The 72,089-nt window shown below is 40.4% G+C and overlaps 3 protein-coding genes across 5 annotated transcripts; all 3 read left to right on the plus strand.

Moving 5' to 3' along the window:
- Positions 1-23,774: 23,774 nt before the first annotated feature.
- LOC127182901 (peptidyl-prolyl cis-trans isomerase) lies at positions 23,775-54,892 on the plus strand. Of its 3 annotated transcripts, none has more exons than XM_051138596.1 (13): positions 23,775-24,397; positions 30,649-30,744; positions 30,844-31,077; positions 31,819-31,978; positions 32,524-32,615; positions 32,708-32,861; positions 42,950-43,135; positions 43,331-43,408; positions 44,213-44,302; positions 52,472-52,635; positions 52,717-52,990; positions 53,071-53,405; positions 53,909-54,892. In XM_051138596.1, exons 1-13 carry the CDS (start codon positions 23,828-23,830, stop codon positions 54,215-54,217), a joined length of 2,742 nt encoding a protein of 913 aa, XP_050994553.1. In that variant the 5' UTR covers positions 23,775-23,827; the 3' UTR covers positions 54,218-54,892. The 3 variants fall into 3 exon arrangements, with proteins under 3 accessions (XP_050994553.1, XP_050994554.1, XP_050994555.1); XM_051138597.1 differs by having other exon boundaries at positions 44,216-44,302; XM_051138598.1 differs by lacking the exons at positions 23,775-24,397; positions 30,649-30,744; positions 30,844-31,077; ... (5 more) ...; positions 44,213-44,302; positions 52,472-52,635 and having other exon boundaries at positions 52,815-52,990; positions 53,071-53,128; positions 53,254-53,405.
- LOC127182906 (E3 SUMO-protein ligase RanBP2-like) lies at positions 32,854-35,578 on the plus strand. Its single transcript, XM_051138606.1, has one exon. The coding sequence runs from the start codon at positions 33,302-33,304 to the stop codon at positions 35,222-35,224; it is 1,923 nt and encodes a 640-aa protein (XP_050994563.1). The 5' UTR covers positions 32,854-33,301; the 3' UTR covers positions 35,225-35,578.
- Positions 36,086-40,140, plus strand: LOC127182908 (E3 SUMO-protein ligase RanBP2-like). Its single transcript, XM_051138609.1, has one exon. The coding sequence runs from the start codon at positions 37,286-37,288 to the stop codon at positions 38,066-38,068; it is 783 nt and encodes a 260-aa protein (XP_050994566.1). The 5' UTR covers positions 36,086-37,285; the 3' UTR covers positions 38,069-40,140.
- Positions 54,893-72,089: the final 17,197 nt, after the last annotated feature.

Here is a 72,089-nt window from a genome sequence, read left to right on the forward strand (position 1 = left end):
AGTCTGTGGGAAGGAAAAAGTGTGGCAGAAAACGCTGCACAACGAGAAGAGGTGACCGGACCCTGAGGAAGACTGTGGAGAAGGACCGATTCCAGACCTTGGGGGACCTGCGGAAGCAGTGGACTGAGTCTGGAGTAGAAACATCCAGAGCCACCGTGTACAGGCGTGTGCAGGAAATGGGCTACAGGTGCCGCATTCCCCAGGTCAAGCCACTTTTGAACCAGAAACAGCGGCAGAAGCGCCTGACCTGGGCTACAGAGAAGCAGCACTGGACTGTTGCTCAGTGGTCCAAAGTACTTTTTTCGGATGAAAGCAAATTTTGCATGTCATTCAGAAAAATCAAGGTGCCAGAGTCTGGAGGAAGACTGGGGAGAGGGAAATGCCAAAATGCCTGAAGTCCAGTGTCAAGTACCCACAGTCAGTGATGGTCTGGGGTGCCATGTCAGCTGCTGGTGTTGGTCCACTGTGTTTTATCAAGGGCAGGGTCAATGCAGCTAGCTATCAGGAGATTTTGGAGCACTTCATGCTTCCATCTGCTGAAAAGCTTTATGGAGATGAAGATTTCATTTTTCAGCACGACCTGGCACCTGCTCACAGTGCCAAAACCACTGGTAAATGGTTTACTGACCATGGTATTACTGTGCTCAATTGGCCTGCCAACTCTCCTGACCTGAACCCCATAGAGAATCTGTGGGATATTGTGAAGAGAAAGTTGAGAGACGCAAGACCCAACACTCTGGATGAGCTTAAGGCCGCTATCGAAGCATCCTGGGCCTCCATAACACCTCAGCAGTGCCACAGGCTGATTGCCTCCATGCCACGCCGCATTGAAGCAGTCATTTCTGCAAAAGGATTCCCGACCAAGTATTGAGTGCATAACTGAACATAATTATTTGAAGGTTGACTTTTTTTGTATTAAAAACACTTTTCTTTTATTGGTCGGATGAAATATGCTAATTTTTTGAGATAGGAATTTTGGGTTTTCATGAGCTGTATGCCAAAATCATCAATATTAAAACAATAAAAGGCTTGAACTACTTCAGTTGTGTGTAATGAATCTAAAATATATGAAAGTCTAATGTTTATCAGTGCATTACAGAAAATAATGAACTTTATCACAATATGCTAATTTTTTGAGAAGGACCTGTATTTTGTATTAACTAGAGAGGATGGGCTTCACCTGATGAGTTAAGAGCTTTTTAAGGTGTTCTCCAGTATCCCATCACTGATTTTTCTTTGGCGCAGTCTCTTTGGGCCTCTTGACTGTAACATTTCAAGTAATCTGAATTGATTTGATTTAGCGAATTGAGGTCCAAACATTGGTAACCCTCTGGTGCTCCTCACATAGAGGTCAAAAATGACAATTTGTTTTAGTGAAATGAATGCACTATATTTTAGTTCAACAATGTTTTTTTTTTTTTTTTTTTTATCTTTATGTAATATTTGGTACTAAATTATATTTATGGAATAGTTATGACCAGAAAGTGCAATTTCAAAACTAAACTTTCATAAACGTTGAATGCTTTGGGGCACAGACATAAGTTCAGTGTCTTTTTAAAGAAGGCACTTGGCAGATTATTGCTGAATTTTAAGTTTAAGTTTATTGGGTATCATTTTTATATTATATTATTTATATTTTATATTTTGTATGGGCGCAGCACCAGACATTTTCACAAGATGAAATTACCTTCCCCTTTTTTGTGTTTACATTGCTAGTGACAATACATTCACTAAGTATTGTACCATTAAGGAAAAAAAAAAACAAAACAAAAAAAAAAAACTTAATGTCACATTTTTTGGTCAAAGAAAGCGCAGAGGTAGAAATCCATGTTAGCAGTGCTGCTAAAGCATTTAAAGCATAAATGAGAAAAATCTCTGAAAAACCTCTGATTTTTCCCTTAATTTTACTGTGAAAAAATTAAAACTTAACTTGTCCAGATGGTCTGCTCCCTTGCCACCACTCTCAAATCTCATTCAGGTTTGCATGTTTTTAAATGCGGTGCCTCAAAAGGTGTCGACACTGCCAGTATTTTGTTTTCTTTGTTAGGCTGTGAGTTTCTTTTTACTGGTGTTCTGTGTGCTACTGTACAGTCACATCATACGTATGTCTGGAAAGAGGCCAGATTTAAATTAAGGACAGTGATTTAGATTTCAAGTCCAAGCTAAATGTGTATCTGTATAGTAATCGAAATCCCTCAACACTATATACTGAACTGAGCAGCTTCTTCTGCTGAAGAACAAGAAATGATGGTGGCAAAAACTATTTTATACAGCTAAGACTGTCTTACAGTAACACGCTGAATGTGTCTGTCCGTAGGACGGACTCCTTTTGTTGGATATCAATACGGAGGATATACATATAGGCTACTGGACGTTCTTTTATGTTCTGTCTGCATCCTCCGTTTCCATGGAGACAAGACCAGATTCATACTCTACCACAACCCCCACCTCTAGCTAGGCTTGATGAACACTGGATTAATTGCCAATTACCCAACGTGTTTTTTTTTTTTTTTTATCCCCAACTGCATGAAATAATTATGCCTCATTTCCCTTCCATGAATTTTTATGGTTGTGACGCATGTTAGACGACCCCTTACAGGGCAAAGGGAACAAATGCAGTCATTCCAGAAGAACAACCCCAGATTTAACAGCAGATTCCAGTGCAGTCAATTAAACACAACTAAAAACAGAAAAGCCCGTTCCTCAGCGCTGATCTCCCTGTCACGCTGAGACTTCGCTCTGCTGGGCGCCATGGTGGAAATCTCTTATCGTCATCAAGAACCAAAACAGACTTAATGAGAGCTGAAAGACTGTATTTGAATGCTTTTCGTCCAAACGCAGCCTGTCGTGAGAGGGCAGCAGGAAGGGCAGGATTAGGACAGATGAAAAAGGAAAGAGAAAGGAAGGCTGACTTGTGCCAGAGTCTCTTGAAGTTCGGCCGCAGATATGGTGTGTATCAGGATAGACTCAGTAATCTTACTCACCTGGAAATGTCACACTGCATTCATCCACACTAGTAGAAGGCAGACACTTTATTTATTCTTGTGTTGTTTATTTGTTCTTGAGTTGAACGCCTGGCTCCTTCGGTGAAACTGTCTCTTATTCATTTTCTTGTATACCTGCATAGAGTAAGTGCTGAATGTCGATAAAGTATGTAATATCTGCTCCGTTTTTTTCACCAGGCAATTGGGATTAGTAATGTAAAGCTTTATCCAAGTGTTTTCTAGTTTGCGTTTGTCCAACAGGTAGAGCCAAATAACTTATAGTAGTTTCTGCAAATTAGGAGAATAAAAAAGCAATAAACCTCAAGAAGCTGTGGTTTACAATGAATGTAGAACAGCTAATGGGCATTGCTTTAAAGAATTAATTAATTAAAACATTAGCTGATCTAAATTCACTGTAAACCACAGCTTCCCGGGGTGTACTGCTTTTATAAAACGGTTACCATACCACCAAAGGCAAATATATATGTATTAATATGTAACTTTTTTAAAGTTAAATCATTAAATGCCATCCTTCTACAACAGAACAAAGATAGTCACTGACAGGGTCAACAGCAATGAAATGTTCCTTGTGGAGTAACATTCTTGTGGAGCTCAAATAAAAAAAACAAATACTGCGTTAAAAGTGTTTTTAACCATTAACTCGATAAACATACAGTACCTTACCTCAAACAATAAACTTACAAATAATATTGCCTCTGCACTTCAGAAACTGTGGGCTTCTCCACAAACAAGTGCACGCATTAAAGTTTCTGCAGCTTGAGAAGATGGGCGTGGTCTCAAAATTAAAGGTGAAAGACACAAAAATAACACCAGCAGGGGTCACTCATGCTTTGTTGAATAAATAACATACAGTTAATTTCACAACAACTACATATGCAGTGGTGCAGCAATACAGTTTATAGGTGTATGTTTGTAGAGTAATTTACAACAGTTTCCAGCAGGGCTCAACCAATCAGTATTCACTTTATGAATTTCTTTTAATGGGCGTTCATTAACCCAAAATATTCATGTGTTGTCATGTAATGAAATTCATAAACTGTGTGAGCATGTTTATATACAGTTAAATCTTTTGAAAAGCATATTAAAGAATTATCTTTAGCTATACTCTGGTGTAGACTACATTACACTGTTAAACACCTTTTGACATTAGCGATTTGAAACATACTGACAAAATGTGGGAGAAATAAATTTCCTCAATATCAGTATTGTACTTCACAACACTCTATCAGTATTCGCAAGGTCAGAAATAATATTTTTGGAGTTAAATAATTTACATGAATATTTTTTCATGGAGGGGACTGACCATGATTCAGTGCAAATGTATGAGAAGGTCAACTTATTTTTAGTATTGAGTTATTAGAACTCAGAAATAGCTTTAAAAAAATTGTTTGACACGTTTCCTGCTGATTCCCACCCCTAACAGTTTTATCTACAAATGGATATATTGTCATGATGTCACCTGCATTCATCAATAACACACAAAAGTTAGCCTGCAGCAGGATATCTTGCATGTTGCTGAGAATATTGTTTAACTCCAGAGTGCAGGTTAGCAGTAATTATACATGCATGTGACAGAGCTGTCTTGTACCTTGTAACTGACCTTTCCTGGCACTGCCATCTGCTTAAATTCCCATCATACCAACAATATATGAATGTTACAGGCATTGCAGACTGTGCTCTAAAGGATAAGAACAGGCATTTAAAATAACATAAAGGGAGAAAAGACCAATCTTGCTGATTAGCACTGTTCAGTTCCAGCTCCCAGATGTCATAGCTATTCCTTTAATTATTTCATTATATAATTACAGATGTTTATGCCAGTGCCATTGCATCCCCCTCTGACCTTTGAAACGTTTCTGAGTAAAAACTCACAGTTACTCCAGAATGAGATGTTGTGTAATTAACTGGAAGTAATTGTCTGATCAGCTAAATTCATTAAGACCGCTGTTGTTTTTCTCTCTTGGTCCTATGCTGACAAGAGCACTTGTGCCTAGACAAACGCTCTGGTCTCATGAGGTGCTTTAATAAAGCAGGGAGGACAGCAGAAAAACACAGACTCATTATATTGTTGCTGTGTTCCCACTAAACAGCTGCTTTAAAAACTATTGAGTGACGCAAATGCTTTTGTCATCTGTTCCTGCATGCTGTTTAATGTCAGGTGCTATCTATACTACGTAACACTGGTAAAAAAACAAAAAAAAACAAAACACTAATATCTTGTCTAAATGTATTGTCTCAATATAATATAATAACAGAACTATTGTTTAACAGGTTATTATATGTAGCATTTTTACATATCTGTTTTAGCTGGCTTTAAAGACCAGTAAAGACCAGCCGGTCTTCATGAATTTATTTGATAGGCCATTAAGGAGACAGCAAATAAAATATTTATTGACTGGAGAGAGGAAATACCATTTTAGTGCTGTCAAACATCTAAAGCGAAGGACATCAGACAGCATAGACGTGACATGTGAGAGAAACAGAAAATGACAGAGGGTGATAGAGACTTAAAGGGTTCAGCTGGTTTGCACTGCCCTATTAGCCCCTGTTGGTAGATGCTGGAACTACAGCATTCTGAGGACACATCAATTTGTTCTGCTGTCTAGAAAGCACAAGCAATTTATAATCACTCTATTCAATAATAATAATAATAATAATAATAATAATAATAATAACATTTAGCAAAGTCTGCAAGGTATTTGTAAACCTCAACTCTACTAGTCTACTACTAGTGTTTTTTAAACCTCAAAACTCTTTGACAGTATGTTTTTGAGTATTAAATTAAACCAAATTTCAAAAAACATTAGTGTAAAAAATCTGAATATGAGAACACAGATCCCACACCGCTGCTGCTTGTTTCCTGTGTCTCTTCTCCCAGCCTGCGCTTTTCCTGAAGGACTTTAAATGCAAAGCTGTGCATAGCTGCATCTCTTTCACTGTAATGGCCAATGAAAGCCCGACCCTATAGAGCGGTGAACACTGGGCCACAGGCTCACTGCACCCACACAACCAAACCTGTGATTCTCACACACTACACTACTTTCTCAGAAACATCTTAAAGCTGCACTATGAAAGATTTTTTGGTAAAAACAAAACAAATTCCATTGTAGTTCCTAAAAGAACCATTTTGAAGAATATTTCAAAAATCTAAAGAACCTTTTTCGACTATAAAGAACATTTTTTTTGCATTTAAAAGGTTCCATGGATGTTCAAGGTTCTTCATAGAACCATGGTACAAAAAAAAAACCCTGTGGAAGTATGTGTGAGTTCTGAGTAACATCTGACCATTCTAGGATAATGAGATATGCATTTGTCCCCCAAAACACTCTCACTGTAACCTCTAAACAAATATTTGCTGAAGAGCTGTCATCATGCTAAATAATGCTGTGATCCTATCCAACACTGTTTCCATGACAACTCTCTCCAACAGTGTCCCCACTATGGAGATATTTCAGTCTGGTTTAATACTTCATAAAAAGGTTATCACTGTTATGCATTTAATATTCAGTAACAAGTACGATATCTATCAATGCCACCTCCATAAGGTACATTTGCAAAATTGTGTTCATTTTGTTCTTTTAACAGTTCATTTTGTTGAATACTACTATGTAAATACTACTACGTCAACAAAAATGTTTAATGTTTGAAATCTGCACAGTAATGTGAAATAATTGCAGGCAGTGTCATTTAGTTGAATAACTGAATAAATTACTGTAAAAAAAAGAGAAAAGACTGCTGCATTGTTACTATTAGTGTATCTAAATTTACTTTAAATTAATTTTGTCCCAGATGATATAATGGCTTTTCTTATTGCCATATTTCACAATACACACAGTATGCACAGTTGTTTGAAATGTAAAATATACTCAACATAAAAAAATAAAATAATAAAAGCTAATTGAAACTTTCATAAAATTTAATCCACTCACGTTGCCTGTCACGGCCAAGAAAACCATTCCTAACCACCTAGCTGTTCCCAAGCCACCTATTCTCCCTGGGTGTGTTCACCTTTGGCTGCAGCTGGATTTAACCAAACTGTGAGATTTGGCCATTTGCAGTGAGAGGAGGAAAGTTGAAAATGAAGCAGTTGACAGAACCCTGAGGTTTTGTTGTTCCTTGTCGGTGCGTTTTGTGCATTAGTGTTCACCTGTGTATCTTTGGTTTCACAGAGTAAAGATTTTTTTCCTATTTGAATGAACACCATTCATGTCTGAATTGCACTGCAGTGTGACACTAGGAGAAAGATACGAAATGGGAACAAAGAAAACACAGGGAAACAATGAAACAGTCCATAAAAACCAATACAAAAACAAAAAATAAATAAATAAATAAATAAAAATGCCAAACCTGACAATAACATAGAAAATGTTTTTATAAGTGACATTACTTGTAAATGTAATTTTGTTTTTTGTGTACAAATGAAGAGAATATAAATGTCGACTGATTTTAAGGTTTGAGTGACAGTAATAAATGTGTATGTGCAATTGAACAGTATGATCTTGATTAAACTGCATGATCCAACAGAGGCGGGAGAGAGCCTGTCTCCATTTTTTTCTTTTCAGTTAATGATAATTCTTAAGGTATTCACTAAGATACCGGTGAATGAAAGATTGCAGACATCGTCCTGAAGAATGCATACGTTTATCAAATGTTAAACTGTAAAGCTGGAGAAAGACAGCAGGAAAGAGCGATGTGAGGGCATTAAGCTATAAATGTGGTCTCTCAGAAACAAATAATGAGCCCCTCAGGGATGAAGATACTTCAGAAACACATGTCAGAAAGCCACACACACACACACACACATAGAGGTCACACTTTCTCTATATCCCTAAAAGAGCCTCCCTCTCAATTAAGACTATTCTGTTCAGATGGGCATCAATGTTATTTACTGCTCACAATATTGCAATCAAGAATAATAAACTACAGTCTAATATTGTAACATGCATTTGCATGATATCATATGCATGTGACTAGAGTCACACTTTTTTATTATATATATATATATATATATATATATATATATATAAATTATAATATTATTTTATATATATATATATATATATATATATATATACATATATTATAACAATATTAGTAATAAATGTACACATGGGTCGTACACATGAAATACTTTTGGGAAGTGGATATGTGCTGTAGTGTGACTGTCACAGAATTGCAGATGAGACGGGTGATGAACTCAACTGCAGAATTTTATTTATTCAAAACAGTGACAGGTGGTAAGTGAAGATGAGACAGAGAAAACAAACAGTGATGAATGTTGACATGAATAACTGACAGTCTTGTCTGTGGGTAGTCGTGGAAAATGAGGAGAACACCAGGGAAACACTCAGGCGGATCACAGAGATGACGCTGGAGTACACTCTTAAAAATAAAGGTGCTTCACGATGCCATAGAAGAACCTTTTTTGTCTAAATGGTTCCATAAAGAACCTTCAACACTTGAAGAACCTTTCTGTCTCACAAAAGGTTCTTTGTGGTGAAAGAATGTGAAAGAGATGGTTCTTTAAAGAACCTTTGACTGAATGGTTCTTTGTGGAACCAAAAATGGCTCTTCTACGGCATCGCTGTGAAGAACATTTTAAAGCACCTTTATTTTAAAGAGTGTAACAGAGTACAATGAGGAAATCATAGGTAAATCCAACAGGTAAGTGACAAGAGTCTGATAGCGCTATATACACAAACAAGTTTGTGGAGGAGTCAGTGGAAGAAGAGCCAATAGAGGAGCATGCAGTGGAAGAAACCACAGATGAGCCAGTGACAGTGAAGCCCACAGCAGAGGCGATGAAAGGAGGAGCCAGGGTGGTGAGTTCGGGCAGATCCAGGGTAACGTCTTACCAATGCAAAGCTGGAAGGAGCCAAGATGAAGCTGATGAGTCCACATTCAGGAAGGAAAACACCACACAAAGACCATGGGAAAACACTGAGGTTCAAATACTCAAGAAAACCAGGTCTAACAAGTAATAGGTGGAGGTGATTAGTTGCTATGGAAACTAGGGTAGAAACTAAGGTAACTATGGCAACAAACAAGGGTAACTATGGTTACAAACACAGAAAGAAAAAGAGCAAGAACATTACAAAACAAGAGTCCTAGACACAAGACAGGGGAACACAGGCAAGATACAGATCAAAGCCCCCCTGGTGGTGCAGTGGAAGAGGACCTGGAGAGAGTAGCAGAACTGCTGACCATGCATACCACACTCAGTGGAGACAACAGGGCAGGAAGTTACCAAGAGACCCCCAGAGCAGAGCAGGTGCACCACCAAAGGCAGAGCAGATGGGACTGAAGACCCCCTCAGTAGAGCAAGCAGAGCTGAAGACCATCATGGCAGAGTAGACAGAGCTTTAGACCACCGAGGCAGAGCTCATGGAACTGGGGACTACCAAGGTTGAACAGAAAGAGCTGAGAACCTTCAAAGGGGTGCTGAAGACCAAAGCAGATCAGGTGGAACAGAAAACCACCACAGCAGATCACACAAAGTTAGAGATGACTGCAGCTGAGCAGAAGCTCACCGCGGCAGATCAGGCCGAGCAGGAGACCACTGAGGCAGAGCAGATGGAGCAGATGACCTCTATGGCAGATTAGGCCATGAAAGAGCTCCACAGGACACACAAATCAGACTTGAACAGTTGCAATACACAGGTACTGCTTTTCCACTGGGACTGGTGCCAGAGCCAGAGCCCAATTGGGAAGTGGGCTGTGATTTTCCACTCAAAAAATCTGGGCTGGTGCTCAGATCTTGGTCCCACCCCAGCCCGAAACCTTGCTGGTCTCAATCAAGAGAGTTCAGGTACATTAACAACATTAACACAACTATTAAATATGTCAGTTCAGCAGTGGTTGGCAGAACAGATCAAAGCTCTACTTCTGCAAGAGATAACAAGCAATTCCGGTCACATTTTGGTGACAGAGGGTTCTGCTCCCTGCCAGTGGAAATGCCAGTCGGTTATGAAAGACTGCCACCCTTGGCTGAGCACTGGCTCCAGCTCTGGCACCAGCCCCTGTGGAAATACAGTAACTGTGGACCAGCTACCATGCTTCAAAACATACCTAACGAACATATGCTGCTTTCAATAACTCTATCAGCTGCGCTGAAGGCACACTATAGCTATAGCTGGCGGGGACACTAAACACCGTGCAAGCCAGTTTTGACAGAGACAGTAGCATGGTCTCATGTTGTTTTCACCAGTGCAGTGCATCTTTTCCATCACCTTAATTGTTGGATGTCTAAAACATAAAAAGAAAAAGCCTAAAACATGCCCAATGCCTGGCCAGCATGAGCTATGATGTGAAAATTGGCCCGAAGACCAGCCCTTGTCAGGGTTCTCCCCTGACAGTCTCGTCTGTGTTGTCTTTGTTTCATGTTTCTGTGTTGTGTCTGAGCACATGGCTCTGTCTTTGTTGTTATCTGCCATGTGCTCCCCTTGTCCTGCCTCCTTGTTACCCGTTGCCACGCCCCCTTGTTTAGTTCTACTTTGTCTGAGTGTCATCACCTGGTCCTGGTTCCTCATGTTCTCTGCTCCTTTATATTGTTCTCCCTTTCCCTCTTGTTTTGCCAGTTCATTGTTCTACTTTGCTGTGCTATAGTCTATGTTTGCTAGCTTGTCTTCCTGTTTGTGATACTGTTTATTCCTCACCAAGTTGTTTACTAAATACTGTCTCTTGTCTGTCTTTAGTCCTGTTTAGCCCTGTCTTGTCCTGCAGGCTGAGCTCCTGGTTTGCTCCCTCATCTGCAACGCAGCCAGACCTGTGCAGTGCCTGTGAGAGCACGTGTGTGGAGCGGCTATATCCTGTGTTCCTGTCGGGGGACCATTGCTAACATCTAGCCTCCCGGGTTGGACCCAGCGGCCACTCTCGCTCTGCCTGTTGCCCCTGTCTCTCGTCATCGCCTATTGTTTGGACCGTGCACTGCTCCCCTCCTCACCTTCTCTTTTGTCCTGTCAGTCATTCTGTTAATAAACTGTTACAACTCATTCTGCATTTGAGTCCTCCTTCAGATATCGTGACAGCCCTAGGACCTAAGTGGTGGTCCAACATCAGTGGTGTGTCCACCACATTGAACACCAGTCTTGTCTGCCCTGCAACAGATCAGTGATCAAAAAGCAGGCTGATGTGGGGACCCAAGCTCCCCAAGCTAAAAAGATAGCAAGACACACCTGGGAACAATAAGACTAATCAACAAAAGCTACAAATGCAAAAATGGCACAAGGAACACTTTAATATAAAAAGGCATGACATGAGGTTAAGGAACATGTAACAGATTTGCCCATGTTTTGTGTTTTTGATGTTAAATGCAGTTTATAGTTTATAAACAGCTGACACTCAGCTGATCCACGTCTATCTATAGGAATATGACGCCAATCATAATTCCCTTTATACGGTCCTTTCAGTCATTATTTAGCAGCTATCGCTTTGCTCAGGAGCTAATCAAATGGCAAATTCCATCTATGTGTGCAGGAATTTTGCGACATGGGTTCATTTCCCACAGAGTTTCTCATCAGATTCAGTTTGTGAACTTAAACGCAAATTCGCCATATTGATTGATATAAGCTGATAGACTCGGGAGTTTGCTTGTTGCCTAAATTTCAGGTATTGACCATAGGCTGTACTGCATTAAAAGGGCACGCTGCTCTTCTCAGCTGCTTATTAAAGAAGAGCACCCCTTCGCTGCTTTCCTTTCTCTGTAAAGGGCATGCTGCCTTTTGCTATTTCAGAAGGTCTTGCTTTAAAGCATTGGTCTCAGACTCAATTCCTGGGGGGCCACAGCTCTGCACAGTTTAGCTCCAGTCCTAATCAAACACAGCTAATCCAGCTAATCAAGATCTTTAGGATTAGTAGAAACTTCCAAGCAGGTGTGAGTTGGAGCTGGTTGGAGCTAAACTCTGCAGAGCTGCGTCCCTCCAGGAATTGAGTTTGAGACCTCTGCTTTAAAGCTATTAGGGTATTAGGATTTTGCTTGCTTGTTAAGGCTTATATAGTGTTCAGTATCATGTTTGTTGCTAGATATGCTTTTGCTTTTAGCTGTTAATTGTTGTTACCGCAAGTGCTGGTACCCGGTTTAATTTCAACAGCAAGAAGCTAATGTTTAAGCTGTTGTTTAAGGCCATCTAATTGTTCTTGAAATATGCTTGCTGCTTATAGCTCATCTGGTATTGGGAATGCTATTTCCCCTTCAGGAACTCGAGCTGCGTTGAAAACGCTAGGGGAATGCCTACAGCGAGACCACGCTCTGAATCACATGTGTAATAAGTCCAATGGAAGGACGAGACGTCACGGGCAGGTGATGTAGCGACCAAGAAGCTTAAAAGCATGTCCGACTTTGCTTCTGTCTTTCAGCGAAGTGCTCTATGTGTGTGTGTCACTCTGTTTTTTTGGTGCTAGTTTTGCACAACTTTTTTTGAGAGTGACACAATGTCTGAGAAAAAGGGCAAAGTAAAGAGTGAGAGCAGATCATGTTACAGGCTGTGTGTTCCTCCCTGCCCGCATTATATTACAAACAGGGATACACACAGTCTGTACGTGGTCTGCATTGCCGGCATGTGGCGGGGTTGAGTGAGTGCAGTTACAGAGCGATGCCCCGTGTGGAACAGACGCTTGCTAGCTATCTGTCCCCTGGCGCAGCATCATCTCTGAAGGCCCTCCAAGCCACTGCAAACACAACTTCAGTGCTGTTGGGCAAGGGGTACACGGCGGTGGGTCAGGGTGGTGAGTGTCTGCACACTATGTCAGTGTTACAGGTGTACCAAGCCGACCTGCTCAAGGAGCTAGATGAGGGCGAGGAGGTTAAGTCCGATGACATCTCGGAACTTAGGAGAACCGCCGATTTGTCTCTCTGCACCACCAAGGAGCTTGCCCGCGCCATGGCAGCGATGGTGGCAGCAGAGAGGCATCTCTGGTTGACTCTGTCCGATATGAAAGACCCACCGTTGCATCTACTGGCCTTTTCGGTGACAGCGTCAATTTCATCGTCGACATCGTACCCTGAGGCTCATAAACAAGTTTCATCAACAATTGGTTGATTTTGACTCAATCAGAGCAGATGGTGGTTACCCATTGAGATGTCGTTCTCGGCCACATGAAAGCTTTGGGGTTGAGACTGAATGCCAAGAAAAGTGTGGTGTGGGTCTCGACCACGATGCAGGCACGTCTGTCCCCTGCAGGCCGTGTTTCGGGGTTTGAAACACTTTCTCCCAGACCTAAGAGATCGTCATGTGTTGGTACACACCGACAACACAACGGTGGTCTACTACATCAACCACCATGAAGACCTGCGTTCGCGCCCCTTGTACAAGCTGGTGCACCAGATCCTTGTGTGGTCCCAGGGGAAACTTCTCTTGCTGAGCAGTTCAGGTCCCTAAGCATCTCAATATGGGTGCAAACATTCTGTTGAGACAGGGGCAGAGGCCCGGGGGAATGGATGCGTCACCCAGAGGTGGTGAAACAGCTTTGGAAAGTTTTTGGCCAGGCTCAGGTGGACCTCTCTGTGACTCAGGAGATATCGCAATATCCCCTCTGTTTCTTTCTGACTCATCCAGTTCCCCTGGGTCTGGACGCCATGGTACAGACATGGCCAAGGCTTCGTCTGTACGCCTTTCCCATGATCGCTCTGCTCCTGGGAGTTCTGGAGAGAATGCACCAGGACGGGGTCCATCTGCTCGTAGTAGCCCCATTCTGGCCGGGCCAAGTATGGTTCTCGGACCTGATTTCTCTCCTCAATGGCCCCCCTTATGGGAAATTCCGGTCAGGAGGGATCTCCTCTCACAGGCGGGGGACACAATCCTTCACCCCTGCCCAGAGATGTGGAAGCTGTGGGTGTGGCCCCTGAGAGGGGGCACAACTCATAGCATCCAGTCTCTCAGCTGAGGTTGTTAAAACCATTCTCCAATCCAGAGCTCCCTCTACCAGAAGACCGTACACCCTGAAGTGGAGGCTCTTCATTTCATGGTGCGGAGGCAACCAGCATTTCTGCAGGCTTGGTTCTCCACAGGGTTAACCCACTCCACCCTGAAGGTCCACGTGGCGGCTATTTTAGCCTACCACACCCCTCTTGGTGGCCTTTCAGTGGGCAAGAACCCCCTGGTTACACATTTCCTCTGCGGTGCGCTGAGGCCTCCGGTACGACCCGTGTCCCTCCTTGTGCGGGGTATGTTCCTAAGGTCCCCTCTCCTCTGCACCACGGCCTGTCATACTCCAGGCTTTCTGTCCTCCTCCCTTCAGGGAGCCCGACCAACTGAAGGAGCAATTTAAAGCATCCTTGCTAAATAAAAATATTAGTTCTATAATTTCTATCCCCAAAAAATATTCATATAGATATCTGGTCACTAAAATAAATAAATGAATGACGAATAATGAATAAATCAGTGAGCATGTTGATAGGCCAGGATTGACTATATTGTTACATTAGCAATCACTAATATTGCCCATGTGATTTTATAGCTAGCCTATCACACATGCTTTGTATTTAATATTATAAAGTACAAAAACAACATCTGAGAAACCAAATTATTATTAAGCACATAACATGTTTGAGCAGATATTTGCAGACAGAGTATGTAACAGTAAAGACTGGTCTAAGCATTCTTAGACATTACTTTTATATCGCCTAAACATTAGCCCTACTTTAATGTCAATCTGTTTATGAAACTAGGAACTAGGGGACACGGAAACTAGGAAACTGGGAAACTACAAAGTAAAGGCTGCTAGCACTAGGACAGCGCTAAACGCAACTAATAATTGTCCACAGTACAACTCCACAATACTCCGTGAGATACAGAGGGAAGTCCGAGGCTTATATAATGTGCCTGATTGGCTACAGGTGTTAGGGCAATCAGCACAATGGGTGATGGGAGACGTGCAACTGTCTGTTTGATGTGAACTGTTCGTGGGTGACATCTGGTGGTGAGCAGACCGAAGGTCACCAGCCAGATTCATGACAGAAACATAAAACATTCCTGACGCCTTACAGATGCATTGATAAGTTGCCTATGATATTTCAAGATGTTGCACTCGATTTCACTCATTTTAGTCAGGAATTATAGTTTTGTAAAAGTACAAATAGTAAATGCGTTCAAGTTTATGTCACAACACATTATCTAATGCCAATAAGAAACATTACTTACACTGTATAAGAGATCCTCAGCTGCCTGTAGCCACGCTCGCGTTCTGTTTATGAGATAAACAAGCTTAGCCTGTTCCTTTCAGCGGGTCCTCATCTGGAGTGAATACAAGGCTTATTCCTCTCAGCGCCTTCTTCCAAAAACGAAAGTATCCAACACAAACACGTTGCTGGTTTGTTACGAGTTGATGTGGGCGTTCATGTCGCGTGTCTCTCAAGTGGATGTTTGTAATAACAATAGTGCCGAACAGCGCGTGGGTGTGATCTAATTAGCAGCAATGAGCTCAGAGGGGAAAAACAGGACATGGTATTGGTTTCATACGGATTACTTAAACACAGAATATATGTTTTCGATTAAACTTACGTCATCTAAATCTAGACATTTCAAGCTATAGATATATCTCTCATGTTTGTGTGTCATGTATTCGCTGAGTTTTAGTTCATTTTAGTGACGCATTTCAACTGGATATTCACGGAGACTGAGAAGACTGAAAGGACACCCTGTATATTTTTTTTTATTTAAAAAAAAACACAAATATTTGTTGATATGGTGTGTGTACACAAATAAAAGTAAATTCTTCACAGATTCAGATGTATTACTTTTATGTGTCCAGTCAAAATTGAGGGAGCAATTCAAGTTCTTTTTGCTGTCATCTGGAAAATATGCGATTGATCCCGCCAACGCCTTAGCCGACCCCACAAGCTCCATGCTTGTTGCAAAACGCTGTCAAGTGTATTGACAGGGAATTTTGTCTACACTCAGGCAGGTTGTCAGATTGAGACCACATAACACAACAAACACAAATGTCAATGGGAGGTGACAAACCTGTAAACTGATGAGTTGATTTATTGAGTTATTAGGCTGTTGTGACAGAGTTTTAAAAGGATGCTGATGCTTTTAGGCCAGGTAGAATCTGCGATCTGAACCTGTTTTGCTCGCTCATAGCAGAAGAGCACCCTTTCGCTGCACTCTCCTTCCATAAGGCATTTCAGTCAGATTGCTGTCAGCATGTGGTTGGGGGGGAATTCAGCATATGGTTTGTTTTGGGTGGTTATTTATGCTCTCCCTGCTCATATTTATGCTAGGTTGCATGGATTGGCAGGGAGTGTTTGTCCAGAACAGAACCATTCCCCCAACCCAAAAATGTATGCCAATTGTAAGTTATGTGACGATAAGGTCACTATTCAGCAGCTATCGCTTTGCTCAGGAGCTAATCATCCACCTCCATTCCCAACTCCTCCTCTCGTCTAGTCAGGACTTGGCATTGGATATGTCCTGAGTCAGACCACTGAATTACGTTGTTACATAAAATAATCAATTAGATATCTGCTACATTAATCATTAATGTTGGTTCTGTTCTGTTTACCCTAGGGGGGTTTATGTTCTCATATTTATGCTAGGTTGCATGGATTGGCAGGGAGTGTTTGCCTAGAACAGAACCATTCCCCCAACCTAAAAATGTATACTAATTGTAATTTTTTTGACCTGTAGAAATGTAGACCTTCGTTTTTGTGTTTTTGACCTACACTGTACATGATGTGAGAACCGTTCTCTATTTAGGTTTGTACATAGCATGGACTGGAGTTCAAGATGGCGCCAGCAGTGTGCACGGCGTTCCGTCTGTCTATTGCACTCTGGTTAATATTGGTTGTAACTTCTATCTGCAGGAATGTTTCGGCTCTTCTCGTGTATGATCGCCAGGCTCTCTTTAACATCCGCGTATCTCACGAAATATTTATAAAGCATAATATTCGTGGTGACGAATGCAAAGACCCCCCTTTCCTCTCTGCAATACCGGACTATCTGCGGTGCGTAGTTCCAGTGATACAGCGAAGACGCCCCAGAAAGCGAGGAAAGCGTAGTGGTGTTTTGGTTCGTGTTAGAGCCTACCTTCGTGCTTCGTGAGGATCTAGTGGGAGACGTGGTCGTGCTATGGCCGGCCTGTTGTCGCCGGCGTTTTTGGGCCCTGCGGTCCCGAGGAGGCGGTGGCTCTATCCTGTCGCGCCTGCGGTTGGCGTCCCCGTGGTGGATCAGCTGTTCTCCCCAGTGACGGATTGCCTCCCCCGGCCTCCCGGTTCCGGCGGGCGTGGCGTGGACCGAGGAAATCTCTGTGTGCTTTCTCGTGTCCAGTCTCGATCGAGCAGCGCGGATCTTCTCCTTCGCTTCGCTCTGATCAATGTTAGATCAGTTGCCAACAAGACCTTCATTTTGAATGACTTTTTCGCCTCAAGGGAACTGGACTTTATGTTTATGACGGAGACTTGGCTCAACGTCGGTGAGTGTTTGCCTTTCTCAGAACTTCTTCCGCCCGACTGTTCTTTTCTTAGTACTTCACGTACAACAGGGAAAGGCGGAGGAATAGCCACGGTTTTTAAATCGAAATTCCCTTGTCAAGAAACATTTTTAAAGGGATTTACAAGCTTCGAACTGCAGCTATTTAAGCTAAAGTTACGCATACCTGTGTTATGTGCTGTTGTGTATCGCCCTCCCAAGTTCAATAAGAACTTCATCAGTGATTTTTCAGACTTTCTGGCTGGAATAGCTCTTATCTCTGATTGTTTTTTAATTGTTGGTGATTTTAATATCCATGTATGTTGTCCCTCTAAACAAATGACCAAGGACTTTTTAAGTGTTATTGATTCTTTTAACTTAATCCAATCTGTGTCCAGACCCACACATGAGAAGGGCCACACTTTAGATCTGATTTTATCATATGGATTGAATGTTTGTGTCACTGAAATTGGTGGTACATATATATCTGACCATTCACCTATTTCGTTTACTGTTACTTTGCCCTGTTCCCATTCTAAACAAAGCGTCCCTGTGTGTCAAAGACGCTCAATGAATTTATTGACTCCAGTGCACTTTTCTGTTGCTTTTGATGCCTCTGAGTTCCTTAACTTGGACGACCATGTACATATCGATGTGCTAACTAGGTTGTTCGATCTCACCTGTACTAGAACTCTTGACTCCGTCGCTCCCCTTAAACTGAGACGGCCGAAGGCTGCTGGAGAGCCATGGCTTAATGACTGTACTCGTTCGCTCCGACGCAAATGCCGTCAAGCCGAGCGAAAATGGAGGAAAGATAGGCTCCACGTCTCGCTGGATATCCTCAGGGACTCCCTTACGGACTACCAGAGGGCTGTAAAATCTGCAAAATCACAATACATGTGTAACCTTGTGTCTGTCAATAGCCATAAACCTCAAGTGCTTTTTAATGTATTGAATAGGCTGGTAAACCCCATTGTAACACCTGCTATTGCTCCAAGTGTCACACTGTGTGAAAGATTTAACTCTTTCTTTATCGACAAGATTTCCAAAATCAGGTCCTCGTGTACTGCTGCTGACACTGTTACTGATCCTGCTGTTTGTAATATTTATTCAGTGGGGTTCAGTCACTTTGAGCCTGTGTCCCTTTCAGAACTTTCGAAAGTGACTCAAGCTCTAAGACCTTCTGAATGCCCTCATGACAGCCTCCCCCCTAAACTTTTGAAAAGTGTTTTCGAGTCTGTTGGGCCATGTATTTTAAAATTGATAAATTCCTCTTTGAACTTCGGCTGTGTTCCTGAGGTGTTTAAGTATGCTGTTGTCCAGCCTCTACTTAAAAAGCATAACTTGGATCCCTCGGTGCTGTCTAACTATAGACCGATATCAAAGCTGCCCTTTTTATCAAAGGTACTAGAGAAAGTGGTCTTCTCTCAGCTGCAATCTTATCTGGATTCAAATAAAATTACAGAGAAATTCCAGTCTGGCTTTAAATCGTGCCATAGCACAGAAACTGCACTTTTACAAATTTTTAATGATTTGCTTTTAATGGCAGACTCTGGCCAGGCAGCTGTTTTGGTGCTTTTAGATCTCACTGCAGCTTTTGATACAGTGGATCATGAGATTTTATTATCACGCATGGAATCCTGTGTTGGGATTAAGGACACGGTTTTAAAATGGTTTCGGTCCTACCTTACAGGACGGAAGTTCTCCGTGAGCTTTGGCCCTTTTTCATCTGCAAAAGCCCCTCTCACTTGTGGAGTTCCCCAGGGCTCTGTTCTAGGCCCAGTTTTGTTCTCTCTGTATATGCTGCCTCTGGGCTCAATTTTTAGAAAATATGATATTTCTTTTCATTGTTTCGCTGACGACGTCCAAATTTACATGCCTCTTAAGTCAGAAAACAGTTCTATGCAGTCTTTGCAGAGTTGCCTCCAGGAAGTGAAATACTGGTTGAAGCTAAACTTCCTCAATCTAAATGAGAGCAAGACTGAAATTGTTATGTTCGGCAGTTCTAAACAGACCCTTGATCTTGGTGTTCCCTTTAGCTCCCATGTAAATAATCTTGGAGTTACGATTGATAGTTCTTTTAAATTTGACAAACAAATCAGCTCCGTCGTTAAAACAAGCTTTTTTCAGCTACGATTAATTGCTAAAGTGAAACCATATCTGCCTTCTAACCAGCTGGAAAAACTAGTCCACATGTTCATTTCTACACGTCTGGACTATTGTAATTCTCTGTATCACGGTCTTGATTCTGCATCTATTCGTCGTTTGCAACTAGTACAGAATGCAGCTGCACGCCTTCTAACAGGCATTAGGCGCTATGACCATATCACTCCTGTGCTACAGTCTCTTCATTGGCTCCCGGTTCCCTTCAGGATACAATTCAAAATCCTACTGTTAGTTTTTAAATCACTGAATGGCCTGGCTCCAGAGTATCTGTCTGAAATGTTGACTCTACACTGTCCTGTGAGAGCCTTGCGGTCATGTGACCAACAGCTTTTAACCTTTCCCCGCCCTAAGAAAAAAACCAGAGGTGGTAGGGCATTTGCGGTCGTCGGACCCAAATTTTGGAATGAGCTCCCTTTGAGCATTTGATCAGCCTCTTCCATTGACAGTTTTAAGTCACTTTTAAAAACACACCTCTATGCATTGGCTTTCAACATGAGCTGAGTTTAGCATTTTTACGTTTTTTTTTTGTTGCTATTTTTGTACTGTGTGTATTTTTTTTTTTTCTTTTTTTGAATTGAAACAAATTTTTTTGAATTGAAATAAATGTGCTTTATAAATAAACTTTGACCTTGACCTTGACCTTGGACTCACTAACTTTACCGTTAACTAGGTGCAAGATGACATTAACATTCTGCTTGAGCAGATGAAAATGGTAACTTCTTCAGTGGGCATTGGGGTTGAATGCTTAGGGACATTTTGTTCTGTTTTGTTTGGGTTTAGGAAATGTAATAAAATAAATTCTATTGCCTGTCCTCTCAGGTACCTGGAATCAGTGTTAAAAGTACCACAGGCACATCGTTTTTCCATTTTTGTAGCATAAACACAATCAAACCAGTGTGAGCTTTGGATCTTCCAATGTTTCTCTATGGCGATGAGTCTCACTCTTTATGCAACTGATACTCGACTGTCATCGGCTCATCTGCGTTCGAGGAGAGGGGCTTACTGATATGTGACTTATATTCCAGAAGAAGAAGAAAAAAAAAAAAAACATTTCTTGTGGTTTACTTTCTGCTGTAAATCTGGGCACACTTTTGCAGTACATCTGTAGTAATTAGGATGCAGTTTTATGGCAGTTTTTAAGGGTGTTACTCTGCTTCTCTGTAGCTCACATAGTTTTTGTTTGGCATCTGATACCCAGTAGAGGTTTTATTATCAGCAGGGCTCCAGACAAAAAAAACAAAACAAAAACTAAGGAGCCCACTGGCGCCAAATTATTTTTTTAGGTGCCACAGAATAATTTTATTTTATTTATTTATACATTTTAACATTTCAGTCATACTAAAATTGTTTATGTCTTATCTTTTGTCTTTATCAGCATTTTAATCCATTTTATAGATGTCCTGGGAACTAAGGTTTGCTTAAAGTGGGAACTAAATGTCTTTTCCAACTTGAGAACTATATACAGTCACAAAGAATTATTACACAGAATCTGTGCCAATTGTCAGGCGTCGTGTGCGGGAAGGAGGAGTAGGGACAAGGAAATTATGACCACGTACTTCATTATAATAATCCAAACCAGGGAACAGGAGCAAACAGGAACAGCAGGGAAACCACACGCTAACACAACCAAAACAACATTAAATGACATTAAGAACCGACCAAGACCAAGGAACTGAATCAAACTAATATAACCAGGCTAATGAGACAAGGACAGGTGTAAGTGATTAAACAATGACGTCATAAGAAACGGAACAGGAAAGACCAAATAAGGAGACTAGAAGGAAAAACCAACGAAACAGTCCACAGGGGTGTGACATTACGGGCTCTGGAGGGCGCTCGGGCGGCGCGGGCTCTGGAGGGCGCTCTGGACGGCGCTCTGGCTCTGAAGGGCGCTCTGGCATTGGAGGACTGGACGTGGGAGGGCTGGACGGGACCAGCGGAGACGAAGGAGAGAGTAATGCATATTGGTCCATAACGTCCTTATGGCATATGTGGCTTGCCATACGAGAAGCCATCAGTCCAGAGCGCGGGGCGGTGGTAGGCTGACCTAAGCGCGGGGCCGCGGCCGGAGTCTGTGAGCGGGCCATGGGTTCTGGGCTGAGGATGAGGGAGGAGCTCTAGAGAACTGGGGAGAGCGAGGGAGGACCGGAGGGAGTGAGCTCGTTGGAGCAGCAGGTGGAGGACGCTGGCTGGTGGTGAGCTGGAGCGTCCGCGTGTTTTCGGATGGGGGGAAGATTAGAATCTTCCACATTGACATAGAAGTTGGAATTACTGAGAGCAAGGACATAGTTAATAAATTCCGCTACGGGTCTGCGGCAATCATCAGAAGTCACAGAACAAAACAACTGGTCATCTTTTAGCCCCATCTGAAAACACACGTTAATCATCGAGTCGCTCCAACTCACCAGATGTAACATGCTCAAAAATTCCTCCACATACTACTCCAACGGCCTCTCTGCCTGCTGGATGTTCATAAGGAATTCCTCAGCCCAGAACATATTGTGTTCGGTCGGTTCTTCTGTCAGGCGTCGTGTCCGGGATGGAGGAGTAGGGACGAGGAAGTCATGAACACGCACTTTATTAATATAATCCAAACAAGGGAACAGGAACGAACAGGAAAAGGAACAGGAACAGGAACAGGAACAGCAGAGAAACCACACGCTAACACAACAAAAACTAACATTAAGAACCGACCAAGACCAAGGTACTGAATCAAACTTATATAACCAGGCTAATGAGACAAGGACAGGTGTAAGTGATTAAACAATGACGTCATAATAAGAAATGGAACAGGAAAGACCAAATAAGGAGACAAGAGCGGAAAACCAATGAAACGGTCCACAGGGGTGTGACACCAATATCATGGACCATAAGCATCACTTGGCCACTGAGTGTAGTTTGGACGACTCCTCAATGCATCCTATAAATGTTGTCACATGGCATGCACACATCCCGTCTGTTTTACTTCATTAATATCATGTAATTTTATAGGTGGTATTGAATTTTATCTTTAGCTCCTTGTATTCTCTAATCATGTAGACAACAGGCTAAGTAAAAATATGAATATGCAATACTTTGCATAATTCACCAAAATGTTCCTTTTTACAGTTATTTTTTATAGCTGACTGATGATCTTATGGACGCAGAATGGTTATTCTGAGGTAAATCTATTAAGTGTCATTGTTTACAAGCTTTACATGTTTTCCTCAGTTTGAAATACTGAATGAGCTTTTATATGAAACATTTTAGTAAGTTGTACTGTAGGCTATCTTATAAAATACTTTTTGATGTTAATTCATGGTCATTTTGTACCTATAGTAGTAAAAAGAAAGATATAACAATTTCACTTGCCACTTGAACTGAGGCGCTAAGGCGATCGATCCTGCCGCATTAAAGAGTGCCAAAGCCGTCTTTATTGTTTGAATTCCGTTATTGGCATATTTTTAAAGCTAATAGCCTACTATGTTTATTAAAAGGTAACAGAGCACAAAGCTTTTTGCGGTTATAGGATGGCAAGTGTGCTACAAATAGGCTAATATGAAGTTCACCATTCACTCATTGACAGAACAGCATATAGACTAAAGATCTTGATAAGAAGCAGCCATAGTATGGATTATAACCGAGAATTGTTAACAATATTGTTAATGTCCACACAGCTGACAGCTTTACTTGTTGTAGTCTAAGTTGTGCACTATATAGACACTGCCTTTGTGCACTTTGCATGTCTTTGTCATTCGATCTCTCTCATGCTGCACAAGTGCAGCAGAGCATAGCTGTTTGGCAGAGATGAGGACTGTTTGAAAGTCTTTTTTCCACTTTAACTTTGATGCGCATCATCTCAGTTTATTAAGTCAACATAACAAAAGATGCGATCGCAAAACAATCAGGAAAACTGCAACTTTCGAAGTCATAACATGTATATTTATAAAGTTGCTAGTGGCAACCTCAGCAAAAACTTCACTCACAAAATGTTATTTCTGGTGGCCATTTTTGCTGCAGTTTGGAGCCCTGATGCTTCAGGAATGCTCCTGAATCAACTAGTCAAGATCTTTGTGTTTACTTATTACAGCCAGGTGTGGCTCTACAGGACCAGGAATAAGAAACCTGCTTTACATATTTGCAGACACACCCATTTTACACACGTCACACAAACACAGCACAAGGAAACAGGAATCACCTGAGTTCAGGGAATGTGAAACTTAAGTGTAGGTGAGATGTTGCGTGTTTGTGTCTCTGTGTTCATGCAATAAAATGGCAGAAACCAAATTTTCTCAGGATGAGTTTAGCTGTCCAGTGTGTCTGGATCTCATGAAGGATCCAGTGGCCATTCCATGTGGACACAGTTACTGTAAGAGCTGTATTACAGGCTGCTGGGATCAGGAGGATCAGATGAGAGTCTACAGCTGCCCTCAGTGCAGACAGACCTTCAGTTCAAGACCTGCTTTAGCTAAAATCACACTGCTGGATGAACTGGTGGAGAAACTGAAGAAGACCAAACTTCCTGCTGACTGTTACGCTGGAGCTGGAGATGTGCAGTGTGACGTCTGTACTGGAACAAAATACAAAGCCGTCAAGTCCTGTCTGATGTGTCTGAACTCTTACTGTCAGAATCATCTTGAACAACATGAGAGTTTCTTTAAAGGAACGAGACACAATTTGACTGATGCCACTGGACGACTGCAGAAGATGATCTGCCAGAAACATGAGAAGCTCCTTGAGGTTTTCTGTCGCACTGACCAGAAATGTATATGTGTGCTGTGTATGGATAAACATAAAAACCATGATATTGTATCAGCTGCAGCACAGAGGACAGAGACTCAGGTATTTAAAACTAGACACTGATGAAATATTGCTGCCACTCGTTACATATGTGTTTGTATTGGCACCCATGTTAACATCTTGCAGCATTCACACTGCACACAACAGCAGAAATGCACAGAAGCTGCAGGAAGAGTTTCACTGCTGAGCCTGTTTGCTGAAAATGCACTGTAAACCTTTATCAACACAAGCTTTTGTAAAATAGGCTTTTTATGCAACATAAAAAAATAGAGTGAACTATTCACCTATTATTTGAGAAAATATATACTTCCATCAGTCAAAATTTAAATGCAGTGATAGTCAGATGACTTTCTATTCAGTAAATCTGACTGAATCCAAATGACTTCACTTGTTTACAGCTTCACTTAGGCTTGTGTTCTGTGTAGATTCATCATCATTTAAATGTAAATCTGAAGCCCCTTTAAAGATTGTAATAGTTGTCAGTGACTGACTTCCAATGAAAATTATAAACAGAAACACTCAGTGGAGTGATCTTGTGGTTAAATTATTTTCTATGTAGAGCTGCAGCTCTGCTACACAGCAAAAGCACAGTCAGCGTGAAGCTCTTCATCTGTTAGTTTCACCTTTGAAGCTACAACCACTGGTTATCACTTCAGATAAGTAAACTGCCCCACAATACTTTTACTGGATTAATCTGTTCGCATTGTAAAGCTAGAACTTCAGACACTTCGATCTCCTGATATACGAACAATACAAACCCAGTGTATTAAAAGCATTTGTTTTTCACTGAGAGAATATGCGGGAAAGGTTCTTTCTCAACTATTATTCCTTCACATTTGTCTCTTCTTCTCCACCTATTTTTCCCTTCACTCAGTTCACTCAAAATTGGCAATAGCCAAATATACTGTTCTACATTAATGCAAGTGATATCCACAGTCATGTTATCATTTGAAATGTCTAGGTACGACTGGAATAGTGATTTAGTCATTTGACTAAATATTGAATAGTCATTTGACATTTGCACCAGTAAAACTAAAAGGTAATAAAAGTTTAGAGATAAACACAGATAAGTTCTTGATTGCAGAGGGTGTGCCCTTTCCCAGTGTCTTTCATGCAAATTGCCCAAAAAGTTGTAAACAGTAATACTTTACAATACGGTGGCACTGATATGCATTAATTCATGTTTAGCTACACAAATAATCATGAGTTAATTTATAAAACATTTATGAATAATTACTGCATCTGCAAAAAATGAACATTATATAGTACTGTGCAAAAGTCTTAGGCCACTAGTATTTTCATCAGCTAAAAAATAGTTTAAAGTAAGTTAAAGTCGGTCTTTTGCTGTAGTGTGTCAGTAGGAAATACCAGTTTACATTTTTAAACATTCATTTTGCCATTAATTATAATAATCCAGTGAGATTTTTGTATGGAGCACAGGCTGTTTGTGCAAACAGAGATCTGATCTCTCCATCATTCAATCCAGTCTGTCTTAAGAAACAGAAAAAACGGAGACAGACTAAATCCAGAAAAACTGTGGCAACATCTCCAAGATGCTTTAAGAGACCTATACCTACAAAGCTACAGTACTGTTAAAATTTTTTGACAGTTAGGCACATAAAATGAGGATGCTGTCAAAAACAATGTCATAAATAGATCTTTCTTTATCAAAAAACTTCTATTAACTAAAATAAATAAGCATTTGATGTGACCATCCTTTGTGTTTAACACAGCTTTTCCCCTATGTGCACTTGTACGTAGTTTTTCAGGTAGCTTTGCAGGTAGGTTGCTTGAAACATCTTGGAGATGTTGAAACAGTTCTTCTGGATTTAGTCTGTTTCAGTTATTCTGTTTCTTCATGTCATTCCAGAGACAGACTGGATGATGGTGAGATCAGATCTCTGTGTGGAGCACTGGCTGTTGTCAGACTCCTTGTGCAAACAAAAATCTCACTAGATTATTACAATTAATGGCAAACAGAATGTTTGGAAATGTAAACTGATGTTTCCTACTGACACACTACAGCAAAAGACTGACTTTAACTTACTTTAAACCATTTTTTAGCTGGTGAAAATACTAGTGGCCTAAAACTTTTGCACAGTACTGTACATGATTCATAGATTAATTAATAAATAAATTGTTATTAGTTAAATGTGTCATAATGTATTAATTCCCTCATAACATATTATATTAACTAATAGTGTAAATGTGTTAATTACCACAATGGGTTGAAGCCATGTGTCACACCCCTGTGGTCTGTTTATGTTGAGTTCTCCCTCTTGTGCCTATATTTGGTTGTTCCTGTTTCCTATCCTCATTTAATCATCATTAGTTAACCTTAACACATGCAAATTTGTCTGATCCTTGACGTGATTGCGGGCAGCAGCGCAAAGTCGATGCTGTGCTTACTTGATCTAATATTTGATGTTTTTAAAAATGTTGTAGATTTAAGTATCAAACGAGAATCGCTAAAAAAATTTTTAACTTCTGGCAAGGTTATACCTTCTGAGTTTAGTTTGACCAATGAAAAAGGTGTAATTTTGGAGGGAAGAACTTTCTTTGTTTGGAAGCTGACTCATTTGGAAGCTGAGTCCTATTTAAGTTCTAAAGATGTGGTATAGTGTATCCCTCAAGAAATTACAGAAGGATCATTTTGATATGAAACTTGACCCCAATAAATTTACATGAGCTAATCAATCATAAAGCGCGTATAAAACAGTATACATTATGAAAGGCAATATACAAAACAGTAATAATACACACAATATCCTAGGGATATGCATGTTCATTCATAGAAAGGTTTGTCTGTGAATTAATGGGAAGAAGTCCTTTTCTATGGGTAGTGGCCATTTCAATAGAGAATTAAGTGAAAGTAAAACTTTCTCCCCAAATTCCTTCAGGTCGTAAAACCAGACTTATCTTGTAATTTGTCTTTGCTGGTAAGGTAACCAGGGTTCTGGTTCTGGCTGAGTGGTAGTTGTAGTTTGGGTGTAGTTCACAAAACACAGTTTGCTTGTTGTGTGAGGGGTATTGTGGATTATTTGTTAAATGTAACAAATAATAATGTGTCTGATTTGCCCAGCTGTTACAGCTGAGTGTTGCTTTACTCAAGTGTATATAGATCTATAGGGACTAAATCAAATACTTTTAGAAAGAGCAAGAGTTGAGCAGCCATCTAAATAGTATTAGTCAGTTGTGTCCAAGGCTGGTGAATTTGTGACTGTTAGATCCGGGTACACGGCTGGCATGAGACTCTAAGCAACACTGGAATCTAAATGAACTAGTACAATTAAAGTACGAGTTAAACAGGATAATCAAATGTCCAGATAATTATTATTATTACAGTGTAATTGGCCAATGATCAATGACATTCCAATCAAAATGCAAAGTCATAACAGAACAGAACAGAATTTTAACTAAAATTAAAGAGTGGTGTGAAGAATTTGAGTAAATGTAATTAGTTACTAGGGTTGGGTATCGAGAACCGGTTCCAAATTTCCAAAAACCGGGTATTCGATAAGACACGTGCAGTTCCACTTTACGATTCCTGTGTTTGCATTTTAATGTTACATTAAAGTTAAAAAAAACAATTTAAGCACAGGAGGGGAAAAGGGAAAGAAGTTGTGCACCATTTGTGTGGAGCGCACACATCTGAAGCGCGAGCACAGTGAACAGCCTGTGTCTGTTCTCGAACTGTTCCGTGCATTTCCACTGCAGAAAAGATCGTTCAGGGCCAGATCTAACTTCTCTTTGACATTTACTGCCAAATATGCACAAAAGTACGTCAGTATATCATCATAAACACAGCTGTTTTTGTAGAAAGTGATAGTGAAAGTGAACAGATGAGAAAGAAAACACAAGTGTAACGGTATTTTTAGATCCGCATGCATTCAGCGTTGAAGAGACAGCAGCCTAATAAAAGTGCTGCCTTTGTTGTTAATCCAAGAACAAAAAATTTCACTGATTCACTGATTTTGACTGAATATCTTTTGTAACTTTAATGTCTAACCTATATTTTATTTATGAAATGAAAACTATGCTGTTTTTAAACTTTTGATTCAAATTTCTGTACCTGCAATTTGTTTAGTTGTATTTATTCATGCTATTGCTAATTTATTAGCTTGTTCCTATTTTACTACTGACTATTTATTTGTCTTTAACAATTTAATGTTTGAAATTTATATAAGTCTAACCACAGGCAAACCACAGTTCCTCTTAGGCCTAAGTGTTCTGTTGGCTGCTTATTTTTGCTCATGTTGTTCAGCTGCAACAGAAAGCTTTGTAAAAATACAGAATAAAAATGTTTGAATTGATGTTATTGGAATCGAACCTAGGAATCATTAAAAATTAGAATCGATAAGCAGAATCAGAATCGGAATCGTAATCGATAAAATTCAAACGATACCCAACCCTATTAGTTACTATACTTAAGTATCTTTTTGACTACTTTCCTCAATAGAAAACATGTAATTTTTGATGTCTATTTGATGTGCTGTTCATATCTGGAAGACATATCAAACTTTGATAGTTGCCTAAATCTTTAAACAGCAGATTTATTTTCATGTGTGTTATGCATTAGGTACATATGCTTTGACAGAAAGCATGTTGAAGCTCTCAGACCGCCTTTTTTTTTCTCCTTTTCGCAAAGGGATGATGTAGTCTAAATATCAGACAATGTAGGTTTTCCAGGAAATGCATGTAATCCCTGAATCTCTGCTTCTCTTAAATACTAGCGTGTATTGTGCACGCTTTTTTAGACAAACAAAATGTTACATTCAGCTGTGGCAAATTTGTTGACTTTGGAAATCAAGTTCTTTTTTAACCAGGTTTTGATGCAAAAAGTTGTATATACTTATAGCAAAATATTTATTTAAACCTATACAGATCCTGCAGTAAATAATAGAGGAAAATCATGTTTTTAAAACCTGTTTATTCACCATTAGTCATTATTTGACTCATATTAAGTGAGGACATGGCTGAGACCTTTATTGGTTTACTTATGCCCTTTTTGAGTATTTGAGCCCCAAACTACAATGTAAGTCTGAGCGGTTTTAACTGAAGGAAATATGCACTGATTTGATCTTGAAATATGTCAGTGCCTTTGTTTTGTCTCAAGATGTACACCAGTAATGTTTTTTGTAAGACATGTTTATAAAAATTACTTTAAAGGGGTCATCGGATGCTAAGTTCACTTTTTCATGTTGTTTGAACATTAATGTGTGTTGGCAGTGTATGTACAAATCTACCCTATGATGATAAAAATCCATGCAGTGGTTTTTAATTAATCTGTAAAAATAATATCCCCTTTTTCAAATCGAGCCGTTCTCAGATGCCTGTCGGTGTGCCGTCACACCCACAGAGGGCGCTCCCACGATAGTTGATTGACATGAGCTCTTACCTCAGATCAGCTGTAAGAGTCTGACCTCCATTGTTTCGATCCTGGAGCAGGGATGTAAGTTAGACAAGAATACCTCCGATTGAGCGATTGAGGTGTTGTGTTGCTGGATGTAATAATGGACATAGTGGTCGTCATTTACTCCCGACATCTGAGCTGCTGAAGATGCAGTAGATTACGTTTGTTTGTGAAGGGAATGCGCCTCCCGATTTACATATATCCGTCTATGTTTGCGCGAGTCATTCATGATCCAGCTTCACTTACAGCAGAAGTGAGTATAAGCGTTTTTTTATGAATCTTTGCGATCGCCTTTCCTAATAAAGTGGTAGTTCGGAAGTTTAGCGGCTAAACGTGGCTAATGTAAACAAGACCGTCTTTCCACAGAGAGAAGAGAGGGGTGGGGTGAGCAGAGCTCATTTGCATTTAAAGGAACAACCCCTTAGAATGAGATGATTTTTGCAGAGCTGATTTTGACAAGGTAAAAATGGTGTTGTTTTACAAAACCATTTGAAATTTTTAATCAAAGTAAATTAGAGACTTTTCATTAAGACCCTAAAGAATCATATCAACTTGTGGAAAATGGGTGTCCGATGTACCTTTAATGTCCTAATTGAACTATGGCCTAATCCTGTGTCTGTGAAACCAGCACTAAGACTTTTACTTAAGCTATATTAGAATTGGTGACTTGTAATTTGTAATAAAGTAATTTCTGCTTTAAGTTATCTGTACTTTTACTTAAGCATAGTTTTCAGTCACTTTTTACACCTCTGGAATTAAATTGCTTCGCACACCAAAAAAGACTGATACAGTCGTTTGGTCAGTTAGATGGACTTTACAACATCATGATTTAGTGTCAGTAGTTTTCTGTGACATTCACTATCATCCGTTTGTCCTGCAGAAGCAGCTGAAGGAGACGCAGAAGACGTTCCAGCAGAGAATCCAGCAGAGAGAGAAAGATCTTCAGCAGCTGAGAGAGGCTGTGGAGTCTCATAAGGTGAGTCTGGAGAAGAAGAGAAGTTTGTCTCAGTCTCAGTTCAGACTCTCTTGTCTCTTTCAGTCCCACTGAAGCCTGAATCACTGTGTGTCCTAACAGCGCTCTGCACAGACAGCAGTGGAGGACAGTGAGAGGATCTTTACTGAGCTCATCCGCTCCATTGAGAGAAGCCGCTCTGAGCTGATACGGCTGATCAGAGATCAGGAAAAGCGAGCGGTGAGTGGAGCTGAAGGACGACTGGAGCGACTGGAGCAGGAGATCAATGATCTGAGGAGGAGAGACGCTGAGCTGGAGCAGCTTTCACACACACAGGATCACATCCAGTTCCTGCAGGTAAGATCTAGAACATGATCATAGTGGACTTGAGACACATCCTGCTGTGACATTTCATGACTGCAGAATGAAACAAAACTTCACTGACACTTCACCTTTTAACAAATTTTTTGCCTGATTTCTTGCATCATGGTGAATCAGTGCGCTCATAAGTACCAATTCTGAGTAACTTTCATCAAAATCGTATTAGGTGATCTTAACACTTGTTTAATTTAATTTTTTTTATTTGCCTGTAACATATTGATGAATGTGATTGTGAAGTCCCCAAAGATGAAGTAAGACTGTATATTAGCAGTGTTTCAAAGTATTGAAACCAAACCAAACTTGACCGTTAGGGCTCTTGTGAAATTTTAGTGTCTCAAACAGCTCTAAAGTTATAAATAATAGTAATTTCTAGTCCTTTAAGCTGCTTTTCCTGATCAGATCTACCCATTAATGAGACACCACTGATGTGCTTGAGCTGTTAGATGGTCATTTATATTCTTGGCAGGTGTTTTATCATATAAAAAAATTTCCTAACAAGTTCACGTATAGTGTAGGTGGCAGATGCTAGAAACTGTAGCTCTAATGCGATTTAATGAATGTGAGAAGAATGTAGCTGTTGCTTAGAAAGATTTGCTGGATTGAGGTGAGTTAGCTACTAAAGATCAGTCAAGTCAAGCAGAGCTGCACAAATCTGATATTCTTGCAGGTTTTGAGTGAAGTGTGAAGCTGGTAAGTTTTGATTTGTGTTTTTTGTAGAGTTTCCAGTCTCTCTCAGCACCTCCTGAATCTACAGATGTAAATGATGATCTCTTCGGTTCTTTTTTCTCTTTTGATGGTCTGAGAGAATCTGTCCATCAGCTGAGAGACAAACTGGAGGATCTGTGCAAAGAAGAGCTCAAGAAGATCTCAGACAGAGGTAAAGTCCTGGAGATTCATCTGCTCTCAGAAACAAGTCTATCATCATCTCATATCATGGAGGATAACTTATATACATTTCTTATTATTTTTAACAATTTGTCTTATAAATTTTAACATATGTGTCTATCTTTTATATTTACATTTATATGAACATATAACAGTCTGTAAAGTGTGTGTGTGTGTGTGTGTGTGCACGCACGTGCATGAAGAACGTGAACACAGAAGATAAGTGTTTAAAGGTATATAGTAAAGTATTATAAATTAAAACATTAGGGATTTAGGGCACAAATTGTAATCTCAGTCAAAATGCAGTCTCATTTATTGTATGGGAATGTTTGTTGTTAGTGTGAACAGAAGTACTAATTGACATTTATTCAAATTTACAGTGTTTATGACCATGATTTTACTTAATATTTAATTTATGTAAAATCTTTGTTTTTGGACATTTAGATTTAAAATTCTGTTGGTAAATGGTAATGCTGTTTTTATGAGAACAGCACCACAATAGTGAAGACATGCTTAAAAACAGACCATTTGTCTCAGTTGCTACTACAGGTCCCTCTGTGTTCTACAACCGATCTTCAGCAGATTATTCACATCCTCTACACATCGCGGCAAATGTTACACTAACAAAGGTAGTGGAGGGATTTTCATGTAAACACAATATATTACTCGATACAGTAAAGGATCAGAAAATCGATAAGGTATTATTTGTTTACTTCTGCAGGGCCCTGTATATGGGATGAATCGTCTTCCTCCACAGCAGCATACGTATGCCTACCAACAGTCATCACACACACCACCTCTCCAGCCACATTGTGCAAATAAACCAGCAGTCCCATTTGGCACTGGATTTGGTGCTCAGTTTGCCAAGAAAGAGGGTCAGTGGGAGTGTAACTATTGCCTAGTGAGGAATGATGCCTCAGCAACTGAATGTGTTTGTTGCAAAACCCCCTGCAACACTGATAAAAGTAATGCAGCATCGCAAGGTGGGTTAGCTGCCATGTTTGGTAAAAAAGATGGACAGTGGGATTGTGACACTTGCCTGATAAGAAATATATGTTCATCCAGCCATTGTGTTTCATGTCAGACACCAAACCCAAATATGAAAAACAAGGTCTCTGCTGCACCATCAGGTTCCTCTTTTACCTTCAGTTTTGCCAGTTCTAGCAGCCAATCTGCTGCAAAAGCCAAGTTCAATCCAAGTGCTGCTTTTCAGCTTGGTGCAAGTAAGGATAAGGCATCATCAGAAGGCATCAAGTTTGAGTCCTCTACAAGTGAGGCTGAAAAGTCATCAAGCAGTTCAAGTTTTTAATTTTCAATGCTGGCGCCTGTTGATGGATTTAACTTTGGGATTGCAAAAGCTGAGGCAAAACCATCAGACAGACAGTCTGCATCTGACCTCAAAAATATTGCTGAGCTTCACAAAGAGAAAGTAAAAGAGGCAGCCCCGAGTTCCTCAGATCAGTCTGTAGATGCTGATAGTCATGATAATAATCCCCTCGTTACTGGTAAGCCTAGCACCTTTAGTTTTGCTGACTTGGCAGAGTCACAAGGTAGTTTTCAGTTTGGCCAAAAGGATCCCACTTCCAAAGGCTTTGCAGGGGCTGGCGAGAAGTTCTTTACAGGGTTTCATTCCAGCCCTAAGGCCGACACCTCTGGTGATCAAGATGATGAAATGTACATAACCGAGGAGAATGATAATATTCAGTTTGAGCCCATTGTTCAGATGCCAGAGAAGATTGATCTTGTGACAGGAGAAGAAGATGAGAAAGTCTTGTATTCACAGCGTGTCAAGCTCTTCAGATTTCATACAGAAACAAGCCAATGGAAAGAAAGAGGAGTCGGCAACCTTAAACTGCTCAAGAATAACCAAAACGGGAGACTGCGAATTCTTATGAGGAGAGAGCAGGTGTTGAAAGTGTGTGCTAATCATTGGATCACAACCACAATGAGCTTAAAGTCCCTGACTGGGTCAGATCGAGCCTGGATGTGGCTGGCCAATGACTTCTCAGATGGAGATGCCAAAATAGAACAACTTGCTGCAAAATTCAAAACACCAGAGCTTGCCGAAGAGTTCAAGCTGAAATTTGAGGAATGTCAGCGACTGCTTTTGGATATTCCTTTGCAGACCCCTCACAAGCTCGTGAACATTGGCAGAATGGCCCAGCTTATACAGAAAGCTGAAGAAATGAAATCTGATCTTAAGGACCTCAAAGCATTTTTGACGTATCAAAACAAGGGTGACGAAAGTAGCAATGCAGGTCACAGTACCTCTGCAGTTGTAGTCGGGCTTGACTCTGACAGCACCGTACCCACTTTAGAATGGGATAATTACGATTTGCGAGAGGAAGCACATAAGGACTATGCCAACTCCTCTGTGCATGATACCCCTTCGCAGCCAGATCCAATATTCTGCTTTGGCGAATCAACCACAGGCTTTAGTTTCAGTTTTCAGCCTATGCTCAGTCCCTCTAAGTCTCCATCAAAGCTTAACCAGAGTCAGGCTTTTGTTGGCACAGATAATCAACGAGAAGCATTGCAGGAAGAAAAGCTAGATGGTCCGTACTTTGTGCCTGTTGTGCCACTGCCTGATCTTGTTGAGGTCTCAACAGGAGAGGAGAATGAACAAGTCCTTTTCAGTCACCGGGCCAAATTATACCGCTATGATAAAGATCTTAGTCAGTGGAAAGAAAGAGGTATAGGAAACCTTAAAATACTACAACACTATGAAACAAAGCGTGTCAGACTCGTGATGAGACGGGACCAGGTCCTCAAACTGTGTGCAAACCATTGGATTGCTGCAGATATGAAGCTTGAGCCCATGAATGAAGCCGAGAAAGCGTGGATCTGGAGTGCCTTTGATTTTGCTGAAGGGCAGGGCAAGGTGGAACAGTTAGCAATCCGATTTAAACTTCAGGAAACTGCAAATGCTTTCAAAGAAGTCTTCGAAGAGGCAAAGACTGCACAGGAAAAAGACACTCTACTCACCCCATTTTCTGCAAGAGTACCTTGCTCCACCCAAGACATGCTTTGTGGCAAGTCTGGGGCAAAGCTTGGCATTCAAAGCACTGTGGTCTCTCCTCCTAAGTTTGCTTTTGGATCAGACTCTGTGCAGAAAATCTTTGGAAGCCCTTCACCATCAAGAGAAAAATCTTATATAAAAAATAAAATTGTACCTCTTTGTTTAGCTCATGGCTGTCCAACCCTGCTCCAAACACACTTGCCTGCAGTTCTCAAGTAGTCCTAAAGATTATGATTAACTGGTTCAGGTGTGTTTAGCCAAGACTGGAGTTAAACACATCTCTGATTTAAGTTCTAGATATTTTTTGAGGACATTCTTTACATTAATCGTCTTATTGTGCAGTTTATTGGTGTATGTTGCCTCTGAAATTTACAGCCGGTGTCATTTAAGCCCATATTTCTGTCGTATAGAAACTGATTTTCATTCAATCAGTTAGTAAGATGGATTTATCCTGATCTTGGCGGCACACAGTGGTTTCTGTATGAGAAACCAAAAGGAGATTCAGCGAGAAGTGTTTGTTGAATATTCACTTTTGAGTGTTATCAATAATTCTGTATACTGCAGTAAATATATTGGCAGCAGAAGTAAATATAATAGAACCAAAGTCATCATTCACTCATTTTCCCCATCAGCATGTAACTCAACTCTTTTTCACATATTCAAACATGGCTCAATGTGATTACCTGTGAGAGTCGGTACTGAGGTCTGAAGAGCTGACTGATGCCATGCAGTGTATTTCTGATGAGTGTGACGTATGAGATCTGCAGATGCATCATCACACTGAGTGATAGACAGCATGAGTGTTTGCATGTGTGTGTCTGTAGAGTCACTGATTTCATGTTGGGTGTGAAATGCGTGTTGACCGATGAAACAGTCAGAGTGCTTTTGTTTGTCTGCTACATGCTTTGACACTTGTTGGTTTTACATGACTCTTAATTGCTTCTAAAAACAGTGCTCAACCAGAGGTGAGCGGATCAAGAGATAGTTCATGCAAACATGAAGAGTCAGTCTTGTTCTTCCAAATGAGAGATCAAGTCAGGTTTTTATTTTCCAAGTACACTGTAAAAAAAAAAAAAAAAATCTGTAAAGAATTTTACAGTAAAAAAATATGGTAGCAACGTTTTACGGTTTTCACTTAAATTTACAGGTAAATACCATAATTTCATTAACTGATATAATTTTGATTTACCAACCTATTGAAGTATTGAAATCTGTTTTGTAAGTTTGTAATACACTAATAACCACCAAAAGCAGGTGGTAATAGAAAGTCACATGATGAACCAAAGCCCATCGCAAGCAGCTTTTTACCCTTTGGGGTCAGAGGGTGTTTTGGGGCCCTGAAGAAGTTTTGACATGCCCTGACATTTGTGCTTTTTTTCAATATCTTAAAAACATATTAATGGCTAAAGTCTGATTACATTGTAATCAGCACAAACTGGGCTACAGTAATATGCAAGCAACATTAATGTACATGTTTGTGTTTTTGAGAAAACAATGTTTATGCGTGGTTAGTAAAAAACTAAATTTTTTTTAAAGTCACTGAAATAAGGCCATGAAACACATACAGAACATTTGTTCACAAGACTTTTGAGGATGTGGTAGGCTAGAGTTTTTCCTACAAAATGATGTGAAAATCATCTCGCTCACTCGTTCAGAGAAAACAATATATTGATGTAAATTTTCTAAGACATGTCTTGTGATCGAAAGGGAATATGCGAGGGAGTGACAACGGCCATGGATATTTAGCAATTCACACCTGAGAGACAAAATTTGACATTATAGAAGGTGCACAGTCACGGTAACACACGTGAATCTGAAATAATGCAATAAACATTAATTTAACAACATTAGATGTAACATACAACCCTAATGTACAAAACTGCTAAGAAAAAACTAAGAAGAAAGAGTTACTTCAACAAAAAAACATCAAATTAAAAAAAATGTAACACAGCGAATTCTGAGAATGTCAAGTTACGGTTATCACTGTAAATTTTGCAGTCTTTTACCATTAACCATTTAACAGGTATTTACTGTAGCATTTTTACAGTTTTTTACTGTTAAATTCACTGTCATTTTTACAGTGTACTTTATAAAGACAATGCAACAAATGTGTTTTTTTGACTTTGAAAATGTCACATTTTCTCAGTGGAACAGCTTTAGAACTGAGAGGAAGCACATAAGGACTATGCCAACTCCTCTGTGCATGATACCCCTTCGCAGCCAGATCCAATATTCTGCTTTGGCGAATCAACCACAGGCTTTAGTTTCAGTTTTCAGCCTATGCTCAGTCCCTCTAAGTCTCCATCAAAGCTTAACCAGAGTCAGGCTTTTGTTGGCACAGATAATCAACGAGAAGCATTGCAGGAAGAAAAGCTAGATGGTCCGTACTTTGTGCCTGTTGTGCCACTGCCTGATCTTGTTGAGGTCTCAACAGGAGAGGAGAATGAACAAGTCCTTTTCAGTCACCGGGCCAAATTATACCGCTATGATAAAGATCTTAGTCAGTGGAAAGAAAGAGGTATAGGAAACCTTAAAATACTACAACACTATGAAACAAAGCGTGTCAGACTCGTGATGAGACGGGACCAGGTCCTCAAACTGTGTGCAAACCATTGGATTGCTGCAGATATGAAGCTTGAGCCCATGAATGAAGCCGAGAAAGCGTGGATCTGGAGTGCCTTTGATTTTGCTGAAGGGCAGGGCAAGGTGGAACAGTTAGCAATCCGATTTAAACTTCAGGAAACTGCAAATGCTTTCAAAGAAGTCTTCGAAGAGGCAAAGACTGCACAGGAAAAAGACACTCTACTCACCCCATTTTCTGCAAGAGTACCTTGCTCCACCCAAGACATGCTTTGTGGCAAGTCTGGGGCAAAGCTTGGCATTCAAAGCACTGTGGTCTCTCCTCCTAAGTTTGCTTTTGGATCAGACTCTGTGCAGAAAATCTTTGGAAGCCCTTCACCATCAAGAGAAAAATCTTATATAAAAAATAAAATTGTACCTCTTTGTTTAGCTCATGGCTGTCCAACCCTGCTCCAAACACACTTGCCTGCAGTTCTCAAGTAGTCCTAAAGATTATGATTAACTGGTTCAGGTGTGTTTAGCCAAGACTGGAGTTAAACACATCTCTGATTTAAGTTCTAGATATTTTTTGAGGACATTCTTTACATTAATCGTCTTATTGTGCAGTTTATTGGTGTATGTTGCCTCTGAAATTTACAGCCGGTGTCATTTAAGCCCATATTTCTGTCGTATAGAAACTGATTTTCATTCAATCAGTTAGTAAGATGGATTTATCCTGATCTTGGCGGCACACAGTGGTTTCTGTATGAGAAACCAAAAGGAGATTCAGCGAGAAGTGTTTGTTGAATATTCACTTTTGAGTGTTATCAATAATTCTGTATACTGCAGTAAATATATTGGCAGCAGAAGTAAATATAATAGAAACCAAAGTCATCATTCACTCATTTTCCCCATCAGCATGTAACTCAACTCTTTTTCACATATTCAAACATGGCTCAATGTGATTACCTGTGAGAGTCGGTACTGAGGTCTGAAGAGCTGACTGATGCCATGCAGTGTATTTCTGATGAGTGTGACGTATGAGATCTGCAGATGCATCATCACACTGAGTGATAGACAGCATGAGTGTTTGCATGTGTGTGTCTGTAGAGTCACTGATTTCATGTTGGGTGTGAAATGCGTGTTGACCGATGAAACAGTCAGAGTGCTTTTGTTTGTCTGCTACATGCTTTGACACTTGTTGGTTTTACATGACTCTTAATTGCTTCTAAAAACAGTGCTCAACCAGAGGTGAGCGGATCAAGAGATAGTTCATGCAAACATGAAGAGTCAGTCTTGTTCTTCCAAATGAGAGATCAAGTCAGGTTTTTATTTTCCAAGTACACTGTAAAAAAAAAAATCTGTAAAGAATTTTACAGTAAAAAAATATGGTAGCAACGTTTTACGGTTTTCACTTAAATTTACAGGTAAATACCATAATTTCATTAACTGATATAATTTTGATTTACCAACCTATTGAAGTATTGAAATCTGTTTTGTAAGTTTGTAATACACTAATAACCACCAAAAGCAGGTGGTAATAGAAAGTCACATGATGAACCAAAGCCCATCGCAAGCAGCTTTTTACCCTTTGGGGTCAGAGGGTGTTTTGGGGCCCTGAAGAAGTTTTGACATGCCCTGACATTTGTGCTTTTTTTCAATATCTTAAAAACATATTAATGGCTAAAGTCTGATTACATTGTAATCAGCACAAACTGGGCTACAGTAATATGCAAGCAACATTAATGTACATGTTTGTGTTTTTGAGAAAACAATGTTTATGCGTGGTTAGTAAAAAACTAAATTTTTTTTAAAGTCACTGAAATAAGGCCATGAAACACATACAGAACATTTGTTCACAAGACTTTTGAGGATGTGGTAGGCTAGAGTTTTTCCTACAAAATGATGTGAAAATCATCTCGCTCACTCGTTCAGAGAAAACAATATATTGATGTAAATTTTCTAAGACATGTCTTGTGATCGAAAGGGAATATGCGAGGGAGTGACAACGGCCATGGATATTTAGCAATTCACACCTGAGAGACAAAATTTGACATTATAGAAGGTGCACAGTCACGGTAACACACGTGAATCTGAAATAATGCAATAAACATTAATTTAACAACATTAGATGTAACATACAACCCTAATGTACAAAACTGCTAAGAAAAAACTAAGAAGAAAGAGTTACTTCAACAAAAAAACATCAAATTAAAAAAAATGTAACACAGCGAATTCTGAGAATGTCAAGTTACGGTTATCACTGTAAATTTTGCAGTCTTTTACCATTAACCATTTAACAGGTTTTTACTGTAGCATTTTTACAGTTTTTTACTGTTAAATTCACTGTCATTTTTACAGTGTACTTTATAAAGACAATGCAACAAATGTGTTTTTTTGACTTTGAAAATGTCACATTTTCTCAGTGGAACAGCTTTAGAACTGAGAGGAAGCACATAAGGACTATGCCAACTCCTCTGTGCATGATACCCCTTCGCAGCCAGATCCAATATTCTGCTTTGGCGAATCAACCACAGGCTTTAGTTTCAGTTTTCAGCCTATGCTCAGTCCCTCTAAGTCTCCATCAAAGCTTAACCAGAGTCAGGCTTTTGTTGGCACAGATAATCAACGAGAAGCATTGCAGGAAGAAAAGCTAGATGGTCCGTACTTTGTGCCTGTTGTGCCACTGCCTGATCTTGTTGAGGTCTCAACAGGAGAGGAGAATGAACAAGTCCTTTTCAGTCACCGGGCCAAATTATACCGCTATGATAAAGATCTTAGTCAGTGGAAAGAAAGAGGTATAGGAAACCTTAAAATACTACAACACTATGAAACAAAGCGTGTCAGACTCGTGATGAGACGGGACCAGGTCCTCAAACTGTGTGCAAACCATTGGATTGCTGCAGATATGAAGCTTGAGCCCATGAATGAAGCCGAGAAAGCGTGGATCTGGAGTGCCTTTGATTTTGCTGAAGGGCAGGGCAAGGTGGAACAGTTAGCAATCCGATTTAAACTTCAGGAAACTGCAAATGCTTTCAAAGAAGTCTTCGAAGAGGCAAAGACTGCACAGGAAAAAGACACTCTACTCACCCCATTTTCTGCAAGAGTACCTTGCTCCACCCAAGACATGCTTTGTGGCAAGTCTGGGGCAAAGCTTGGCATTCAAAGCACTGTGGTCTCTCCTCCTAAGTTTGCTTTTGGATCAGACTCTGTGCAGAAAATCTTTGGAAGCCCTTCACCATCAAGAGAAAAATCTTATATAAAAAATAAAATTGTACCTCTTTGTTTAGCTCATGGCTGTCCAACCCTGCTCCAAACACACTTGCCTGCAGTTCTCAAGTAGTCCTAAAGATTATGATTAACTGGTTCAGGTGTGTTTAGCCAAGACTGGAGTTAAACACATCTCTGATTTAAGTTCTAGATATTTTTGAGGACATTCTTTACATTAATTGTCTTATTGTGCAGTTTATTGGTGTATGTTGCCTCTGAAATTTACAGCCGGTGTCATTTAAGCCCATATTTCTGTCGTATAGAAACTGATTTTCATTCAATCAGTTAGTAAGATGGATTTATCCTGATCTTGGCGGCACACAGTGGTTTCTGTATGAGAAACCAAAAGGAGATTCAGCGAGAAGTGTTTGTTGAATATTCACTTTTGAGTGTTATCAATAATTCTGTATACTGCAGTAAATATATTGGCAGCAGAAGTAAATATAATAGAAACCAAAGTCATCATTCACTCATTTTCCCCATCAGCATGTAACTCAACTCTTTTTACATATTCAAACATGGCTCAATGTGATTACCTGTGAGAGTCGGTACTGAGGTCTGAAGAGCTGACTGATGCCATGCAGTGTATTTCTGATGAGTGTGACGTATGAGATCTGCAGATGCATCATCACACTGAGTGATAGACAGCATGAGTGTTTGCATGTGTGTGTCTGTAGAGTCACTGATTTCATGTTGGGTGTGAAATGCGTGTTGACCGATGAAACAGTCAGAGTGCTTTTGTTTGTCTGCTACATGCTTTGACACTTGTTGGTTTTACATGACTCTTAATTGCTTCTAAAAACAGTGCTCAACCAGAGGTGAGCGGATCAAGAGATAGTTCATGCAAACATGAAGAGTCAGTCTTGTTCTTCCAAATGAGAGATCAAGTCAGGTTTTTATTTTCCAAGTACACTGTAAAAAAAAAAAATCTGTAAAGAATTTTACAGTAAAAAAATATGGTAGCAACGTTTTACGGTTTTCACTTAAATTTACAGGTAAATACCATAATTTCATTAACTGATATAATTTTGATTTACCAACCTATTGAAGTATTGAAATCTGTTTTGTAAGTTTGTAATACACTAATAACCACCAAAAGCAGGTGGTAATAGAAAGTCACATGATGAACCAAAGCCCATCGCAAGCAGCTTTTTACCCTTTGGGGTCAGAGGGTGTTTTGGGGCCCTGAAGAAGTTTTGACATGCCCTGACATTTGTGCTTTTTTTCAATATCTTAAAAACATATTAATGGCTAAAGTCTGATTACATTGTAATCAGCACAAACTGGGCTACAGTAATATGCAAGCAACATTAATGTACATGTTTGTGTTTTTGAGAAAACAATGTTTATGCGTGGTTAGTAAAAAACTAAATTTTTTTTAAAGTCACTGAAATAAGGCCATGAAACACATACAGAACATTTGTTCACAAGACTTTTGAGGATGTGGTAGGCTAGAGTTTTTCCTACAAAATGATGTGAAAATCATCTCGCTCACTCGTTCAGAGAAAACAATATATTGATGTAAATTTTCTAAGACATGTCTTGTGATCGAAAGGGAATATGCGAGGGAGTGACAACGGCCATGGATATTTAGCAATTCACACCTGAGAGACAAAATTTGACATTATAGAAGGTGCACAGTCACGGTAACACACGTGAATCTGAAATAAGGCAATAAACATTAATTTAACAACATTAGATGTAACATACAACCCTAATGTACAAAACTGCTAAGAAAAAACTAAGAAGAAAGAGTTACTTCAACAAAAAAACATCAAATTAAAAAAAATGTAACACAGCGAATTCTGAGAATGTCAAGTTACGGTTATCACTGTAAATTTTGCAGTCTTTTACCATTAACCATTTAACAGGTTTTTACTGTAGCATTTTTACAGTTTTTTACTGTTAAATTCACTGTCATTTTTACAGTGTACTTTATAAAGACAATGCAACAAATGTGTTTTTTTGACTTTGAAAATGTCACATTTTCTCAGTGGAACAGCTTTAGAACTGCCTGAGAGTAAGTAAATGATGGCAGTTTTTGTGTTGGGAAGAACTATCCGTTTAGTGGTTGTTACATTAGTTAATCTAGTTTTTCTTTGTTTTTTGCTCAAGTTTCCTCTCCGTCAGCGCAGAAGAGCACTCAGAACGTGTGTGATGATAATGATGATGATGTTGAAATCGTATTTGAGCTCAAGCCATTGAGAGAGCAAACAGAGCTGGCCGCCAAACTGATGCTTCCTCCTACGTTCTTTTGTTACAAAAACCGCCCAGGATACGTTAGCGACGATGACAATGATGGTAAGATCCACACTCTGTTTAAATACAGTCTGGTTTCTGTCACCTGTAAAAAAAAAAAGGGACCAAAATCTAGTTTAGTTTATCAGAGCTGCACTTCTGTGCACATTTTGCACAATTGTAATCACGTTCTGACTTCAGCAGTCTGTGTCACTGTTAGAAATTATTAACATCAGATACACACCGGTGTGTTTTCAGATGAGGATTTTGAAAGCGCAGTGAGGAGTTTGAGGGGAAAGCTGTATGCAGATGGAGCTGATGGAGCATCTGATCATGGTAGGTCGCTCTTGTGAAATCCACCTCAAAGACTAGTCAAGTTATCAGGGCTCATCAGTAAGGTTCACTCAATGCTCAGGGCATTGTTGGGACGGTTGTTGGAATTGGTGGATGTATGTGGTGTGAGGCGTAATTGATGACTGACACATATTGCTCAACTGTTGTGTTAATGCAGAGTGTCAGACATATCAGGTGTGCAGTATGTGTCAATAATTCAGCAGTTACTCTGTTTATCTCATAGTCAGCATCATCTAAGGCGTTCATGCTCCTGCCTTCAGGTTCTTAAATGCTCTTGCCTGTAGAACTATGTCATGTCATTTGACTGTATATAGTAATGACCTCTTTTATTCTTACTTGGTGCATGAAGACATTTATCTTAGATAATAACAGTTCTGTTATGTCTCACACAGGTCAGTGCTGAATATATTGTTGTGCATGAAGCATGAATGGCCGCTGAAAAATTAGTATACAAACAGAATGGAAGCTAGTTTTCATTACCATTGTTTCAAAGTAAAGAATATTGGTATAAGCATATTTTCTACCCTCAACATAGAAAGTAGAGAACAACACTGAAACCATGATACAGACCCAACTTTGAGACATTGCAGCAGTTACTCTTTCAACACATGATCATCTCCAAGTCCTATTCGAAGAGGACAGGATAGCCGTATATGAGCTGTGAGTTAGTGAGCGTGGATCAGGCTCAGAGAGTGAAGTTCAGGGACACTCATTCAAACCACCTCTAGATCATCATTTGCCTGCTGAATATTGTTAAGCGTGTGATGTGTGTTTGCTTTTCTCTAGCAGGTCTGTCTTTTGGATTTGTATCCGTGGGTGAGTTTTCATTTGCAGATTTGGCAAAGAGATCAAGTGAATTTACATTTGTTAAAAAAGGTGAGTGCTGCTTTTACCTGTTCACCAGTGTTTCCCATTTCACCAGTCTGATTTATTAAACAGAAGCAGCTCGAAAGTCATTTGTTTGATTTCTCTCATTAAACAGTGCAGTCCAGTTCACAAGTCTTTCTAGTGAGTTGTCTTGTAGGACTGGGCAATCATTTAAAGGAGAAGTCCACTTCCAGAACAAAAATTTACATACTGTATAATGTACTCACCCCCTTGTCATCCAAGATGTTCATGTCTTTCTTTCTTCAGTCGTAAAGAAATTACGTTTTACGAGTTCACACTTACATGTAATAAACTGAGTAAAGGTTATGCGTATTTGGCGTGCTGTCCGGGAGAGGGCTCCGAGCTCGGTAATCATTCCCGAGCCCAGGGTACTGCCCCTGCCTGGGGAGAGGGGTCCGAGCTAGGCATTTAGCCCGAACCCAAAGTGCTCCCCCCGGGGAAGGAATGGGCTGAAGGTGAGAAATCATGGTGGTGGAGGAGTGCTGCAAGACGAGAAAAATGATGGTAAGACTGCTTTGGTTATTTGTAGGGATTCTCTCGTGCTGATTGGATAGGGAGTGTGATTGCTGATGATGAATTGGCTGTGTTAACCCTCTGGGGTCTGAGTGTGTTTTGGGGCCCTGGAGAAGTTTTGACATGCCCTGACATTTGTGCATTTTTCAGTATCTTAAAATCATATTAATGGATAAAGTTTGATTACATTGTAATCAGTACAAACTGGGCTACAATAATATGTAAGCAACATGAATGTACATGTTTCGAAAGGGAATATGCGAGGGAGTGACAATGTCCATGAATATTTAGTGATTCATACGTGAGAGACGAAAGGCCCTTCCTAATGGCCCATCAATGAGACTGTGACTGTCAGGTAAGAAACAATGTGAGAAGATTTGAAGAATGGAGTTTTAGATTATCTGTATTTTATTTACAACACAGTATAATCTAAACACACATAATGAAGGTCAAAGGCGCATCATTAAGCACACTGATCTAACCACAGAGATGTGAACAGACGTGTCATTGCTGAAGACTGTTTTCTGAATTCTGTTCAACAAGTGAAACAAGTAAATCATACCTGATATTTAAGTACTTGCAAAATTCATCATATGTTAATATCAGGAGAAATTTAAAGCATCCTTGCTAAATAAAAGGATTAGTTCTATAATTTCTATCCCAAAAAATATTCATATGGTATCTGGTCACTAAAATAAATAAATAAACAAACGAATAAATCAGTGAGCATGTTGACAGCCCAGGAGCAACTATTGTTACATTAGCAATCACTAATATTGTATTGATTTTATAGCTATCATATGCACACATGCTTTGAATTTATTATTATACAGTACAAAAACAACATCTGAGAAACTAAAGTATTATTAATCACATTATAAACACGTTTGAGCAGATATATACAGACAGAGTATTTAACAGTAAAGATTGGTCTAAGCATTCTTAGACATTACTTTTATATCATCTAAGCCCTACTAGAATCAACTAGATTCTAGTTGACTTAAACGCTAGATGATTACAGCGCACTGAAAATGTACATAACCGGAAATAACTGAGCTGTACACTTTCAAAACGGAAGTGCATCACGAGGCTCAGTGCAAGTAGTCCATTAATGAGCGTTAGCCTCAGGCTTAAATACTGTACATGTTCCAATCGGAGGAATTGTTGGCGCGGCCGAATGATACGAGGATGCCGGGGAAGTTGGAAGTTTTGGCAGTGGAGGCGAGGTTAAGCCCCGAGTTTGAACTTCCAAAATTCTGTTTAAATGCAGCTTGAAATGATCCCAAATGTGGTTGTAAATGGTCCCAGCCAAAGAAGAAGGGTCTTATCTAGCAAAACGATCGGTAATTTTTAGAAAAAATAATACAATTTATGTACTTTTTAATCTCAAACTCTTGTCTTGTCTTACTCTCCCTGAAATTAGTTTTTTTTTCGGTTAATGACAGTTGAACAACTCCCATCTCATGTTCTCCCTCAACTTCAAAATCGTTCTATATCACTGTTTTACCTTTTTTGTTAAGGGTGTTTCATCTTTTTTGCATGTTCACTTTGCAGAGACTGTGTCGGTACTTCTGCAGTGATGTAGGATGATTTTGAAATGATTTTTGAAGTTGAGGGAGAAAATATGAGAAAATACGAGTTTTTCAACATACCCTAACTGTCTTGAGCCAGAATACCGTCTCGGTTACGTATGGTAACCCTTGTTCCCTGATGGAGGGAACGGAGACGTTGTATCTAGTAGTGTAGGACACTACGGGTCGCTCTTGGGAGCCCAAACATCTCTGACAGTTTTGAGAAAGGCCAATGAAAATTGGGTGTGCAGATTTGCATAGCTGGCCACGCCCGGCCATCCGGGTATAAATAGGGCAGCGTGTGCATCTGCTTACTCGTTCTGATCTGAGGAGCCGAGCATCTCAGCTCACTCAGAGGCAGTCCAGAGTCGTGGCATGGAGGACACAAAGTCTCCGTTCCCTCCATCAGGGAACGAGGGTTACCATACGTAACGAGATGTTCCCTATCTGTCCCCATAAAAACACGCCACAAGTCTGACTGCGTCACGAGTGATCAGTGCAGATAGTAACAAGCCAACATGTTAACATAAGTGCAGCTCACCTCTTCGTGACCATCCAACGTCCAAGGACTGACCTGTTACAGCAGTGTCCTGCAGCCGGGCCTTCTTCAGTGAAGCGGCTGAATGTCTTGAGATTGTTGGGAAAGTGCCTGTTTCCCGAAGGAAAAAGGCACTACGGAGATCACAACCTGCCCAGAGGGGGGGTATAAAGTGAACGTCATTACATATGGGACCTGAGGTGGGTCTCACGCCAGGGGAGACAACCAAACTCAGACCCTAGAGACAAACCTGTCTTCAGGGGAAAACACCACACCACAAAGAGTTATAGGTGGAAATACACACATGGGGCCACATAAGGAGCCACTACATATGGGGCACAAATCCAACCATGAATAATTAAAGGTGTTCATACCTTGTGTTGGAATTTCGCAGCGAGTTCCTCCACAAAAACTCTGCTACGTCCAGAGGTGCCAATGTTGGAGATGGTGTCCAGGGGTCACGTCAGGAAACCTACTGAAACTCAGAAGCGTAATCACCATTAGGGGAAGCGCTTAGGCAAGCTCTACACCGACCAGTGTGCTGAGTCAAGAGTTTGCATTCAAGACTCTAGCTGATACTGGTTCCATGCGCAAATTGTAAAATCTGGCAAATGTGTTAGGTGTAGTCCAACCTGCAGCTCTACAGATGTCTGTTAATGAGGCCCCATTCGCAAGAGCTGCCGAGGCAGTGACGCCCCTGGTCGAGTGGGCTCTCACTCCCAGTGGGCAGGGTAGGGCTCTGACCTGGTACGCTGTACGGATCGCGTTCACAAGCCAGTGGGAGATCCTCTGTTTGGAGACAGCTCTCCCCTTCTGCTGTCCTCCATAACAGACAAAGAGCTGTTCGGAACATTTGAAGGGCTGAGCTTGTTCCATGTAAGTGTGCAGGGCACAGACTGGGCATAACAAGGTCAGGTTGGGGTCATCTTCCTGAGAAGAAATAGCTTGCAAGGTCGTGAGAATCTGCCGGTCCGAATTCTAGGCACGAATTGTTAACGGAGAGGGCTTGGAGGTCTCCCACTCTCTTGACAGAAGTGAGCGCAGTCAGGAGAGCCGTCTTTAATGAGAGGGTGTCAAGTTCGACTGACTGAAGGGGCTCAAACGGATCTTGCTGTAGGCCCTGGAGAACCACAGCGAGATCCCAAGAGGGGATAAGATGCGGCAGAGGAAGGTTCAGTCTCCGGGCTCCTCTAAGAAACCTGCTTATCAAATCGTGTTTCCCCACCGATCTGCCACACACCAGGTCATGATTAGCTGATATAGCTGCCACATGAACCTTAAGTGTTGAGGCAGATAGGTGCCTGTCCAGGCCCTCTTGGAGAAAGGATAACACTGACTCGATGCCACATCTCCGTGGGTCCCTCCCTCGAGAAGAACACCAGTTCACAAAAATGCGCCACTTCAGGTCATACAGCCGCCTGGTAGAGGGGGCTCTTGCCTGTAAGAGGGTGTTCACCACTGATGGTGAAAGGTCTCTGAAATCCTCCAGCGACCATAGGTGGAGGTTCCAAAGATCTGGACGCGGGTGCCAGATTGTGCCCTTCCCCTAAGAAAGGAGGTCCTTCCTCAGAGGAATGGGCCAGGGAAGAGCTGATGCCAGGAGCACCAGATCTGAGGACCAGGTTCTGTTGGGCCAGAAGGGGGCTACCAAGAGAATCTGTTCCTTGTCCTCCCTGACTTTGTGCAATGTGCAATGAGGCTCACTGGGGAAAACGCATACTCGAGCTGGACCCTCGGCCAACTGTGTGCCAGTGCATCTATGCCGAGGGGGGCCTCGGTTAGACCGTACCACAACTGGCAGTGGGTGGATTCCGGTGAGGCAAAGAGATCTACTTGTGCCTGGCCAAATCGATCCCAAATCAGTTGGACCGACTGGGGGTGGAGCCTCCACTCGTCTCCGAGCGAAACCTGTCGTGACAGAGAATCGGCCATACGATTGGCTTCGCCCGGAATGTGAGTGGCACGTAGAGACTTGAGTCTGTGTTGGCTCCATAGCAGGAGATGGCGAGCTAGTTATGACATGCGAAAGGAGCGTACACCGCCCTGGTGGTTGATGTAGGCCACAGTCGCCGTGTTGTCTGACCGGACCAACACATGCTTGCCCTGAATCATAGGTCGGAACCTCCTCAGAGCTAGAAGCACTGCCAACAACTCTAGGCAATTGATGTGCCAATGCAGTCGGGGGCCTGTCCAGACCCCGGAAGCTGCCTGCCCGTTGCAGGTGGCACCCCATCCTGTCTTGGAAGCATCTGTGGTGACAACGATGCGTCTGGACACTTGTTCCAGGGGTACTCCTGACCGCAGGAACACATTGTCTGTCCAAGGGCTGAGTGTCTCGCGACACGATGGTGTGATGTTCACACGAAACGTGCCCCAGTGCCACGCCCATCTCGGGACTCGGGTATGAAGCCAGTGTTGTAGCGGTCTCAAGTGCATCAAACCCAGCGGCGTGACCGCGGCTGAGGATGCCATGTGCCCCAGGAGTTCAGTTCCACACCGAGAAAAGAGATCCTCTGCACCGGGGAGAGTTTGCTCTTTTCCCAGTTGACCCGAAGTCCCAACTGAGCCAGATGGTTGAGAACCATGTCCCTGTGAGCGCAAACCAAATCCCACAACTGAGCTAGGATTAGCCAGTCGTCAAGACAATTGAGAATGCGTATGCCCATTTCCCTGAGGGGGGCAAGGGCAGCCTCCGCTACCTTCGTAAAGACGCGGGGCGACAGGGAGAGGCCGAAGGGGAGAACCTTGTACTGATAAGCCCGACCTTCGAAGGCAAACCGCAGAAACGGCCTGTGTCTTGGAAGGATCGAGACATGAAAGTACTCATCCTTCAGGTCTATTGCCACAAACCAATCTTGAGTCCTGACGCACGTGAGAATGTGCTTGAGAGTTAACATTTTGAACGGGAGCTTGAGTAGGGCCTGATTCAAAACCCTCAGGTCTAAGATTGCTCTGAGCCCACCACCCTTCTTGGGTACAATGAAGTAGGGGCTGTAGAACCCTTTCTTCATTTCGGCTGAGGGGACAGTTTCTGTCACATCCTTCGCCAGAAGGACTGCGATTTCCGCACGAAGAACCACGGTGTTGCTGCCCTAAACTGAGGTAGTGAGAACACCACGGAACTTGGGCGGACGACGTGCAACCTGGATAGCATAGCCAAGCCGAATGGTCCTGAGGAACCAGCGGGAAGGATTGGGGAGACTCAGCCAATCCAAAAAATTCTCCGCTAGGGGTCTCAAAGGAGTTACATCCGACGTACCAAGGATGGGGGCACCGTGGCTGGAAAAATGGCGTGTGGCCGGAGGTGAGGAGCCCCGGAGACCACTGGCTGTTTTGCCCAGGGAGTTCGTGCTGTGAGAGCTGAGCAGAGGATCCGCCTGTGGAGGGAGATCGTCTGAACGAGCTTGTTGTCTCAGAACATGAGGGAACACAGTAGGTGTGTGACCGCATGTCCTGAATGGAGGAAAAAGCATCCGACCGTCGTGTAGAGGGTCGGAGGTGCTGTGCATAACGTCCACGATTTTGTCAACTCCTCATGCACTTCGGGAAAAACGGGACCGGGGAGGAACGTGGCCTCAAGTCAGGAACCAGTCATCCAGCCTAGAAGGCTCGGGGCTGGGCAGGGGAACACACAGAACCCCAATCTCCTTGGCTGCCCGCTGTAGTGCGGCGGCCATTTCGGCGTCCGCCACTGATTGAGATTCAACCGCCGGAGCGGCGAACTCAGCAGTGACGTCAGCCTCTGACGGCTCTCCCTCCGATGCTACAGAGCCTGCCTTTTCCTCAGCAGGAGCCCCGAACAAAAGATCCAGCCCATACTGAGACGAGCTTTCAAAATCGTCCGGAGACTCCATCGGTGGACACACAGGGTGAACGGTTTGCGAGGACGTACCCGGCAAATCATCGCTCAGCTCCTGTCGCTCTCCCTCAACGCACATCGCAGTGGCCTCGTACCCGGAAGTAGAAGGACCGGAGCGGGAAGCAGTTGAGGTGAGCCGCGGCTTCTTTGAAAAGAATGCGGCTCTCGAGCGAAGCGTGCCCAAGGGTATGTCCTCGCAGTTCTGATAACCTCCCTCAGCGAACGCTGCATCAGCATGCTCATGCCCCAAGCATTGAACACAGCGCTCGTGCCGATCGTTAGGGGAAGGGTAGAATCCGCAACCAGTAGGACACGGACGGAAAGGCATAATGAAACACACAATCTGTACCGTGCAGCTCTTTTAGAAAAAAATTTGCTCAATTAGAGGAGAATCTTCTCTTGAAGATTGCCGTCGACGTACCCAGGGGAACTCTCACAACACAAGCTGTGTCAGAGAGGGAGAGACCACTGTCTGTGCCGTAGATCCAAGAGGTGAATGTTGCCGCTTCTCACACAGAGACGCTGCATTCGGCTCCAAAAAACAGAACGAGTCAGCAGATGCACACGCTGCCCTATTTATACCCGGATGGCCGGGGCGTGGCCAGCTATGCAAATCTGCACACCCAATTTTCATTGGCCTTTCTCAAAACTGTCAGAGGTGTTTGGGCTCCCAAGAGCGACCCCTAGTGTCGTACACTACTAGACACAACTCGGAGAGAAAGACAAGATGAGTATTTGAGATTAAGAAGTATTTAAATTGTATTGTTTTTATGAAAATAACTGATAGTTGCGCTAGATATGACCCTTCTTCCTCTGCTGGGATCGTTTACAACCACATTTGGGATCGTTTAAAGCCACATTTAAACTGCATTTTGGAAGTTCAAAGTCGGGGCACCATATCAGTCCATTATATGGAGAAAAATGCTGAAATGTTTTCCTCAAAAAACATAATTTCTTTACGACTGAAGAAAAAAAGACATGAACATCTTGGATGACAAGGGGGTACATTATCTGTAAATCTTTGTTCTGGAAGTGGACTTCTCCTTTAAGCATTTTCACGGTTTAAAATATACGATTACATAGTCAGTATGTCTTCAAGATTTGTCATTCTGTCATCTGAACCAAAGTACAACAGAGAAATGGGGTTTTTGGCTTTTACATTTTGGTTTATTTTTCATTCCGTTAGAACACTTGTGACATACTTCATACAACACTTTATTTATTCTGTGCTAGTAAGCCTATTTTTCTTCTGATAATAAGAATTATTTGTATCACATAATGTAAATACTGTTAATGCTGTCTGACAACACACCGGTTAATTTTATTTCTTCTAATTTTTTATCTTTGTCTGACTTTTGAAAATGCTATCCTTAAGCAGATTATAGGGTCTTCTTGTGTTCGTTTTTAAAGACCTACACATAGCATCATTTTTGAGAAAATAACAGTAAATTACAGCTTTAATTCCATGACCTGAAAAGTGAATGATGAACAGAAGACAGTTGTCCTGTTGAAAAAATGCAGAAAAAATCCTGTTTTATAAGCATCTCAAAATGTTTATCATTATTATTATTATTAGTGTATCCATTGGCATCAATAATATGAATTAGTATAATAAAAGTGCTAGTATGTTATCATACTGTTGCTGTCATATTTTCATCATATGTTTATTTCCACAGATGATAATTTCACGTGGTCAGGCGCAGGAGCCACAGTCTTTAGAAGTGCAGGGACACAAAATAAAGGAGAGAAAACACACAGTGATGCAGAAGAGGAGGGCAGTGATGATGAAACGCCCCATAATGAAAAGATCCGCTTTGAGCCAATCGTCTCTCTGCCTAAGGTGAGTGTTTGCTGTGATGCTGTTAGCTGTGCTCTTCCTGTCTCTGTAGAAGTGTGATGTGTGATGATGTGGCTCCTGCAGTTGAAGGTGAGGTCTGGTGAGGAAGACGAGGAGATCCAGTTTAAAGAAAGAGCCAAACTGTACCACTGGGACCGCGAGCTCAACCAGTGGAAGGAGCGCGGTGTGGGACACATCAAAATCCTCTTCCACCCTGTAAAGAAGAACTACCGCGTGCTGATGAGACGCGAGCAGGTGCTAAAAGTCTGCGCCAACCACACCATCAGCCAGAGCATCGAGCTCAAGTCCATGAATACCTCGGCTAATGCGCTGGTGTGGACCGCCACAGACTACTCAGGTACAGGCCTCGCTCCTCACCTCATACACATCACCCTGCTGCCGGTGTCTTCACATCTGTATGTTTGTTCACACACACAGAGGGAGATGGGAAAGTCGAGCAGCTGGCAGCCAAGTTCAAGACTCCAGAGCTGGCCAAGTATTTCACACAAGTGTTCACCGACTGCCAGAGCCGCATGTCACAGGCTAATGCAGTTCATTTGTCTGTCCCCGAGACACTTTCACAAGAGTCCAACCCTGTGGTGTTCTTCGATATCACTGTAGATGATGAGGATGTTGGGAGAGTCGTCATGGAGCTCTTCGCTCACATCGTGCCCAAAACGGCAGAGAACTTCCGAGCTCTGTGTACAGGAGAGATGGGCTTTGGTTACCGCCAATCCATCTTCCACAGGATCATCCCAGACTTCATGTGTCAGGTGAGGACACACTGATTTTATGCAAATGCACTGATGATATGAAAACAACATAAATATTAATTTACATCAATGCCTTGACTGGATCAGTTCATTGAAATAAATTCTTAATGTCAAAAAAATCATTATTGCAATTATTACCTGTAAAATCAACAAATAATGCACATCTGTCAATAATGCCCATGCTATTCTTCTGCAGAGTTTTCTGCACATGCTGCTCATTTGTTCATTTAACAGTTGTGTCCAAAGCAACTGAGGAGCAGGGTTATTATAATTATCAAAAAAAAAAAAAAAAACGTTTACTTTAAGTAAAATAAACATTAACTGAAATAAACTATTAATATATATAATATACAAATATAATAAATATTATAAAATAATAAAATATTACTATTTATTCCAGATAGTTTTCATTTTAATTTAAGTTAAAGTACTAAAATAACTCAAACCAAAATCATAATGTAATAAACATGAATAAAACTATATATTACAAAACTGTCTCTTAGGGTGGTGATATCACCAACCAGAATGGGACGGGAGGAAAATCCATCTACGGAGCAAAGTTTGAGGATGAGAGCTTTGAGGTGAGGCACACAGGGCCAGGGCTGCTGTCCATGGCCAACCGCGGCAGAGACACCAACAGCTCGCAGTTCTTCATCACCCTCAAGAAAGCAGAGCACTTGGACTTCAAGCATGTGGCCTTTGGATTTGTCAAAGAAGGCATGGATGTGGTGAGGAAAATCGGAGAGCTCGGCACTGAAGAGGGGAAACCCACGAAAACCATCACCATCTCAGAGTGTGGGCAGATTTTGTGAGCTATTCTACATAAACTACTGTTCATCCTGTTTGAGATTGTGTTCCACAAGCTCTTGTTAAATTGTTGTCTTGTTTGTGTTAAAGTGGACAGCACTAGTTGACAATAAAATTCATGTTTTGCAAAAAAAAGGAAAAAAACTTTATTTTCAGGTAATGCATGAACATGACTAAACAATATATAGGCTATGTTAATGCAATGCAAGTTGCTTTGGACAAAAGTATATGTAAACGTAAGAGCCCCTGAGCAGGAATCTTCTCCTCATGAGTCTACAGGCAGAGCATAAATTGCTCTCCGTTCAATTTAAAAGCACTAAGTATATTTATACCAAATTAAGCTAAATAAATAAATTAATATTATTCAAAGAACATGACTTACATTATACATAGGCATATGCAAATAGATTATATTTGCAATCTTCATATTGACTGAGCAGAATGCGCTCCCCCTCCCCTTATAAAAAATAATTATGGTTTTACAACAAATAGATGTTTATTGTTGCTTAAGAGAATCAAATCAAAAATTTAATAATCAATCAAAGAGAAATGTATTACATCTGCTGACTTAATGAACATAAATGTAAATGCTGTGAATTGTCTAGAAAGTATGACCTGTAAAGTTACGATTTCGAATGTGTTATACTTGCCTGTTGTTTGCAAGAAGAAAAAAAATTAAGAAAAAGGGCAAAGCCATTAAAGAGTGCCAGAAGGCTAGAATTTATGTGTAACTCATCATTTCCTATAATTACTACTTCTCTTCCCTGTTAAAGACCAGTAACAGACTTCCACTGTGATGATCAGTGCCCTACAGTATGTCAGCAGTGGATCTGAGGAGGAAGCTTCTCCTGATGACTCCATGTCCCACTTCACAGCGAGCAGAACTTGTGTTTTGATTTCTGCAAATCAGTTTGAGCTAATGCAAAGACATGATTATCGATCATAAGCTCAACATCCAGCCAGAATGTTGGGCCCAGGGCCCCGCAAAGGCTTGATGCGGCACTGACTAAATGTTGTGATTTTAGATTTCAAAAATTCACCTCTTTTTTTCACCTTTATTTATATATCGCTTTTAATAATACAGAATTGTGACAAAGCGGCTGTACGGTATTAAATAGGAAATAGTGCATCAATAATGCAAAAGGGCAACAGTAAACACTCAATTTTCAGGTAAAGACATTTCATCATGAAGAAAAAGTGTCTCCAACTAAGCAAGCCAGAGGTGACAGCGTCAAGGAACCAAAACTCCATCGGTGACAAATGGAGAAAAAAAAACTTGGGAGAAGCCAGGCTCAGTCGGGGGCAGTTCTTCTCTGGCCAAACGCAGAGGACTCATCTGGTTCCCGTTGTCTTGTGACGATGGTCATTTAGGTGACGAGGTCTTCACTGGGGATCAGTCTCTGGGGCTCATCTAGTCAATGTGGTTTCCGCTGACATTCAGGGCTTTAGAGGTCATCTCTAGGTGCTGATCCACCATCTGGGCTGGGTACGGACTGGATCCAGGGGACTGCAATGACCATCTGATCTGGATATGGACTGGATCTGGTGGTTAAGGTGACCTCGGAATAAGAAAGAAATGCCATTCTTCTTACGATGCACTGAGTACATCGGGTGTTATGGGAAGTGTTTCTGGTTGCAGTTGACCTAATTAATGCAGCCTAACAGTCCTTTAACAGATTTGAATTATAGAATATGTTGATTTGTTATGGGTAAGCCAAGTTAAAGAGATGGGTCTTTAATCTAGATTTAAACTGACAGAGTGTGTCTGCGTCCTGAACAGTGTTGAGTAGATTGTTCCAGAGTTTGGGCGCTAGATAAGAAAATTATCTGCCACCCACAGTTGATTTTGATATTCTAGGGATCAAATTGCCAGAGTTTTGAGAACGCAGTGGATGTGAGGGACTATAATGTGATAAGAGCTCATTCAGGTGCTGAGGAGTTAAACCATTTAGGGCTTTATAAGTAATTAGCAAGATTTTAAAAGCCAGTGCAGTGTTGACAGAACCGGGCTAATATGGTCATTCTTTCTGGTTCTAATAAGAACTCTAGCTGCTGCATTTTGGACCAGCTGGAGTTTGTTTATTAAGCGTGCAGAACAACCACCCAGTAAAGCATTACAATAGTCTAACCTTGAGGTCATAAACGCATTAATTAACATTTCAGCATTTGACATTGAGAGCATAGGTCATAATTTGGATACATTTTTGAGATGAAAAAATGTAGTTTTGCAAATGCTAGAGATGTGGACGGAAAGATTGCTATCAAATAGCACACCTAGGTTCCTAACTGATGACAAAGAATTGACAGAACAGCCATCAAGTATTAGACAGTGTTTTAAGTTATTACACGCAGAGGTTTTAGGTCCAATAATTAATTAGTTTTTTCAGAATTTAGCAGTAAGAAATTACTCGTCATCCAGTTTTTTATCTCAACTAAACAATCCGTTCAAATTGGTATGTTTCACCAGGCCGTGAAGAAATATAGAGCTGAGTATCATCAGCATAACAGTGAAAGCTAACACCATGTTTCCTGATGATATCTCCTAAGGGCAACATGTAAAGCGTAAAAAGTAATGGCCCTAGTACTGAGCCTTGCGGTACTCCATACTGCACTTGTGATCGATATGATACCTCTTCATTTACTGCCACGAACTGATACCGGTCAGATAAGTACGATTTGAACCATGCCAATGCTCTACCACTAATGCCAACATAATTTTCAAGTCTGTTCAAGAGAATGTTGTGGTCAACAGTATCAAACGCAGCACTAAGATCCTGTAGCACTAACAGAGAGATACAACCATGATCGGATGACAAGAGCAGATCATTTGTAACTCAGAGCTCAAGAGCAGTCTCAGTACTATGGTCAGGTCTAAAACCTGACTGGAAATCCTCACAGATATCATTTTTCTGTAGGAAGGAAGATAATTGTGAGGATATTACCTTTTCTAGTATCTTTGACAGAAAAGGGAGATTTGAGATTGGTCTGTAATTAATTAATTCGTTGGGGTCAAGTTGTGGTTTTTTAATGAGAGGCTTAATAGCAGCCAGTTTGAAGGTTTTGGGGACATATCCTAATGACAGTGATGAATTAATAATATTCAGAAGAGGATCTATGACATCTGGAAGCAAGTCTTTTAGTAGCCTAGATGGAATAGGGTCTAACATACAAGTTGTTGGTTTAGATGATTTAACAAGTTTATACAATTCTTCCTCTCCTATAGTAAAGAATGAGTGGAGTTCCCCAGGAGATCTATAGCACACTATCTGATGCGATACTGTAATTGACGGCTGCATGGTGACAATTTTGTCAATAATAGTATTGATCTTGGAAGTAAAGTAGTTCATAAAGTCATTACTGCTATGCTGAGGGGCACAGTCAATGCCTGTTGGTTCTTTATTTTTTGTTAACTTAGCCACTGTATTGAATAAATACCTAGGGTTATGTTTGTTTTCTTCTAAAAGAGTTGAAAAGTAATCAGATCTTGCAGTTTTTAATGCTTTTCTATAGGATAGGGTACATTCACGCCAGGCAGTACGAAAAACCTCTAGTTTTGTTTTCCTCCAGCTGCACTCCATTTTCCGGGCTGCTGTCTTTAGGGCGCGAGTGTGCTCGTTATACCACGGGGTCGGACTGTTTTCCTTAATCTTCCTTAGGAGCAGAGGAGCGACCATATCTAGAGTCCTAGAAAAGAGAGAGTCAATACTTTCTGTTACATCATCAAGTTTTTCTGAGCTATTGGACATGCTGAGGAATTCAGATAAGTCAGGAAGATTACTTAGAAAGCAGTCTTTTGTAGTAGAAGTGATGGTTCTACCATACTTGTAATAAGGAGTTGAATTGAATTGAGTTTTCATTATTTGGAGTATACACAAGACTAGGTAATGATCTGAGATATCATTTTGCTGCAGAATTTCAACAACATTAATATCAATTCTATGTGACAGTATTAAGTCTAGAGTGTGATTTCGACAATGAGTGGGACCTGACACGTGTTGTCTAACTCCAATAGAGTTCAGAATGTCTATAAATGCTGCTCCCAGTGCATCGTTTTCATTATCAACATGGATGTTAAAGTCACCCACTATTAAGACCTTATCTGTAGCCAACACTAACTCAGATAGAACTCAGATTTTTTGTATTTTCTAGATCGGGGAACAGACACAGTCTCTATAGCATGATATCTAGGTGAAAGGGTCTCTATGTGCTGAGAATTAACTGATTTTGGTGACGTGAGGCAGCTAGCAGACGGTCGGTTTAGCCAGTTTGTCTGCTTCCTGACCTGGGCCCCAGTTAGTTAAGTGCAAACTCTAAGACTATATGCCATATTACTAGAGAGAAGAGCGGCACCACCCCTGGAGGGATGAAGACCATCTCTTTTCAACAAGTCAGGTCTGCCCCAAAAACTTGTCCAATTGTCTATGAAGCCTATGTTATTCTCTGGGCACCACTTAGACATCAAGCCTATCATTGACGACAGTCTGCTATGTATCTCGTCACCACGATACGCAGGGAGGGGGCCAGAGCATATTACACTGTCTGACATCGTACTTGCAAGGTCACACACCTCTTTAACATTATTTTTAGTGATCTTCGACTGGCGAAGTCGAACATCATTAGTGCCAACGTGAACAACAATCTTACTGAATTTATGTTTAGCATTAGCCAGCACTTTTAAATTTCCCAAGATGTCAGGCGCTCTGGTTCCCGGTAAACATTGGACTATGGTGGCTGGTGTCTCTATTTTCACGTTCCATACAATAGAATCGCCAATAACCAGAGCACTTTCATCAGGTTTCTCAGTGGGTGCGTCACTGAGTGGGGAGAACCTGTTTGATGTTCTGATCGGAACGGAAGAGTGGTGTTTTGACCCGCGACTATGCCATCTCACAGTCACCCAGTTGTCCTGCTGCAAAGGCGAAGTTACCGGAGCTGAACAATGTACGGGACTCCCTGAGCTAGTCGCATCCAAAGTCGTATCTAAGGCCCTCACATTCTTACTATCCTCAATTAAAGTTTGGATGCGTGTCTCTAGTTCTGAAATCTTCTCTGTCAACCTAACTGTTTCCCTGCATTTATGACATGTGAATCCTTCACTGCCGACAGAGATTGATAAGTTATACATAGTTGTAGAACGATTTCAACTCATCACTGTTGTTTGATGAACTCGTGAAGAGAAAGGCAGGGGGAGAAAACAACAACAGTTGTAGATGCGGATAGAAACGCAAAAATAAAAGTGAATGGCAAGCTAACTGGCTAACACGCTGCAGGCATGCGGCACTCGTGGTTGTAGAATAAAAACGAGCGCTCAACGAGAGCGAGGGAAAAAGGAAAGCGGTAGTAGACGTGAATAGAGACGTGAGCGGGAACGCGAATGGCAGGCTAACCTGCAAATGGAACGCTAACGCACAGCATGGCATTGCACTCACGGTTATAGAATAAAAGCAAACGATCGATTAGTTTGATGGATAATGTCAGAAATCTGGTGGGCATAAAGCTATATTTTATCACTTTAAACAACAGAGAGTAAAAGTAAGATAGGGATTTCTACAGAAAAACGAAGCTCCAGGGAGCTACAAACGCACACCACTCTGCAGCCATCCAGAGATTATTTGTTATTAAATGACATCACTTATATAGAATCTAATGCAAATTAGATAATCATGAACTGACAATACACTAATGCCAATGGTCTCTGGAAAGAGATTTTGAAAGAAAGGATTTGGATTCATTTCAGTCTTGAGCATGATGTACTGGTGAACAATGAACTCCTGAGCACTGAGAAGTTCCTTTGGTCTAGAACGCAAACTGGAGCCTTAAAGGTGAAGGTTCTGAACTGTACAAAAGATCCGGACTACGTGGAGCATACAAGAATGGAGGATCATTGATGTTGATGTTCTGATATTGTTGCAGAATATCCTGGCAGTTTGGGACTTGCAAATGGAGGTTCACTGATGAGACAATTCTGTGGTCACTGGAGAAGATCCTGGCAGCTTGAAACATGTAAGCAGAGGTTTACTGAAGAGAAGATTCTGAAGTTGCTGAAGAAGATGGGGGCATTAAGCTTGTGGTCATTGTTTCTGTGGCAATTTCCAAACTCTCCAAACTCGCTACTTGCAGAACTTCCTTGTTTTCCTTAGAACAACTTAGCTTAGTGGCTAAAGCAGCTCTTGGCATGCTGCATTGATTGTTCTTAGCATAGTGTCACTTAGCACAATGAAACTTAGCACAAGGTCGGCAATACCACTTAGCACAATTCTTTGTCTTGAAGAGAACCTTTTAATCTTTCCCTGAGTAGGAGGGCTCTGCAAGTTGATGCCTTTCAGATCCAGTGTTTTCACTGGCCAGTGCTGTCAATGGTGGCCATGGTATAGCCTCTCTGACATGAGGTCCATATGCATAGTTTAAGTCCACGTTTAGAAAAATGTCTTTATGTTTTTCCTATGCCTTAATAACTTTCCAAACCAATTCCAGATTAACCTACACTGAAAATATGAAGACCAAACATCAATGGCTAATGCTGAGCATTGGCCCATGCATTCATATATACAGTATATACCTTAATATGTAAGGGTGCATACAGTGTGTTACGATCCTTCATAAGTTGTTAACTATTTAGGGACTGGGAAGAGGAACATCAGACCAGTTCGGACCATTGACAACCTTACACCCCGTGCATGGATGAGAGTAACCAAAACCGGAGACAAAATCAAGTCAACTTGTTTTATTATTAAAAACTGTGACACTTGTCACTTGTGTACACTCACAAAAGTAAATATATATGTGAAAGTAAAGAAAATAATTATTTACAAGGGAAGGAAAATAAATCTGTTCACAACAAAAAACAAAACACACTGGCCACTTTACAGTCTTGGAGAACTGGGGAGGATGAAGGGAAATCTGGATAGTCCCAAAGAAAAGAAAGCAATAAAACCAAAAGAAATCTTACTAAGCGATTTTGATCTAATCCTAAGCTAAAATAAAGAAAAATATGAAACAGAAAAATCTTCAACGTCCGAGACGTTGTAACTCAACTACACTAACCAAACGAAAAATACAGAAGGTGGCACAAATCCCTAGCCTAGTGTGTCTAACAAAGTCAACCTAAATGTGCACCATGTATTTCACGTGACATAACTTACCTACCCCTTCACCTCCATCCAGTTTTAACACAATATTTGCAAAACTCTTTAGAGCTCTCAAACATAATGGAGTATGACATCAAGAAAATCAAAATAGTTAAGCTATTTTACATGGTAATCAAAGCACTCTACAAACTAAATCGAATACAAGAAAAGAAGCACAAAGAAATACATAATATCACAGCTCACAAAGTTTGCAAAAGGGCCAGCCGCTTTAATACACTGGCGTTTTCCTTATATAGTATGCTAGACGTCAGTCAGCGAAGCAGTGACAATCCCACTGGATTCTAATTGCTATATTCCTTGGCTCACACCTCACTGGCGTCACAGTGTCTTTTTGGAGTGAGGGCCAACTCCACCAGGGGAATGGCTTCCTCATGTGCATGGTTCAGTGGAGTCTCTATCAGAGATATCTGTGCGGGAACTTGCTGGTATTTACCATCTACTTTTGCTAACTTTTAGAACCTGGACATCCCTGCCCTTCAGGCACAGATCTTGTCCACCTATCATCCTGCTCCTCTGTTGAGTGGATAGCATTTTTGTAGCAGAAGCCCTTGTGGCCTGGGTTTCATTCTGGGCTTATTGTGCTCTTATCAGCTCACTACGGGGGCCCTAGAGCTAGGCTTGCAGAACATTTTTTTCTTTCTGCACTTTCATAGTACAGTGATATTGGACTCATTCCCCATTAGTGTGTTTACGTTAGTTCTGGTTATCAGCGTAATCTTAAGCAAAAAGTTGTGCAATAAAGATTCATGCGAGTCGATGACTGTGGCTTATCAGTTGAAAGATTCTGATGAAATGTCATTCAGTGATGTAAGTGAGTTAACGCAATGCTCGGTTCTGTTATCTCAGGAAACCATAGTTGCATTAGTAACTAGAGTGTGTCTCAAAATTGATCTTTTATTGTTTTCAGCTAATTCTGTTGAAATGACTTAAATGAACGAGGCATTTACAGTAATTTACAACATACTACTATACACCCAAAGTGCAATCATAAAAGGTGGTCTCTCCTCACCCACCACCAGTGTGCAGCATCTACCTGGATGATGCGATGTCACCAATGGCGCCAGTGTGCTGATCACACACCAACTGTAGCTGGCGAGGAAATAGAGTGATAGAGTCAGTTCAGTGGATGGAGATTATTAGGAGGCCATGATTGACAAGCGAATTTTGTCTGGACACCAGGTACACACCCCTACTCTTTATGAGAGGTGCCATGGGGTTTTTAATGACCACATGGAGTCAGGACCTCAGTTTGGTGTCTCATTCAAAGGACAGTGCTTGTTACAGTATAGTGTTCCCATCACAGACTACAGCTTGAGGACCCCTGTTGGTTATACTAACACCTCTTCCAACAGGAACCTAGCTTTCCCAGCATGTCTCCCATCCAGCTATTGATCAGGCTCAACCTAGTCTCACATAGCCAGACCTTTTGACTGATGGCAGAAGGTCTGGGAACCTTGGCTGCTTTGAATGGCCAAGGGCTGCCCAAGATGTCATATGACTGATAAGGTAAAGGAACCAATCACATTTCGTTTTGTGCCGCGTCATGTTTAGGGGTGTGGTTATATCCATCGTGGCAGAGCGTTAAAGAACACAAAACACATCTCCTGGAAATCCTGTATAATTTAACCAATCTGATGACAACTTTGAAACCTCCTGAAGTGTTTCCACTTTTGTATGCCGTCTGTGGATGTGACGTCTGATGCTGAGACAAGGGTCAACCCTGCTTAGCTTTATTGGGCAACCAGTCTTGGGCTACAGGGCGATATGGCTATTTAGTTATTAATAGCATTTTATTGGTATGTTTATTTTAACTGATTTATTGAGTAAAAAAATTCATTGTAAATGCTGCTTTAGATTGCAAGTGAAGTTCCTCTTCAAGGGACCTTGCTCTGCATCCTCTAGTAGATACTATAGGGAATGCCATCAGCATGACCAGTGTCTGAAGCACATGTGGAAAAAACTAAAAATCCACTGGACCAAGCAGCCTGTTATGTCAGTAGCGGAGCACCAAGAAGTACAAGAGGGGACCTGTTATGCACGTCATCAATTTCTTTTGTCTTATCTGTTTGTTTGTGTATGTGTAAAAGATAATGTTTTCAGGTAACACTCTGCCTCCATACAAGGACCTAAGAACATGCATAATTAATGTATTTTGTGTACAAGTGAGGAGCGTGTGCATTCAGTTTTCGAGTTGCCACTCATTGGGCTTCTTTAAAGAAACACGAGCAGAACAAATTTTTGTGTAAATCATTCAATCTGACGTAAACTTTCGAATTCATGAAAATATGCGTATTTTGAATGTTTTTTGGCAAACTGATGACAACAAATTTGAATCCCTTGCCATAATAATTACAAGTTTGTTGGCCCTTGCCCACTTTTTGATTTTTTTGTTTGTTTGTTTGTTTTTGTGTTTGTTTGTATTTTGACGCTGAGTTGATAACTGTCAGTGCTCGTCACTATTTACCCAGGCATAAATACAGGAGGGGCGGGACAAATACTGACCAACCATCCCTACCATGTATAACAACTGCCTACAACAATAGAGAATTCAATATCACTGGTTACTGCTTTTTTTTATATTTAATAAACTTCTTAAAAATGAAATACTAGTAAAATGTTGCCGCTGTGGATTTTCCTAATCATAGCAACCAAAGCGTCTCAGGTCAAAAAATGCTGTGCCACCAAACAATTTTCAAATGCCACCAGGTAGTCGTTTTAAGAAGAGCACCTAACATTTTTTCAGCTGGCTGAAAACTCTTTGGTGGACACATGTTTTTGAATATTTGTTGTTAGGCATATGGCCTATTTGTCCTTTTTGCATTTATGCAATATATTGGAGCCAAACCTGAGAAAGCAGACATTCCACTGCATTCCTGGACACACAATTTGCATAGCTGTAATTCATAGGTGAGGATTACACTAACTGAGAATGAGCCGCTATTTTTAGAATTTATTATGAGAATTTACCAGTGATTGGAATTCATTAACATTTCAAGAAGGTCTGTTTTTTTTTTCTTTTGCGCAAATTACTCAATTTCCACAAGTTTCATGAATGAGGCCCAATCTGAGAATTTCTCAACGAGAAAGAAACCTTTTGCACTGCCTCTGTTCTCATGGTATGTTGGATGTGCGGAATGCCTTCAACTTAAGAGACTGGATGTGCCGGTAATGATGCATTCACAAGACTGACTAAGAGAGACAGGTAAGGAGCTTTTCTTTTCTCTCATGAGGAAGAATTGTCAGCATTTGCATTAGCATTACCTCTAAAATGGCTAAGAACAGTGTTGGGCTACCTCCTCGATTGAATGTGGTCTGTGAGTTAGGCATCCCTCTGTGTCTTGGGGGCTGTATGAGAACAGTTCTCATTGGTACCTGCAGACCCTGAGTGGAATGTCCCACCACGTAAGCAAACGAGTTTCACTCCCTCTCTTAAGTAGACATTTATCAAAAATATACCTTTTTGTGAAGACTGTGGTAAGATGCTCCTTTCTGATGATTTTTGGTAGGGTTCCTTGCTTTCTTCTTAGCAGCATCTCAGGTTGGCCATCTCCAGTGTATTTACAGTGGCCCACCTGTTACTTTAAAGTTGGTAGCTGTCTGAGGACAATTCCTCTTAACAAGCTGCTCTTTGCAGACAAGCTGTTTCAGGTCTCCTTTAGACAAAGCTGATGACATGCATTACAGGTTTCCTCTTATACTTCTGGGCACCCCGCTAATGATGTCACTGCTTCAGACACTGGTCATGCTGATGGCATTCCCCATAGTGTCCACTAGTGTCTTGTTCCCTCTCGAGGAACCATGATTACAGACAAGAGGTTCTACAAATACCAATAAATCATCATTAATAAAGGATAATAAAAAAACACTGAATCTGTTTTTTTGATCACTGTCTGCAAAAGAGAATATAAAAGAATATGTAACTTGAACATGAAAACAGGTCAAAATTGAAAGTTTGTATGACTGGGATTTTGAGGTAATTTTTGATTGCCAGCCAGGGAAAGCCATACAGAATTTCCATTCAGTAAAGAACAGATATGGAACAATAGGTCAGAATAGACTGAAGGTACAGTGTTAGATATGAAAAACACTTAACAAATATATTGGCCAATAATAGTTTATGTCAAGCCAACTCATTTACTTAATACTGCGAGACTTAAATTACAAGAGAAAATAATTAGATATTTCAAAGATGAATGAAAATACAGTTGTCAGAAAAGCAATATGGGAGTATAAGAGTCAACAAGAGAAGACAAAACAAAAACTCCCATCTGTCCTATTAATAGTAGTTTTAGTAATTGCAGCTGCAGTATTCATTTGTGCAGGATTTTATTTGGATGCCTTGTTTAATAAGAGTTAAAAGGAACTGGTTTAGACAGAGCATGTTTATATCCTAATATTCAAATGGGCTTTCTGTTTGGCTCAAATGCTTCTGACCCACTGCTAATTATCATAAATGCCTAAGGAAATGTGGAAAAATAGACGTCATTCAATTCTGACTGCTGGCAATTGCTTTAGCATGCATGCTTTTTTGTTTGTTTGAAGGATGAGGCAGTTTTCCAAATAAGCCTTGATGAAATTTCCACTTATAGGGGGACAGTGGCTGCTAATTACAATCAAATCTCTTTTTTCTCTCGTCTGGCAGCAAACCCAGTGCCTCCAGCAAAAGAGAATACTTCATCCCCTAACCCCCTCTAATAAATATTTATTCAGAGAAAGCTGTAATTATGCTTTTCATAAGGGTTTTTTTTAGTACATAATGAGCCGTTATTTATACATCATTTTGTCTAAAATAGCCATAAAACAAGGTCATAATGGAATCAAATTGTTAACAAAGATAATGTTACAGGTTATGCTTGGCATGAAATTGTATGAATTTTTATCACTCGTCTCTTAAGAGAGGCATGAACATTTGACTATGAGTATAAACAGTGTTCTTTATTTCAGTCCTGAAGAACAATGCTGAATTTTTTTAAACTGAGGGATTTCCACAGTTTTTAGTTTTACTGAATCTTCTCTTGAAGATTACTTACATCTCAACCAATTCAATTGATTGTAAATTGTAATCAAGTGAGCAAAATTTCTTAAAGTCTTATCAGCTTTACTAGAAGTGTTTGTTGTTTCACTTTATTTTGATGGTCGCTTTAACACATTCTGTTGACTATAAGTAACATTGCACTAACATATCTACTAACTCTCACCAGAGTGTTAGTAGAGTATTAGTTGACTGGTAGGGTTAGTGTTAGAATAAGCTGACGTGCTTGCAAAGTTACTTATAGTCAGTTGAATGTCTGTTGGGAGACCATCACAATAAAGAGTTAACAGATATTAAGCAGATAGTCGACTAAGGCCATGTTCACACTAATGCGTTTTAGTTTGAAAATGGATATTTTTCTCCCCGTTTTGGCCCTCTGTCCACACTGAGACAGTGTTTTTGTCAGGGAAAACTGAGCTTTTTGAAAACGTTCTTTAAAGTGGATAAATTTAACAACGCCGTTTTCGTGTTGCAGTGTTGACTGTGAAAACGGAAGGTTTTAAAAACAATGACGCATGTTTAGTCATGTGACGCATATTGTACCAATAAATATCTATGTTTATACCAGTATTTGTGCCTGTTATGTGCTATTCACTTTCACTTTCTGCTGCTAAAGATATTTCCTAAAAAGTTGACAGAAAATGTACAGTTGCTGTCCTGACTCCTGTGGCAAAACGTGAGGGCAGCTACTTTTTAGATCAAACAGGAGTGAGCGCGACATGGACGCATCAGTGAATGATGAGATATTTCTATAAATAAAATTATCCTGCCAAAAATTGCGTGAAAACCTATTATGTCTGTTCCGTCTGTATCATCTCAATGAGTTTTTACGCATGCAGTAAGGCAAATTTTAACATTTTCCTATGTTTCAGTGTGGATGAGAAACATCTGAAAAACACTAGTGTGGACGGAGAGCATTTTAAAACAAAAACTCTGTTTTCAAATCTATCCGGATTAATGTAGACGTAGCCTAATACTCTAATGATGTAGGTGCAAAGCTACTTATAGTCGACAGAATGTTCAAAAGGGACCATCAAAATAAATTGTCACTTGTTTGTTCAGTCAGTGTAACTTTGTTTGACTTTGACGGCAGGAGGTCTGGACTCCACCACAGCTTTCACTGGCCAAATACCATCCTACAGAGTCTATGCTGTGATATTCACACACTTCTGGAAATCTTGTGTTTAGCTGATCCAGATAAGTGCACATTGCCACAGCTGTAAACACTACAAGCAGACCATTGTACAACGTGATAGACACCTCTAGCAGAAATCATATAGAATACAATCAGATGACTTTGAAACTTCCGCAGCATTTTCCATTTTGTGTGCCTTATGTATCAGACATTCAGCCAATAATCCATGGCCATCTCTTCAACTTTAGAAACTACTTTGAGTGGAAACTTGCTACATAAATATCAAAAATATGACACAACATCACAAATAGCCTTTGTTTGTCTGTGTGCAGTGTGCCTGAGCTCTAGCACGCAGACCGCAATGATGCGACAACTCATATTTACATAAATACCTTTGTGAAAATTACACCTTTAAATTTACACTACATAACACTAGTGCTGTAACACAATAAATGAGTGAGACAGTAAAAGATGTGCATTTAGAGCACCCTCACTAAATTCAGAAGCACTCTCAGTGCTTTAATTCTGGAACCAAGCATGTCTCCAGCTGGAAAAGACTTTTGGATCCAACTTTAAGTGAACTTCAATTCTCAAAACATCTACAAGATGGATGAAACTGTTGGAAAAGAGCAGATGTACAGTATACATGTGTTAATTATTTGGTGCCTGTTTTTTTTGTTTGTTTTTTAATTGAAATTTAATTGAAATTCTTTTCTGAAGCCCTGAACTACTGACAAAGGTAAAGGTAAGAGCAAAGATAGAGAGCACTACTGTGGCAGTGAAAATAAGAACATGGAGAGAGATCACTCCTTTCGTAGTGATGAAATGAAAGGTAATAGAAAAACAGAAAAAGTGTATCTGCAGAAGCTGAGGAGGAAATCAGTAATGTAGTGGTAATGAAAATAAAGGAAAAGAAATAAAACTCGCGCCAGCAGGAGCAGAGCAAGAAAGATGACTGATGGTCAGAGAAAAAAAGCAGAGGTCAAACAGAGGAGCAAACCATGATATAACAGCGGTATCATGGGGTAATGAAGTTAACAAGCATGTTAATTGCAATCCAAATGCAGAAATATTGGTGCTGTCAATAAAGCATCTTAAAACTAAAAGAAAGGGCATGTAAGTTAGTAATAATTTTAGTTTTTTGATCATTATCATTGGCTTGCCTTTTAACAATTTTTAATGCAGATTTACACCCATGAAGTGAAAGAGAAAAACTATGAAATTCTGCACACACACACACACACAGAGAGAGAGAGAGAGAGTCATGTATGAACACATGAAAGATGAAGTGATTTGAGGTTATTGCTGATGTGAAATAATGGTGCCTTAGACACAAAGGACCTTGCTAGATCACCTTCATTAAAATCATTACTATTGTCAGTGATAATGAAGCGTTAGCATGAGTGCACAATCAAACTGTATGCAAATAAATTCTCATGAGACACACATCAGCTAAAGTCTCACAGATCATTGATGGACAAAAGCTTTTTTTGCAGAAGGAAACGTAAACGTTAAATGGCTGTTGCAGGAGACTTCAAACTGTTCCTTGAAGTGGAAGAAAAAAAGTACAAATTGAAGACTGTGCATTTGCTCTGATTCAACACTGAAAACAGGATAACTGGAGCACCCTGCTCATTTATGAGTGTGATTGTGTAAAATAAATAAGCTAATTGGGTAATGAAAAGGGTAAGAATGTTCATTTCAAGCTATCAACCAATTAAATCGGTGAACGTGTAACGGAGAAGCAATTAAACACTAAACCTGTCGTCTGAGCACTTTAGTAATTAGTGTTCATTTTCTGGCATTACAGTTTGCTAGGGTGAATGAACACTGAACGAACCCGTGTCATCACTAGATAAATGTCCTCTTTCCACAGTTTCTTTGGCGGTTATGAAACTCTTCTTGTGTTTGGCAACCAAAAGTTTCATTTTAAAAACTGGAGTCAAACTAGGGCAGCTGAAAGTGTCACTTATTAGCGTGTTCTTCTGTCTTGACTAATGAATCACTGAGTTCAGAAGTGTGGAAGCAAGTCCTTATCAAGCTGAAATCCTCTTCCAGTCTGGAAAAAAGACACCCATCACACTCCATGATGAAGAGAAGCCAGCGACTACACAGCTGAGTACAGATAATGCAGAAGCAAACACATAAAACACGTCTTCCTCTTGTACTGTACCTTCTTATGCCCTCTTTCTTTTTACAGTTTCTTTCATTTATTTCATACAAATTCTGCATTGGAATTCAAAATCCTGAGAAGAAATATGGTAATCATCAATTCTTTTGGAAATAGAACACTTTAATGAAACCTCAGACAAAATCTTTAAAATCTAAAAACATGACTATCATATTTATACATCAGGCTTTTATGGCTCATTTAGTCTGATATAGTGTGAATATGGAGGGAAACAGCTCAATTTTATTCAGAGACTCACACTAAGCAAAAAATATGCAATTTGGTGCATATGCTGATATTTATATGATGAAATTCTGATGCTTGTAATGCAAAGCAAATACTTACATAACATGATCTATGAATGGTCACTCTATATCTCCAATTATATGGAAGATGAGACTGAAATGATCTAAACATATAATGCAATGGAATCCAATGATGATTGAGAGATGAACAAATAAAAGTTCCTCTAAAGAGAAAGGTTTTTTGGCTTGGGAAGATCATTCCTCCACAGTGTTGGGGGAAGTTACTTTTAAAAGTAATGCGTTACATTATAGCGTTACTCTAACTAATAACGTAACTAATTATGTTACTTAGTTACTTTTTATGGAAAGTAATGTGTTACATAACTTTTGCGTTACTGTTTAAATATGGGTAGGGCTTGCTTGTTTGTTTTTAATATAAAAGTTAAATTTTTAACAAATGAACACCAAAAGCCTGAAGGAAAAGTAAATTTGCATATATACAGTAGAACACATGAGAGGAACGTTCAACACTCTTCAGCAATTAAAAAAAAAAGAACAACAAATGTTAGTTCATCTTGAGTAATTTTTGCTTATTAGTGTGGTTGAACTGGATCATCGAAGGTCAGCAGCAAAGACACTGGTTAATAAAATGGGATTAAATACATAAAGGATAATTGTATCTGTAAAGGATATTTTGATATTATTTAACATATTTAATTACTGCAGGTTTTCATCATATTGAGTTGCATTTCACTATTTTTATTCATGTTAAGAAATAATAATTCAGTTTTTTTGTGAGTGATATGAATTAATGCATGTTCACATTTAGTCTAGAATTTAAGTGACATCTTACTCTCGATTTCTCTGAACATGGGGACAGGAGAGGTTTCAATCAATAATAATAATAAAAAAAAGTAACTGGCATTACTTATTTGCAAAAGGAACTCAGATATTATATTGAAAATTAAAAAATAATGTGTTACTTTACTAGTTACTTAAAACAAGTAATCTGATTACATAACTTGCATTAGTTGTAATGTTTTACCCCCAACACTGTCCCTCTACTGAACACTGAAAGTAAAGCTTAGGGAAACAAACATTTCTCAAAAGATCCTGATGATCAGATTTAACACTCATTGATTTTTCTAAAAAAAAGCCAAACTGCTTCAGTCCAGTAAATGTTCATCTGGAAATATGACTACAGTTATTCTTACATTTACTTGATAAAATCAGTCAAGATTTGACAGCAAAAAGACATGTGAAGTGCCAGCTGAAGGTGGATGTTTGTGCAATTACACTAAAAGAGCTTTTACTTGATTAAAAAAAAAACAAAAAAAAAAACTAAACTATCTATCAGATGACAGATTGTGTGTGAAACAGGTTTAACAGTAAAATTTTGATAATGTTGATAATCTAGAAATATGTATATCGAATATGATACAGTAGAGTCCATAGGGTTAAAAAGGTCAAGGACAATGTATTCTCTCATGAAATGACCCTTTAAGGAGACATTATTTCTGAGTGCATTAGTGGACTGTTTTTGGTTTTAACTTCGACCTCCAATTGTAGTAAGTGCATGAGAAAGCAAAGCAAATCCAATTTAGGAGAAAGACAAACTGAGTCATGTTATAGTCTAAATATAAAAAACAATTGAACTAATCAGAGCGTCTGGACTGATGTGTGATCAAACACAGTAATCAATAGTGATCTCAGTGGAGAAAGAACAGTGATCTCTACAGGGGAAAAAAACAGAGGAAAGGAAAGAAACAGAAGAGAGAGTGAAAGAAAGGGAGATTAGCAGGAGATCAAAGATGCTTTGGATTCTTTATCAAATGCCACCATATGTAAATGAATCCGTCAGGAGCACAAACCACAGACTTGATAAAGGCTTTTAATCTTCTTGAAAATGCCTGTCATGAGGTGCTCATTTAAATAACTCAAGACACAGAGTCTGTAGAGAAAAACAAGTCTGTTCTGATGAACAGAAAACACGTCACAACAACAAGATCCTGCAGCCACACGCTTCGGCTCATGTCAGGATGGCCTGGACGCTGGTTTCACTGAGGTCCAGTATAACATGTTGCACACAGCTGTGATTCTTCTGCTGAGAGGCTGCAAATAACATTTTAAAATGTAATACATGGACA

The sequence above is a fragment of the Labeo rohita genome, chromosome 20 (assembly GCF_022985175.1).
Source record: "Labeo rohita strain BAU-BD-2019 chromosome 20, IGBB_LRoh.1.0, whole genome shotgun sequence".
NCBI lineage: Eukaryota > Metazoa > Chordata > Actinopteri > Cypriniformes > Cyprinidae > Labeo > Labeo rohita.

Coding starts and splice junctions, on each gene's coding strand:
- LOC127182901 (XM_051138596.1), top strand. CDS start 23,828: ATGGCAGAAACCAAATTTTCTCAGGATGAGTTTAGCTGTCCAGTGTGT. Junction 24,398..30,648: donor CACAGAGGACAGAGACTCAG/GTATTTAAAACT, acceptor TTTGTCCTGCAG/AAGCAGCTGAAGGAGACGCA. Junction 43,136..43,330: donor TAGCGACGATGACAATGATG/GTAAGATCCACA, acceptor GTGTGTTTTCAG/ATGAGGATTTTGAAAGCGCA.
- LOC127182906 (XM_051138606.1), top strand. CDS start 33,302: ATGCTGGCGCCTGTTGATGGATTTAACTTTGGGATTGCAAAAGCTGAG.
- LOC127182908 (XM_051138609.1), top strand. CDS start 37,286: ATGCTCAGTCCCTCTAAGTCTCCATCAAAGCTTAACCAGAGTCAGGCT.